At 32.5% G+C, this 61,016-nt stretch overlaps 6 protein-coding genes and 1 pseudogene across 9 annotated transcripts; 5 read left to right on the forward strand and 2 right to left on the reverse strand.

The window, feature by feature from the left end:
- The first annotated feature begins 14,878 nt into the window (after positions 1 to 14,878).
- LOC107606512 (F-box protein At2g23160-like) lies at positions 14,879 to 15,964 on the forward strand. Its single transcript, XM_016308569.1, has one exon. The coding sequence runs from the start codon at positions 14,879 to 14,881 to the stop codon at positions 15,962 to 15,964; it is 1,086 nt and encodes a 361-aa protein (XP_016164055.1).
- A 2,720-nt stretch (positions 15,965 to 18,684) lies between these two features.
- Positions 18,685 to 20,987, forward strand: LOC107609811 (uncharacterized). Its single transcript, XM_088494322.1, has 3 exons — positions 18,685 to 18,984; positions 19,111 to 19,519; positions 19,784 to 20,987. Exons 1-3 carry the CDS (start codon positions 18,805 to 18,807, stop codon positions 20,851 to 20,853), a joined length of 1,659 nt encoding a protein of 552 aa, XP_088350448.1. The 5' UTR covers positions 18,685 to 18,804; the 3' UTR covers positions 20,854 to 20,987.
- A 4,512-nt stretch (positions 20,988 to 25,499) lies between these two features.
- On the forward strand, positions 25,500 to 27,767 carry LOC148550171 (uncharacterized). The gene is made up of 3 exons (XM_088494320.1): positions 25,500 to 26,222; positions 26,329 to 27,398; positions 27,482 to 27,767. The coding sequence occupies exons 1-3, from the start codon at positions 25,500 to 25,502 to the stop codon at positions 27,525 to 27,527; spliced, it is 1,839 nt and encodes a 612-aa protein (XP_088350446.1). The 3' UTR covers positions 27,528 to 27,767.
- A 2,193-nt stretch (positions 27,768 to 29,960) lies between these two features.
- LOC148550172 (uncharacterized) lies at positions 29,961 to 32,276 on the forward strand (annotated as a pseudogene).
- Positions 32,277 to 39,937: 7,661 nt separating this feature from the next.
- LOC110264790 (uncharacterized) lies at positions 39,938 to 42,473 on the forward strand. The gene is made up of 4 exons (XM_088494321.1): positions 39,938 to 40,724; positions 40,828 to 41,915; positions 41,999 to 42,187; positions 42,369 to 42,473. The coding sequence occupies exons 1-3, from the start codon at positions 40,008 to 40,010 to the stop codon at positions 42,042 to 42,044; spliced, it is 1,851 nt and encodes a 616-aa protein (XP_088350447.1). The 5' UTR covers positions 39,938 to 40,007; the 3' UTR covers positions 42,045 to 42,187; positions 42,369 to 42,473.
- Positions 42,474 to 43,277: 804 nt separating this feature from the next.
- LOC107608915 (UPF0481 protein At3g47200-like) lies at positions 43,278 to 45,093 on the reverse strand. Of its 2 annotated transcripts, none has more exons than XM_016310700.3 (2): positions 44,916 to 45,093; positions 43,278 to 44,706 (listed from the first exon to the last, which is right to left on the reverse strand). In XM_016310700.3, the coding sequence occupies exon 2, from the start codon at positions 44,666 to 44,668 to the stop codon at positions 43,445 to 43,447; it is 1,224 nt and encodes a 407-aa protein (XP_016166186.1). In that variant the 5' UTR covers positions 44,669 to 44,706; positions 44,916 to 45,093; the 3' UTR covers positions 43,278 to 43,444. The 2 variants fall into 2 exon arrangements, with proteins under 2 accessions (XP_016166186.1, XP_016166185.1); XM_016310699.3 differs by having other exon boundaries at positions 43,278 to 44,713; positions 44,916 to 45,090.
- Positions 45,094 to 48,301: 3,208 nt separating this feature from the next.
- On the reverse strand, positions 48,302 to 51,060 carry LOC107608913 (putative disease resistance protein At1g15890). 3 transcript variants are annotated; one of them, XM_016310695.3, is made up of 2 exons: positions 50,783 to 51,060; positions 48,302 to 50,567 (listed from the first exon to the last, which is right to left on the reverse strand). In XM_016310695.3, exon 2 carries the CDS (start codon positions 50,503 to 50,505, stop codon positions 48,622 to 48,624), a length of 1,884 nt encoding a protein of 627 aa, XP_016166181.1. In that variant the 5' UTR covers positions 50,506 to 50,567; positions 50,783 to 51,060; the 3' UTR covers positions 48,302 to 48,621. The 3 variants fall into 3 exon arrangements, with proteins under 3 accessions (XP_016166181.1, XP_016166182.1, XP_016166183.1); XM_016310696.3 differs by having other exon boundaries at positions 50,788 to 51,058; XM_016310697.3 differs by having other exon boundaries at positions 48,302 to 50,570; positions 50,788 to 51,052.
- Positions 51,061 to 61,016: the final 9,956 nt, after the last annotated feature.

Below are 61,016 nucleotides of genomic sequence, written 5' to 3' on the forward strand. Positions count from 1 at the left end.
CTAATGAAATGATATTTTATCTCAATGTGCTTGGTTCTTGAGTGCAGAACTAGATTTTTTGAAATGTTTATAGCACTCATATTATCACAAAATAAGGGTATACTATTGATTTTTAATTTGTAATCTTCTAATTGTGTTTTTAACCAAATTAATTGTGAGCAACATGCAGATGCGGAAACATATTCAGCTTCAGCTGTGGATAGAGCCACTGTGGCTTGTTTCTTGCTTGACCACATGTTGAGTGAGCTTCCAAGGAAGCAACACATACCGGAGGTGCTCCTTCTATCCACTCTATCTCCCGCATAATCTGCATCACAAAACCCTACTGCACAAAAGTCATCAGATTTAGGATACCATAATCCATAATTACAAGTTCCCTTAATGTATCTAATGATGCGTTTAACAGCCATAAGGTGGGATTCTTTTGGATGAGATTGAAACCTTGAACATACACCCACACTTTGGACTATATCCGGTCTAGAGGAGGTAAGGTACATAAGTGAACCTATCATTCCTCTATACCTTGTTTCATCCACATCTTGGCCATCATCATCCTTTTCAAGTTTAGTATTGGGATGCATAGGAGTGCCCATTGATTTGGAGTTTTCTAGGCCAAACCTTTTGATAAGCTCTTTTGCATACTTTCCTTGGTAAATAAAAGTGCCACTAGGAGTTTGTTTAATTTGGAGGCCAAGAAAGAAAGTAAGCTCTCCCATTAAACTCATTTCAAACTCACTAGTCATGAGTTTTCCAAACTCTTCACACAAGGAAATGTTGGCCGATCCAAATACAATGTCATCAACATAAACTTGAACAAGGAGCATGTCATCATTAGATACTTTAATGAATAAAGTGGTGTCGGTGGTACCCCTTTGAAATTTATTTTCCAACAAGAAGGCACTAAGCCTTTCATACCAAGCTCTAGGAGCTTGTCTAAGACCATAAAGAGCCTTAGTTAATTTAAAAACATGATTTGGAAATTCTTTATGTTCAAAACCGGGGGGTTGAGCCACATACACTTCTCTATCAATAAAGCCATTAAGGAAGGCACACTTAACATCCATTTGAAACATTTTGAAACCTTTATGGGCGACATAGGCAAGAAGCAATCGAATTGCTTCCATTCTAGCTACCGGAGCAAAAGATTCATCAAAATCTATACCCTCTTCTTGATCGTAACCTTGGGCCACTAATCTAGCCTTGTTACGAACAACTTGTCCATCCTCACCAAGTTTATTTTTAAATACCCACTTAGTACCCGTTACCTTCTTACCATCCGGATGAGGTACTAATGTCCAAACCTTATTCTTGTCAAATTGAGCAAGCTCCTCTTGCATGGCCTTGACCCATGATGGATCTTCAAGAGCTTGTTTGACATTGTTGGGCTTCATTTGTGACAAGAGAGCGAGGTTACTAGGTTTGGTTTGCCTTTTGGTGGAGGATCTTGTTGTTATACCTTAAGAGGGATCACCAATGATGTAGTCATGAGGATAACCCCTCATAGACTTCCATTCTCTAGGCTTTTGGACAGGTGTAGAGCCTTGATGAACTTCTGGTGGTCTCACTGTTTCAGTTGCTCGTGCCTGCTCAGGAGACAAAATGGAAATGTCTCCTCCAATCTGACGAGACAAAACTGGACTGGCAGATTCTTCATTCTGAACAGATTTGGGATTTTATTTGCTTGTTCCAGCTTCTTCACTATCTGAATCATTATCTATCATAGTACTGGGAATTAAGTTAGAATCACAAAAAGTAACATGTATGGATTCCTCTATTGTCCTATGCTCTTTGAGATAAATTCTATAAGCCTTGCTTGTGGTGGAATATCCAACGAACATTCCTTCATAGGATTTTGGATCAAATTTTCCAAGGTTTTCTTTATTATTAAACATAAAATATTTGCATCCAAAAACATGAAAGTACTTAAGATTTGGAGGGGTTCCTTTCCATAGCTCATAAGGGGTTTTCTTTAACCCTTTTCTAATGATAGTTCTATTCAAAATATAACATGCTGTGTTCACAGCTTCAGCCCACAAGAATTTAGGAACCTCATTCTCACATAGCATAGCCCTAGTCATCTCTTGAAGGCTTCTATTCCTTCTTTCAACCACCCCATTTTGTTGGGGTGTTCTAGGACATGAAAAGTTATGAGAAATTTCTAAATCATCACAAAATTTTTCAAAATCTTGATTTTCAAATTCCTTTCCATGATCACTTCTCAAATGGGCAATTTTTAAATCCTTTTTCATTTTGAATTTTCTTGCAAAGAGTTGAAAAGGCATGAAAGGCATCATTCTTATAAGCAAGAAAAATTACCCAACCAAATCTAGAGTAATCATCTACCACTACAAGACCATAGTGTTTACCTCCTAAACTTTGAGTTCTAGTAGGACCAAAAAGATCAATATGCAACATTTCTAATGGCCTTTTGGTTGAGATTCCATCTTTTGATTTAAAAGAGGATTTTACTTGCTTGCCCAATTGACATGCATCACAAGTAAGATCCTTATCAAACTTGATGTTTGGAATTCCTCTAACCAAATTCCTTTTAACTAGCTTAGAAATTTGGTACATGCTAGCATGTCCCAACTTCCTATGCCAAAGCCATTTTTCAGATTCAAAAGAGGTAAAGCATGTTACATTTTGTTCCTTTAAATCCTCAAGAGTTAATCCATACACATTGTTGCATCTCTTGGCTTCAAATAAAACATCCCCAGTTTTCTCACAAACAACCAAACAAACAAACTTCTTAAAAATAACATCAAAACCTAAATCACACAATTGACTAACACTAAGTAAGTTATGTTTCAAACCATTTACAAGAAGCACATCATTTATACAAGATGAAAAATTTTTACCAACTTTTCCAACATCCACTATTTTTCCTTTTGCATCATCTCCAAAAGTGACAAGCCCTCCATCATATTCATCAAGCTTAATGAAGAAGGCTGTCTTTCCGGTCATATGCCTAGAGCATCCGCTGTCCATATACCACATGTTCTCCTTCCTTTTGGATGCAAGGCACACCTACAACACAATGCTTAAGAAACCTTAGGTATCCAAATCTTTTTGGATCCTTTTACGTTAAACCATCTTCTATGTCCTAAGCCATTGTAATAAAAAACAAATTTACAAACCTTATCACCAATTATTCTTTCACCAAAGAAACATTGAATAGGAAAATGTCCACTTCGGTTGCATAGCCTACAAAATCTTGGTGTTGCTGTTTTGTTAAAGTGAGTTGGGTCTTGATACTTTGTATCATTTGAAGATGAAGCAATGTTTTCAAAATGAGGTTTTTCAGATTTATAAAACCCCAACCCAGCTTTATCATAAAGAGGTTTTTGACTAGCCAAGATTTGATTTAAATTTTCAGAACTTTGTGTAAACTTGGCTAAGTCTTCTTTAAGTCTTTTAACCTCTTTAAGCAACTCTTCATTTTGCTTAAAATAATCCACATATGCAAGAACCAAATGGTCACTTTTACAGCTTTTAACTTGGGCTCTTAACTGCTTATTCTCTTCAACAAGATCACAAGCAGTTTCGGTCTCTCTCACTTTTTCTTTTAGAAAACTGTTTTCTGCTTGAAGAATGGTGATTTTTTGTTCAAGTTCTTGATTTTCCAATGAAAAACATCTTATTTTCTCAGAAAGGTGGTCTATCATAAGATGAAGATCTTCAGTGTTAGGATTTTGAAAGACTACCTGATTTACATGATCTACCATGAGGCATTGTTGTGACTTGGTTTCTGATTCTTCATCATCATCTTCTAAGTCATTTTCCAAATCTTCCCATGAAGCCATCAGTCCCTTCTTCTTTCCCTTTTTCGGCTTTTCTTCCTTCTTTAACTTAGGATAATCAGATTTGAAATGTCCCATTTCCTTGCAATTGTAACAGATTACTTTGCTAAGGTCTTTCTTCATCCTCCTTATGCTGCTGCCTTTGCCTTTGAGCTTTGTCATCTTCCTGAATTTTTTTGCAAACAACACAAACTCATTTTCAGAAGAATTATCACTAGATTCATCATCCAGGGGGTTAGTCACAGAAGAAAAAGCAACTCCTTTCTTTTTTGAATCCTTTTTCAAATAGGTGTTTTCAAAAGCAAGAAGATTTCCTCTCAAATCATCAAGTGTTATGGAATCTAAGCTACTACTCTCAGAAATGATTAAAGCTTTTGTTTCCCACTCTTTTGTGAGACATCTCAACACTCTTCTCACTAGCACAGATTCTGAATGGGTAATTCCAAGAGCATCTAAGCCAACAATGATAGCATTGAACCGTTCAAACAGTTCATCAATGGACTCTCCTTCCTTCATTGCAAACATTTCATATTCCCTATTTAACATGTCTGTCCGAGTCTTCTTTACAATGGTGGTTCCTTCATGAGTGATTTGCAACTTGTCCCAGATTTCCTTTGCCGTTGTGCATCGTGATACTCGTCAGTACTCCTCAAAGCTGATAGCACAGTTGAGCAGATTTATTGCCTTGGCATTTAACTCCACTTTCTTCCTATCTTCCTCTGTCCAGCTTGCTTCTGGTTTAAGAGAGCTCACATCTTGAGCATTTGTGGTAGTTGGAAACTTAGGACCTTCCAATATGATCTTCCAAAGTCTGTAATCCACTGCTTATACAAATATCTTCATCCTCTCCTTCCAATAGGTATAATTTTTCCCATTGAAGAGAGGTGGTCTATTGCTTGATTGACCTTCAGTCAGATTATACGTCACCACATTAGAGCCACTGTTTTCTGCCATGAGGATCTTTACTCCAAGCTGCAAAGCTTGATCTCTTTGAGACCAAGCTCTGATACCAATTGATGGTTTCAATGGCTAAGAGAAGGGGGGGTTGAATCTTAGCCCCTTTTTTTTGCTTGCTAACACTTGCTGGATTTAGAGGAGACTTTTCTATTTTTTGCTCATCCCTAGCCACGAGACATTTTCATTTTGTCTTGTCACTTGGCACGAGACATTTTTGGTTTTTGCTCCTGTGCAGTAGAGAACAGAAATGGAGTAGGAGAGAAAGAAAAATTACACCCAGATATATCCTGGTTCAGCTGCTAAGTGCAGTGCAGCCTACATCCAGTCTCCATCACAAACATGATGGAATTTCACTATAATCAATATGATTACAACTTGTAAAGTGCTAACCCAACTTACAAGGGGATTCCCACAGAATCATGAAACACAACATAGATGAACAAAGGACCTCTAAGACATCTATGGCTTTTTCTTTTAATTTTGCACTCTCTGCCTTTTTTCGCTCTATGGCTTTTTCATACAAACCTCACTGTTTTCCTTTTACTCTGAGACTCAAGACATGACAAAATTAAACAGAAAAATACTAAACAAAGAATACATTGAAGGAGAAGAAAATCTGTAAGCTTAGGTAGCTCTGAGAATCCTGTGCCTTGCACTCTCACTGCTTACTTCTAACTCCTTGCTCCAACCAGTGGCTGTTCCCCCTTTTTATAGAAGAGAGAAGCCTCCACACTTGAAGCCAAAAACCCAAGCCAACTCCTTCTTCCTTCAATGAACAGATCCGGTTCGGCCACATAGAGAGAGAAGAGATAACCATGCAATAACCAACATGCAATTACCTCTAGTCCTTCCTTGGTCATCACTCTTCATCAATCCGAGCTCTCCATCCTTGGCTTGCTCTCCAAGATGGATTTCTGGCCCTTGATGCTTCATGATGATGATGACTTCATCTGCTTCAATCTCTGCCTCTACCATCACTTCGCCACTCTAGCTACTTCCTGTGGTGGTTGAGCAGAATCAAAGACAAGCCATCTCCTCCAAGAATCTCCTCCTTGCTGGCCGAATCTCCTTCTTCCTTTTTTGGTATGAAGAAGCCAAGATCTCATCACAAAATCTTACCATAAGTGATGCAAATCTTAGCCACAGCATACTTTTCTTTTTCTTTTTCGTGCCATCATTTTCATGGTCTTGTTGCGTGCTTCTTTTTCTCTTCGGTGGCTATGCTTAGCTTCCATGGTTTCTCTGTGTTATGACCGAAGGTTAGAAGCAAAAGAGAGAAGAAAGGAAAGTATGAACATTGACTAAAGGGTTTAAACAAAATAAATTAAATGTCCACTTCCTTTTTGTTTCTTGGTAGCGTGCCTTTCATTAAAGGCCATCAATCAAATCAATGAAAATTTTCTCTCATATTTCCCATGCAGGTATTCAATTTACTTTAGTGAAATTTGAATTCCACTAAGAATGGATTCCGTTGGAAGCTTGTAACATGTTTAAAGGAATGAGTTTTAGTTAAAGAAATGCATTGTGCCCATTTCCTTTTGATTTCGGACCAAGCAGGTTTTGATCTTGTACCAAGACTTTTAGTTTGGGCTTGTATCACAATTGCTGGCCCAATTAACAACACATTATTTCAGCCACTATGATCACAATAATTTAACATCAAGGCTGAAAGTTTATATGCATATTGGGCTTGCACAAGAATTTCATTTTCGGCCCAATAAAAACCTGCATCACAAAATTATTAATTAACATATGTTAAATGAAAAACAAATTAATAATTTTGTAATTAAATATTTAATAATTTTTAGTCATCACAAATATTAATTTAGAGTTTTCCAAACTCATCAATTTGGTTACAAGAGCCTTCTCCATCAGATTGAAAAAGGATGGTAGAGTGAAAATGAAAACAAGACCTTTAGAAGCATCATCATTTGCCTGACCAAAATATGAATAACAAACTTTGGACAAGATGATGAAATAGTGATCTGTTTATTCATATATTTAAAAACAATGAGTTTTTCATATAATTTATTCTTCGGTCTTGTCATAACTCCACTAGTTCCACAACCGGTTCTTCCTTTGTTCTGTCTATTGACATTTGAGGGCTTGTCTTTTCAAAAGGATATAAATTCATAAGGAAATATTAGAAAGAAAAAATTTAAAGTGATATTGACCGAGATCTCTCTAGTGATGCTTTACCACCAAGAAAAAAAAATCATTTATGTTTAAATCTCTCTTGACCACCTCATTCAAAGTCTTTTTAGGTCTTTCTCTACCCCTAATTTTTTGTTGAATGTCAGTAAGGCTTAATTGCAATTTCAAAATTGGATTTATGCTGATAATATTCCACAATCCCACTGGCAACCAAAAGTTAACTCATTCTTCTTTTTGCTTGATTTGGACCGGTTCCTTTCCATTTTGAAGAAGAGAGTGCTAAGGGTCAGCAACTTTTGTATTTTGTAACCATCAATTAGTTATCAATAATCTTTTTAATGGTGTGAAATTACATCCAATGGTAGGAAATCACTCACTTTTCTTTTGATGGTTAAGTGCTAGCCACAAAACACAAAAGTTGCTGACCCCTAGACTTTTTCATTGAAGAATTTGAAGTGTAATTATTAGTGCTCTGCTTTGAAATCAAAGTACCAACTGCTAAATTCTACCATCCCTAGTACAATATACCGTTTTAAAGATGTTTGTTTGATTGTAGAACTTGTGCCAGGTATGACAAGAATTAGGCAAATGCAGTGCATTTAAAAATCCTTAGCAAATAGTGTGTTAATGAACCATAGAATTTGGGCCAGACCCCTTAGTTCAATATCTGGAAGGGTGAGAGCTCCACTCTCCTCTTCAGCTTGGCCCCAAAATAGAAATATCTCAAAACATTTTCTATCATGGACCCAAATTGTATTCTCCATTGGTGTTGAATCAAGTCCAGTGACCTAAGATGTGACGACCCAAAATGAGCTATGACTGGCGCTGAGAGAATTTATCCCCTAATAAGCCTAACAGATTTAAATATAAGATAAACAAGAAGGTTACAAATGTTTTGAATAAATTTACACTTTTTAAAATAAATAATTTCATGTTTTAAATAAAAATAAAATAAATAAATATAAATGAATCATGTCTGTGACATATGGAGCAGATGACGTTTAAGAATTCAACAAAGAATAGATACCTATTGTAGATCATTACTCTCGAATAGAAAGGTTCACATAATTAAGTATTTATTCCTGAAAAATAATTTTAGAAAAACGGAGTGAGTTTTGCAACCCAGTGACTAGACAGTACATCTATAAGTCACATGAGACCATATAAACATTATTATAACAATAACTAGAATGAGGCCCGCGCAATGCGCGGACAGTAAATTAATGATAATATATAATAAATATTAAAATGGTTATATTTTGTAGAATTAAACTAAATATGTGTAAACTAAAATTAAATTTGAAAGATGTTTTGTTTAAAATAATTTGTAGTATAAAAGATTTAGATGTTGGAATTGTACAAAGTGACATTTTTATTTGGTAGGTTGATTTTTGCATTTGTTTTAGTTGATGGATTTAGTCTTCTTATGTGGCGCTCGTCTTCCTTTTTCTTTATTGTTTATTGTTAGAATTGTTACTTTCTTCTTTTTCGAAGATGTGTCTTGAATTTATATGGTTTTCTTTTTTCTTAATCTATTGATGTAGTTTTTCAATGACATCTACAATAAAAAGAACAAAAATGTATAGTTTTTTTTGAATAAGTTATTTTTTTTTTACCAAAGATAGGAGACTCGAACCCGCAACCTCTTAATTGAGTATGGGGAGACTATGCCATTTGAGCTATTACTCATTGGCGAATAAGTTATTTTTAATAAGAATAATTGAAATAGTATAAAATAAAATTACCTGTTAGTATTTTTCTTTGACCCACTCTGTTAGATAATGTCTCAAGTGATGCAAATTCAAAATAGTCTTAGAAAATGTTCAAAATTTGATATTTAATTTCTTTCACAATAATTGTGAGTAAAAACTAAAAAGTTTGCTTTCATTATACCTTTAATTGGCCTATACAAATCATTTGTATCTTCTATTTTTAAATTTTTTATAGTATAGACTTTTCCTTCCCTGCAGTTGTTAGTAAATCTTAGTTCATAATTAGTTAAAAAAGAATAATGAATAGCATATTAAAAGAAGTATAATTTTAGCGATATTAAAATACAATTATATATAAAGTATTATAAAATAATATAAAAAGTATAAAAAGCAAAAATAATTAAAGTATTTTTTCGTAAATTCAATTTAAAAATATAATAAATATGTTTGTTTTGTACCTTTTCATCTAATATAATCATTTCTAAGCAAAGAAACTCTTCTTCATTTGTGGGTGTTAATGTTTTTCATAGATAAACCATGCGAACTTTGATAAACTAATTGTCTTTTTGTTTGGTGATATTGTCCAAAGAATAATGCTCCATTGAGTAAGTTTGAGATGTTGTGTAGTTTGGAAATAAATTTTTTGTGCTAAATTTGATGTCATTTAAAGGAATAGTGATGAAAGACTTATATAAGTAGTTCAAGAATTTGAATATTTGTAACGTAAAATTTATTATGATTAATAATATTATTATTACATTTGTAATATGAATGTTTATTATATTTAATGAGTTATTTATAGAAATTAATAAATTAATTATTGGAGTTATAAATTTATTGTATTGTTTATAACGGTGAGATATAATAAATATATGGATATGGATTCAATGTCTGTGTAGGTTACAAATTTGATTACAAATGTTTATATATATATATATATTTGCTGATTTGAAAATAATAGTTGATTTGGCAAAAATTGAGTGATTGATTCTAATATTTTGCCAAGTAAGCGATGTTGCTGACATGGCATTAGTAGAAAGAAAAAAATGTTTTAAAAGTAATGTGGGTAAACTTAGGGATGGCAAAATTCCCCGAGACACGGGGATCCCTGCGGAGACTGCCCCGAATGGGGATCCGATTATGGGGAATTTTCCCCGCGGGGATGGGGATGGGGGACAAAATTCCCCCGAAGCAAGCGCGGGGACCCGAGCGGGGATCCCCGCCCCATCCCCGCTATTCCCCGAAATTTATGAATTCCTTGAATTATCCTTAATAGTTTATTTCTCATATATGTTTTTTAGTCATTTCTCACACACACATATATATAGAAACCCAAAACTCCTAATCTTTATTTGCATAACCTTTCTTCAATTCAGAGATCCCTAAAGTTGTCCATACTCCATCCAACCTCTCTGCAGCCACCCCTTGTCACCCTTCTCACCGCATCGTCACACCTCACCGTGCCATCACCCTTACCGCGTCGTAATTTCTATTTGCGATGTTCCTTTTCATAACTCTGCCGTCGTGTCCATTCTCCTCTCTGTTGCCGCGTCTCCCACCTCTTCCACTGCTTTGTCCTTTGACTCGTCGTTGCGTCCCCCCATTGTGTTATTTCGAAAGAAGTCACCATCGTGTCATTTAGACTTTTTGTATAAAATCTTGCAGTTTTTGTAAAAGATAGATACTTGCAGCTCTATTCATATGAAAATTAATAATAAGTTAGAACTATTATGTAGATGGGGAATGGGGTCCCCGCGGGGAATGGGGATGGGGAGCAAATCTGAAGGCGGGGATGGGGAGCAGGGAGGCATCCCCCGCCCCCGCCCTGCCCCATTGACATCCCTAGGTAAACTTATGTATCTACTTTTATATATTAAGAATAGAATAGATTTTAGTTAGAAAAATAATAATTTATATGAATAAGTGAATTAATAAAGGAGTTCTCATACAGAAATCAAATCAAAAGTCCACACTTGGGCGGCTTCACCTCTATGGGTAGCCCTTTCCTCTTGTGTGTCCTAACAGAATAACAGATCTAACGTGTGGCCTACACGTTAGGCTAGCAACACTCCTGCTAGCTGGAGTCTGAGTTAGATGCATTTAGGTTAACATCATAACCGCCGTTAACTACGATTTTCTAATATGAGCCTTCCAAACCAATTCAAAACATATAATTTCAAATACAACAAATATTTGCTCTTTCAAATATATAAGGTATCAAATCAAATCAAATCAGATAATACTTTCTCATCGAAAATCTTTTTCAATCATAAGAGATTTCAAATATATTTCACAATTTTTAAAGTAAACGAGTACGAACAAATACTTCAATGCCTCAAAAACAGATATTCAAGTAAAATCAAACATTTTGGAATAATGCAAAACTTCATCAAAAAAATATATATAGTCTCATGTATAGTTCCGAAAGTATAAACTTCATAAAATTGAATTATTTAATTTTAATAAATCAATTATTCTAATCAATTTAAAATCGTTCAAAGCAAATATAGCTATAATTCAAAGATCATAATAGATATATGTCAAAATAATTATAGATGCACAATCAAACAACTATAAATGTAAAGCCTACTCACAATATGGTCCTAAGGGACCGAAGAAGCCGAACCCGGAGTGCGAAATTAAAAGGTGAGGAAAGTTGAAGTAGAATGAAACGGAAGAGCACAGAATTTGGACCAAGGCAATGACAACAACTTCAATTCTCACGACAGCGACAATGACCGCAACACCAGGCAGTAATTTCAAATCGAATACAGAGACAAAGGCAAATAAAATTCTGGAAAATCCAAGGTAGAAAAATGAAATGGTGGCAGAGATAAGGTAAAAATAGAACAGACTAAGGGAATAAGTTAGACCAAAACAGTGACAACATAGTGTTGCCGGTGAGTTTGGAAGCTCCGGCATGTTTTCCGGCAATGGTAGCGCCGTTCCTGGCAACTAGAGGCGCGGCGACGAGTCTCCCTTTCCTCCGGCGAGTTCCTCCTCCCCCCTCTGTTCGTGTATAGTCATGTTTCTTTTTCTGCGAACTTTCTCTCTCTCTCTTTCTCTCTCCCGTTCGAGCTCCTCTTTCCGGAAACCCAACAGTGACAGCGGCGGCACAGCAGCTCGGCAACGGGGTCTTCATCGGAAAAGACGGATCGGCGGTGGAAAAAGCATGGAGGCGACGGATCTGGCGACGATGAGACTAACCGCATCCCTCTCTTCCTCGCGGGTCCTCCTCCCTCTCGGCGACCATGATGGCGGCACGGTGAAATGCTAACGGCAGTGACACTCCTCCAGCTTCCTTTAACTCGCAGACTCCCTCTTTCTCTTGGGTTGACATTGATGGCGACTTGGTAGTGGCAGAACTTCGGCGGCGAGGCGTGGAGGCAGCAGCCCCTTCTGCCGTTCTCTCTTTTTTTCTGCGTGGGTGTATTTGTGTATGGTGTGGGTTTTGAAAAGAAGCGGGGCTGTGGTTGATGAGGAAGAGTGGAAGTTGTTTAGTAATTTAGGGTTAGGGTTGGGTAGGAAGAAAAAGGGTAATGCAGGAATTTTGATAAAATTAAAGGGTAGGGTAGTAATAATAGAAAAAAGAAGCTTGGGACATTACATTCTACCCTCCTTACAAAAATTTTCGCCCTAAAAAATTGATACAGTGTACAAAATGTTACATGATTTTAGCCTTTTACCAAGCATGAGGAAGAAGTATAATCGGTACAAAAGGTTACAGGATAGGTTTGTTTTAAAAAGATGCAGTTGACATTCGTCTACTCTCGTTCCTTTGACAACTCAGATATACATAGAACTTTTCACTTCGTTCGTCAATCTCCTCAAAATACACTTTTACCTCATAATCTCCTTGATTTTGTTGTACATATCCATAGTAATAACCGCCGGTTTCATGTCAAATCTTAGGATTACAACCTTCCGAACTTCAGCATCAATAAGTTGTATCCTAAAGAGCTAACGTATAGCTTGCTAATCTAGGAATCACATGTTATACCAAAACAAGCTCGAGTTTACTCAGTAGGATTCAAAACTTAGAAAGAAAAAGCAAATAACACACTTGGTGTTCGCAAGAACGTGGAAGGACGTACAAGATCGCAATTAAGCGATGATGTACAAAAGAATGAAGTGTGCTAAAAAGAAAGTCAATTCGCATTTTAAGAAAGAAATCTGAATCAAGGAACTTTGATAGGAACAATATAAAAGAAGATGGAGTATCAGGTCGAAACAAGTTCAAGCTTGAATAAAAGAAATACAAAGTGCACAAAAGAAGGTAACCAAGTTCAAGGCAAATTTTTTTTGTTATGGAAGTAAAAGTGGTGATATACTTTAACATGGTAATTTTTTGTGTTTTTCAAAACTGTAGAAGTACACAAATCCCTGGCATCGATTTCTGTACTTAAAATTTTTTAATTTTTTTTTAACACAAATCCCTGGCACCGATTTGTGTACCCTACACAAATCCCTGGCACCGATTTCTGCTTCTCTAGTTAAACGATTCCACATTTAAGTATAACACTCAAACAATCCACATTTACGAAAAACACCACTACCACTCCAATATTAAAAATAAAAAATTTACATTTCAAGCATAAATACTATCACGTCAAACAAATTTAAATTGAAATAAAAGATGCAAAATTTATGAATTAGAATAATAGGGATCAGGGGCAAATGTTTTGTCAATTTGTCACTGGTATCTAGAAGTATTTTTGTTCATCATTTTAATTTTTTCATTATACAAAAATGACCAAAGTGAATACTACGTATAAATGAGACATAAGAAAAAAGTAACATACGAATAAAAAAGTGTTGTATTGTATGTATCACATTTATTAGAATTATTTGTTGAAATAATAATTCTATTTTATTTATTTATTTAATTTTTTTATTTTAAGACAATTTAATTAATTAATGTACTTACCTGTTTTTCAGGCACTACTACATGTCAGTATCCATCAACAAGGTGAACCACGATTGCCAATATACCTACTTTTTTTTTTTCCTTAAAAAAAAAAAGAGAATAATTTTGGGGTCTAAAATTGAAATTGAAATTGCAGTACTAGTTCATCAGTATTGAACACCACAAACTCAATTGGTGCAAATGTGTTTGGTTCAGTTCCAGTGCCCACAAACCCTTATCCCTCTTCAGCTGCTGACACACTTTGGATGAGTATTTTTATTTTAATATAGCTGTCCTGTATTGTATGCTAATATATCATTTATTTATTATTAGATAGGATATGAGTTTTATTTATAAAATTTTTGCCCGTTGCTACAAGAAGACCATTCATAGGACATACATGGTAGATAAAGTGTAGAAAAATAAATTGTATGATGGACATTCATAGAGATTTAAAGTTGATACAGTATATATGTTTTCCGTTTAAAGAATGAAAGGCTTGCTAATGCATATGGAAGGCCTAGAACTGCGTTTCCGGATTTAAAGTAGAGAACAGACAACAATAGTGGGCTCTCTTTTAACACTGACTAAGTGCATGTTTGGGCGCCATTATTTTGTTAAAAAAAAGATCTTTTTCAATGAAAAAAAAGATTTTTTTTTATTTTTTAACGTGTTTGGCAAATTTCTAGTAGTAAAAGTATTAGTAAAATAAAAAAAAATCTTTTTTGAGAAGCTGTAATTTACATCTTTTTTTAAAAGATCTTTTTTCCTTAAAAAAAAAGATATTTTTCATGTAATAAATAAACAAAAAAGTACTTTTATATTGTTATACCCAAACATAATTGATAGATAAAAAGACCTTTTTACCTGAGATATCCAAACATAAAATTACTTTTATTTCTTTATAAGATCTTTTAAAAAAAGATAACTCGAAAAAAGATCTTTTTTTTAAAAGCTCATCCAAACAAGCCCTAACACTAGCAGCAACCAAATAAAATGATTTTTTTAAATTAATTCAACAATTTTAAAAACTAAATATCTAACAACTTAAAAAAGTGTATTTAAAAATTTTAAAAACAACCAGCTAAATAAATAATTTAATTTATAATTTATAAATAAAATTTTAAAAATTTCTAATAAAGATACCTAAACAAATAATTTCCAAATTCAATAAAGATAAATTCAATAAAGATAAAGATAAAGATTCACACCTAATACAATTTTATTCTTTTGGTAACTGATTTCACATTCGGTAGCATGCCTATAAATATCAGCAAACTTCACCCTTAGAAGCATCAACTTCACTTGCTTCAACCATGTCTTGTTTTGCCAGCCTTACGGTCGATATAATGATCGATATTTTTGTTAGACTTCCCATGAAATCTGTTCTGATTTGTAGATGTGTTTGTAAGGATTGGAACATATTAATTTCTGATCCAAACTTTGCCAAATTACTCTTTACTCGTACACTTCCTGCTACCATGATCCGACCCTTTCGGTCGAGAATCTTTCGCCTTGCTGAATATGACCCAATTGAATGGCATGAACGGAGAAACAATCCATGCTGCTGCAGGGTGTTTGACGTCCTGAATCATAGTAGTAGCAGCATAAAACTTGATCCTAAATTTGAGATTCCTCTACCTGGTCCTAAATCATTAAAGGGTAGAGAACTTTATATTGAAGTACTTCCTTGTAATGGTCTTTTTTACTTGAGTGGTCCAGAGTATAGAAACATTTCACTTGTTTGCAACCCAATAACAGGTGAGTTCATAAGACTTCCAAAAATCCCTCCAGTCCGGAAACACTGCAAGCAAATACATTGGGGTTTTGGTTTCCACCCAAAAACAAACCAATACAAGCTAGTGAGAATACATATCTTTGAAGATCATAGTATGGTTGTTGAAATGCACACAGTTGGAACATCGACATGGATAAATATTGAAATAGATTATCCCAAGAATTTGATAAATTTGTGTGAGATTGGTACTTATTTAAATGGGGCACTTCATTGGATTGGTTTAGATGTTGATGGAAATGTCTCGATATGGGCCTTCAATTTCGACACGGAGAAGTTTCAAACCTTCTCTATGGCACCCAGGGATCCAGGTACAAAACTCATCTTATTTGAATTCAGGGATTCTCTTTGCTTGATATATTTTAATAAGCTGCTTGGCACAATGTGGAGGATGGAAAGATATGGAGTTGGAGAATCTTGGACTCCTATTTTCCAGTATTCTGCAAGTTCCGACAGTACATTTCAATTACATGATTGCATTGCCTACCATGATCCTGAAAATCAAGAGTTTAGGATTTTGTTGACTACTCCTTGGTATGATGACCATTTTCAAATAGTTCACCATGTTCCTTCTCTCATTCCATTGAAGGATATTATCATCGGAGATAATGTTTTGGTGCAGAATATTTATTCACGATAATGTTCCTGCTCCATGTTTTATGTTTTGTTTCATTTATTCGAGTCAAATTTTGTTTGGTTTGCTTTTTTACCATTCAGTATGAACATAATTTTATTTTATAACATTTTAATCCATGAATATTTTTATGTATTGGATTACACACACTTTCCACCTTATTTCGTCATTCAATGTATATATTATATAAAATAAATTGAAAGTGTGTATCCGATGAATGAAACAAATTCGCAGACAATGGTGAATAGAGTCCAACATCTGGATGATTCTTAAGAGTTAAGAGCTAATTAAAAATAGTAATGTATATTTCTCTTTGGTTGACAACTAATTAAATAATAATCCATCATTAATTAAATTAAGTTTGGACTTTTGCACAAACAAAGATGGACATATTCAGAGAGAAGCTCAGATATTGAGATTTCATTATGCTTAATGTGGATTGTTAGATTAGTTAATTAAGAGCGTTTAAACTTTTTTCTGTAAAGTCTGATAATCTAGCACATTATTCTGCATGTAGTCACTCTGATTTTAGAACATTACATCATGGATGGCAAAATAATAAAATTTTGATTAGAAGCCATTTATCTTCCTATTCTACATATGTGTTGCCTTCAATTGGTTTCATCAGCTTGGAGTTTTTGTGATGGTACAATTGGGACTAAGGTTGTTTTAAAATGCCTCTGGACAAAAGACAAGTTAATTCTTGACTCCAACATAATGTAAGAGTTTATAATACACATTATATAAAAGTTGATAAAGATTTTTCCCATACTTAAAACATTGACGCTTCTTTCTTTAACCACTTAAGTAGTTGTCTGCATAATAATTTAACTGTGTTTTTGATCTTGCAATAGCAGCTGCATTTTGTAGCAGCTTCATTTTCTACATTGTTTTAAAACGATGTTAAATGAAAAATGAGGTTCAAAGACGGTGCTATGAACCATTTGGTGCTCCTTGTTTGGATAAATAAGTGAACTGGACTGAAAAATGAGGTTCAAGGATGTGTTTAGCCGTCTGAGAAGCTAGGTTTGATGAGTTGAAGCTAGTAACCTCCTTCATTTATCAGCTGCATATTCGAACTATAATCTTGCAAGAGTAGCATCTCTCTCCAGAAGTAAATAGACAACTAGAACTTACATGAAATGGAAGGGATCTCACCAATGTACTTGATGTTTTGCAAGCATGAAAACTGACAATTCATATGTTTGACTAATTGCTATCATCGCCCTGTACCCTCTTGCCCTGCACCCTCAGCAACTACTGTTCTTTTAAGTCTTTTCTCAATGAACTCCATGATAAAAGTGATTCTGGAATTCTCTGCTTGCAAGGGTTGCATACATGGCTATAAATCCATTCAAATACAGAATGATATAGAAAACAATGAACATAATAATAACAATGACATTCAAATAAGTGATGTTTCAGATATGAAATGAAACCAAGGCTGAATAGGGTGACTCACTTAACAACTGCATAAGAAGGATTAACGGTCTTAACTCAATTATGACAAAAATAAGCAGAAAGGCACCAATTTAATGAATAAGAGTGGCATGGAGAGAGGGAGTAACCATGATGATGGTGTTACTATGATAGCACTTAGCCCCAGAATTCGATTTTGCAATTGTTTAGGTGAGAGTGGTTGAAATCATTTAGAGATGAGTTGTGCAGAAAATGGAAAAATATGTTTGTATTGTGAATCAGAATTATTATGTGTCTCAAGTACAACATATATAAGCTATGCTAAATGAAAGGTGAGTCAGCTTGCTAACTCCAAGACTAGTCACAACAAAATAACTGATAACTAACTACATAACTTGCTCATCAACTACTAACATTTTCTGCGGTATTTGTTTGATCTGTTTCTTGGTTTTCTTGATTCTTATGCATATATACTCTATTATAATTAAATGGAGAAAAAGTGAGGAAAGAGTAGACCCAGATAAATCTCCTCAAATGCGGCCAAGATGGAACTTGTAGTTAAATACTACTTTTTTTTAATACATTATTGTATACATTTAGATACATCGATTGGCAAACTTTCCAAGAAACTGAAAACAGCTATAGACGTATGCAATCGCTTGAAGAACAAATAACAGCAGAAGAGAGCTTGAGAAAACAAAACAGATGCAACAACTCTATACTAATTTAAATATACCTCTATTATTATTGTACATGAAAGAAAGGTGTACATAAAAGTGATTCTTTTCATTTAAGCTAATCCAAAAGACTACAAGCTATTTATACATATGCTGCTGCACTATTATGCAGACCAATTGTACCCATCAAACATGGTTTCGTCCGATAAAAGTATCGAAACTCCAAATTTTTGTTGACTTCTTAATAAAATTCTCAAATTATTCCCGCCCTTTATCTTCAATCTCAATTTCAGTTTGAGTACTTTTATCATACTACGAAACCCATTAGGGTATAACATTAGTTTTTTTCTTTGACGAGTATTTTGTCAGTGTTCGTAAAGTTAATAGATACAAATGATTTTTTTTTTAAATTTTAATAGTTGATTTTATAATGGTCGATTTTAGCATATAATTAGCCAGACTGATTTTTAAATTAGAGAAAAAGGCATCAATAGGGGAGTGGAATAATTAAGGGGGCAAGGCTACGCACAATTTGTCTTTGACGGTGTAAAGGCAAGGAATAAAAAAAAAAGGCATTAGATTTGCTCTCACCCCTTTTTCTTCATTCCCTCCTTCATGACCCTTCTTTCCTTCTCTTTTTTGTTTTTTAATTTTCTCAACCTTAGCTTCTAAGTCTGCTCTCCTCCTTCTCCAATCTCTCCCTCAAATATTCTCTCTCCTTTCTTTGCATTCTTTCCCTTCCCTTCTTCAATGGCAAGTGCAAGTGCAATCCACACCAAACACCAAAAACTAGCACCAGAAAAAAACCAAGATGACCCCAACAACAAGTTCTGTTACCATTTTCTCTACAAAGCAGCCTTAGTTGCAATCTTCTTCGTTATCCTTCCTATGTTTCCTTCACAAGCTCCTGACTTCATCAACCAATCTCTGGTAATCACCTTTGTTGCACTAAATATTCATGTTTTTCATATATGCCACACTGTTATCTATCTTATCCTTCGTGTTCATATGTCTTATTTGGCACTCAGAATCGGTATTTGTATATGTGCAACGTAGGTAACAAGAAACTGGGAACTCCTTCACATACTGTTTGTTGGTATTGCAATCTCTTATGGCCTCTTCAGCCGTAAAAATGATGAGAAGGTGGAGAAAGAGAACAATGGAACCAAGTTCGATAACGCGCAGACGCTTGTTTCGAGGTTCCTTCAGGTGTCTTCGTTCTTCGAGGACGAAGCTGAAATAACCCCTTCTTCTTCTTCTTCTTCTGATGAAAGCTCCACCACCGCCGCCACCACTACTAGCAGCAACAAAGTGCAAACTTGGAACAATCAACACTACAGGAAGGAGCCTGTGGTGGTTGTGGCAAATCAGCAACAACCAGCACAACATCGCTCTAATTTCGAAAACAAGGGTGGTGGCAGTGGCAGTGGCAGCTTAGCAAGTGGTGAAGGCTCGAGAATTATTGGTGAGAAGCTATGATAAAAAAAAAAAGAATTCATTTCTGAAACTCAAAAGAGGCGAAAACAAAGACACGAACTTGTTTCCGGATTTTTTTTACCTTCTTAAATTTGTGATTTTTCCTTGGCTTCCCTCGTACAGTAGAATTATTGTATTTGAAGAAAATCTCATGCCTTAAACTGTTCAAGCTGTGATGTTGATGGTGTGATTATTCCTTAGCTTCGTTTCTACAGTAGAATTATTGTATTTAATAATAATATTAACTTTGTAGGTGAGAAGCCTCTGTTTCTGCCGGTTCGAAGCTTGAAGTCTCGATTATGTGATGATCCACATGTTGATGATGCTGATGAAATTGCTAAACCTGTTAATGGAACAACAACAAGCTCTGTGTGTCTTAATAGATCAAATTCTAATAACAACAAGACAATAGGATCCAAAAGATTGTCACCCAGTAATTCAATGAAGACTAGAAATGGTGAACTTGAAGGTCCCGGTAGTCCAAGAATTGAGGAAAACATGAAGGACAGTAATGTTGTGCTTCCATCTCCAATTCCATGGAGATCAAGGTCAGGGAAAGGAATTGAAATCCCAACAGCTCAGTATCCTTCTTCAATGGAGGAATCTGAGTTCAACAAGGTGGAATCAAGATCAGTGATGAGGTCCCAAACTTATTCACGCTCATCAAGAACAAGTCCCATTTCATCTGCAGAGTCAGTTGCAAAGAACTCTGAGAAGGTGATGAGGAAGGTGGTGTTCTGCAAGTCTTGTCCTCCTCCGCCGCCTCCACCGCCGCCCATGTTCCAGAAATCAGTCTCTATGAAACCATTCAGGTACGGTTCTTCATTCAATGGAAGTGGTCGTTCCTTTGATAAGGAATTGAAGAGGAGCTTCACAAGTGAAGGGAGAAGAACTTTTATTGCTGATAATAATAATAAGAATAAAATCAAGAACAAATTCATGCGAGAGGCAAAAGCTCCAACAATGGAATTAGCAGAGGAAGAAGAAGAGGAGAAAGAAGAAAGCTTCCTAGACAAGGGGATGATGGAAAATGATCATTATGATGACGAGGACGATGAGGATGATGAGTCCTCAGAATATGAAGATGAAGATGTTGGTAGAGAAGCAAGGATGATGCAGAAAGAGAAAGTGGAAAATCTAGCACCACATGTTGAAGAAGCTTCAAAGACTGAAGAAGAGGAAGAAGAAGAAAGTGCAGCACCTTCTTGTGACGTAGATAAGAAAGCTGATGAGTTCATAGCCAAGTTTAGGGAGCAAATAAGGCTTCAGAGAATCGAGTCCATCAAGAGGAGTACAAGGACTACTAGGAAATCTTCAAGGTAAAGTTAAAAAAATATCTTGAAGATCCTTATTATATAATGAGTTATCAGATATCAGATGTTAGTAAAAAGAGTGGATGTTTTGTTTCCACAGTTTTATTAAGCTTGTAATTTAATTTGGATCTGGATTCTTCTCCTATTTACCAACTCCCACAAAATTTTGGACTCAAAACCGACCTCTAAATGAGTAGAAAAAAATTATCTCATATTTGAGATATAACTCGTTGGCTCATTTATGTTTATTTCTAATTAAAAACAACAATAAAATAATTTTTTTATTAATCGTGACCTTTATAAATATTTTATTAATATGAATCAGCAAGTTTTTTTGTTCTCTTTTTGTAAAAATTAGAAAAAAATCGTGTCTTAATTCAATTAATTTATTTGATGCCAATCGATTACTAAAAACAAGTGGTGTCAAAAAATCGATTGTAAGTATAACACAATTGATTGAATTTTCTTGTTCAATCGATTAAAAGTACAATACATTAAATTTTGCAGAATTTTTTTTATTCAATCCATTGAAAGTGTAACACATCGTACAATTAATTAAAAATATAACACAATAGAAAAACATGAGTATACTTCTTTAGTTATTTTTTTATGACTTTTTAAATAGATATTTTTTACTTTTTGGCTCTAAAAATTTTCTCAGTTTTATGCATAATTATAAAAATCGAACCAAACCGACCGGTTCGAACAAAAAATTGATAAACCAAATTTTAATCCAGTTCAATTTATTTTTTAGACTATTTAAAAAAAAACAATATGAACCTATAAAAACCGAATCAAACCGATCAAAATTGACAAGAACCGGTACAAACTGGTCTAACCGAATTGGTCTATTTTCACTTGCCACTTGCCAAATATTAATTATATACCATTAAGAATCTCTTAGCAAAAGCAGCTTCCACTTGCCACTCAACCTTTGCGCTTCCTATTATTATATGTGACAAATATTAATTATATAGTATACATAAATATATAATTTAATTTAATTTTTGTTTTTTTTATTTTTTAAATTAATTATATTTTAATTATATACCATTATTAATATAAATATAAATTTCACTAAAAATTTATTAATTTACTTGATCTATATTGTGATTAAGGTTATTTATTTTGATATTATTAGTGTTAAAATTTACTGATATTATAGTTAGATGATAGGCTTTGTGAATTAATTATTTTTTTTATTGTATCAAATTTAAGATACTATTGTAGTATTACTGATAAATTTTATGGTTTTTTTATATTAGTTATTTTTAGAAGTTGAGACTTGATTCTTCATAAAATGTTAGTAAAGATGTGTATTTCAAATTTTAATTTTAAATTTTTAAGTATTTTATATTTTATATTTACGTGAGACCGATTTTATCGGTTGAACCAATAAACCAATAGTTTGACCGATTCGATCACCAGTTCGGTTCTAACCACTATGATTTTATGTATTATATAAGTATCTTGGTTTAAAAAAAATTCATATTTTTATTATAAAGTAATGTCATTTTCATTTATTATTTCAACAACTATGTCATATAAATATTATGCCTTATTAATTATATTTTATTTAAAATAATTAAATTATTTAAAAAATTATTTTTATTTTTTTATTTATTTGCATTCTATTTATATATTTGCATTCCTTTCTCCACAAATTCTCTTGGTGTTTTTTAATTTAGTATTAAAGTTATATTTTAAGATAAATATTAAATATTTAAATGATTTATTTTTATATATTTTAAATTAAATATTAATTTTTATTTTTTGTTAACAAATTAAGAATTAGTTTAGATTGATTTTAAAAAAAATACTTATTTTTTCATTTTTTTAAAGGTTTTCTTTAATAGATAAAGCTTATTTTATATTTGAATAGCTTTTTTAAAAAGACTTTTTAAATATTAATAATACTTTTTTAATAAAAATATTTTTTTAAAGATATATCCAAATAGATTTAAAAATGAATAAATATACTTAATTTTTTTTTTTTAAATTTGTACCCAAAAAAATCAATTCAAACCGACACTAAGTACCAAACTTTAGAATAAAAGTAATGTGATTAAGTGTAATTTACTTATATGTGATTAAAAAATAATTGAATACTATGTACGGTAAAAAAATTGATATTGTTGAAGGATAAAATTAAAATTTATTTCTATGTATCATTTTTTGTCTCCAACATTTTCGTCCTATTTAAGTCCCTAACGTTTCAAAATCGTCTCAATTTTGTCCCGCCGTCAATTCCGTTAATGAATCCCTAACAGCAGGACAACATTGAGTCGATTTTGAAATACTAGAGACTTAAACAGGACAATTGAAACGTTAGGGACAACTTTAAAACTTACTCTGGTCCAAACGTTGGGACAAAAACGAGACTTTACTCTTATTTTTAATAGGTATAAAATTTAATTAAAATCTAATTCTTTCTCCTCTCTTTTCATACTCAATACTCATTCTTATATTTATTATAAAACAATATCTACTTCACACATTTTCGTTATCTTCTCTCACATAACTTCATACCTCTTTTCCTTTCTCTCTCTCTCCATTCTTGCTAATTTTTTGCACAACTAAAATTTAGTTGATGGCCATATATAGTTTTTTTTTTTAAAATTTGGTAAACATATATATTAGATGATTGTGTGATTATATTCGGTGACGGATCCATAAGATTTTGTGAGTGGGGACAAAATAAATATAATATGATAATAATTTTTATAATTATACTTTGTTATTATAAAATATAATTAGTTTTTAAATAATAATATAAAAATTAAATTTCTTTTTTTTAAGTTTTATATTTTAAAAAAATTAAATAATTTTTTCATAGTCAATACAATTAAATGTCTCTTTTTATATATATTATTAAATAATCATTTAAAAATTCATCTCATATAATTACGAAATCGATTCTTTATAATATTCATATTTTAAAAAAAAAATTAAACTGACGTTGTCCCAGAAAAACTAAAGTTAACTTAAAAAAAAACACTAATGATTAATGAATAAACAATATTATTTTGATTTCTTATTTTTTTATTATTATTATTATTTATTTAACTATTTTTATTTAATAGTCAATATTAAAAAAGGCACAAAGAACTAGGTATACATTAAAAAAAACCCAACGAACTAGATATACATTAAATATATATTCTAAAAAAGATTTTAGATGTTATATTTTGATACAATTTTTTACAAGTAATATTAAAAAAATAAGATTTTTTCATTTTTAAAAATTTATAATTTTATGTCAAGTGAATTTTTTAAAATTTTTTTAATTGTGAATGACTAAATTTTTATAAAAAATTAAATAAAAATTTAGAGATCAAATTTTTCTCTAAATATTTTTGTACATCTTCTAAATATTTATTCAAACATTGACAAAACAATTTAGATTAAATGGATATGTTATTTGTTAAATATAAAATTTTGTTTGTCACTTTTAATAAATATAATATTTATTAGTTATTTTTATCGCAATTTTCAAATCATTCAAGGATTATTTTGTGGTGCTTGAATCTTTAGGATAGTAAATTAAAATTAGTAACTTCTATTTTGAATATATATATATATATATATATATATATACACGTCACAATAGTGATATTCACTAAGTATATAAATAGATTTTTTAAAATTTTAAATTTATTTATTAGTTGCAATTATAAAATAAAAAATCTATAATTATTTCACTCTTTCTTTTTAAAGGTTATTATAACAAATTCATTTAAATTTTGAATTACCATTTATTTTTACATAATTGAAGTTGATGAGTGACGTTTAATTATAGTAGAGTCAAATTTAATTATATAGTGAGAACAAATAGATTTTATTACTATGTATTAGTTAAAAAAAATTTAAACTCTACAGGGGCACTTACCCCCACATCCATCAACATGAATCCGTCCCTCGTTGTATTTATTAATTTTTCAATTTTTTTGAGTAATTATATTCATAAGTTATATAATATTTTTATTGTTTATATATCACTTCTTTTTTCTTTCAACAAATTACATTTTTTTAATATCATTTAATTGTAACAATATTGTTAAAAATACATGTTATCATGTTTTATGAAAAATAAAATTTAAAAATTAAATATCATTTTTGATTATCAAAATTTTAATAATATTTATACTTGTATTTTATCTAATAGTTTCATCACTGCATCATAGTTTTTAAAAATAACCTAAAAAAAGATAAAAAGTAAAACAAAAATAACAATTTAAAAAATAATAAAACATAATGATATAAAATCAGGTGAATAAAATTAAATATTAAAAAAATAAAGAAAAGAGGAAAGCATTTGAACTTTTTATTTTTAATATTAGAGTGGTAGTGGTGTTTTTTTTAAATGTGGATTGTTGGGGTGTTATATTCAAATGTAGAATCATTTAACTAGAGAAGCAAAAATCGGACCCATCGATTTGTAGAGGTACAAAAATTGGACCGTCCAATTTCTGAGAGGTACACAAATCTAAAAATTTTAAGTACAGAAATCGGACCCAGAAATTTATGTACTTTTCACAATTTTAAAAAACACCCAAAATTACAATGTTAAAATATATCACCACTTTTAAGGTATATCACCACTTTTACTTCTATAAAAAAAAAAAAACATTTTGTTAAGAAACTTTGTATAGTGTCATGCATTGCATGGCGAAGATAGTGTTTGGTGACCTAAAAGCTAAAACTGAAAGCAACATGCCAATCATGTCGGCGCCCGCACTCTTCTCCACCGTCAGCGCCGCCACGGCCATTGCCACAACCTTGTTCTTAATCTGCAAGTCTCGTCTCATGCACGAAAAGAACCTCACAACACACCATCGCCAACCACCCAAACGCAATCCCGAACAACCCAAACACGATCCACGAGGCAAGATGCTATTCGTTTCCCAAATCGGAACTTCAAAAGCCCTAGCGACGCGCCTCTGTGATTTGTTAGAGTCGGAAGGCGTCGTTTTGGACCTCGTAGATGCCCGGAATTACGAGCCCGAAGCCCTACCCAAGGAGAACCTCGTCGTCCTCGTTGCTTCAACTTCGGAACTTTGGAACCTACCTCCCGCACGGAATTTCTCTTCCAAGCCCGACCTACCTTGGGGAGCAAGGTTCTTCGTCCATTGGATCCAGAAAAAAGCGAACGCCTTTAAGGTTGGAGCGTTTGTTGTGAATGCTTGCAGTTTCAGTGCCTTTGTGGTGGGCAGAGAGGTTACTGAAGGTGGGAAGAATTTGATGGCTAAGGCGGCGAATGAGATTAGGGGTTTGGGGCACACTGCTGAATGGAATGCGGATTTTGACAGCTGGTGGGGAAGTGTTGTTGCGGTTTTGCAAGGTGCTGTTTTGGGAATATGCGGGGAATCTGAACCTGAGGTCTGTTTCTGCATCCTCTTATCCTTATATAACTATGGCCTTTCTATTTATTATCATCACATTGCAGAGCTCTGTATTTAATAGTTAATTGTTTCCCTAATTCCAGGATGTTGGTTCTTCTGATCTAAAGCTATCCATGGCACAGCGTTTATATATGTTGGTGAAAAATCAGGATGTTGTAACAAACCAAACCGAGCCTTGTGTGAGCTTCTCTAGTACCACCAGGCACAGGATGTTAACTATCACCGATGACAACTTTATGAAGAATGGCACTGTTGAACTTGAACAAGTATGTCATATACCTGCCCAATGGCCTCTTAGAGATGATCTATTGATCGACAACGGTGTGTTACCAAATTTTCGAGGATTTTGTTCTGTTGGTGGCTGCTTTTACTTTGCTGGTAATGCGCGTAGTCTTTTAACACATAACGTGAGTGACGATCGGTACTACTCAAAGCTGTGGTGCCTTAAGTATGAGGATTCTACTTGGGTTTGGAGTCTATGTGGAACCATGTTCTGCTCCCAATTAAGTCCCTTAGTAGTCCCATACGATGGCAAATTGTGCATGTTTTGGGGTGACTATCAAATTGCAAATTGGGTTGAGATCTATAGCCTAAAATCAGGTCTATGGGAAAAAAGGGAAGTGCCCGATAGTGCTCTCTTCTCACATCACCCGTTGCCTAGCTCGTACTTTCTGTGGGAGGACAGCACCAAGAGTCCCAAGAAGACCCTCATTGTATTGTATTCTTTTCATGATAATCATCAGTTGCTCATCTCATATGATGTCAAGGCTAACAGATGGGAAAAAGTTGAGTGCAATTTTCCGCCAGTTCCTAGATATTGTCCTAGAAGATTAGTTCGTTTGGGATGTAGCCATTATCTTCTGATTGTAGACTTCGCTCCAACGTGGTATATTTATGACTTGTCTGAGAAGAAGCTTATGGCAATAGTGCACGTGGATGGTTTGGAGGAGGAGGATGTGCGGGTAAGAAATATTTTTTGTTGCCAACACAGTAGCAAAGAAAGTTTGATTTATATATTCCCGGAACACGAGGAAGAGGAAGAATTTCCTGAGTTTGTTTCTTATGCCAGAGTCAGGCTCCAACTCCAAACTTTTTCTGCCAACATTGAATCCAAGGGTTATCTTAGAGTTGGTCCTTATTACCATTACCGTATGTGAGTATGCGCTTCTCTTTAAACTTGTTTCACCCTATCCATTGATTGAGCTTTGATATTTACTTGTTTAACTCGGTGGACAGATTTGCTGCTGGAGATGAAGGCAATAAAGAGAAGACTGTAGTTTAGTATACGGGTGTGGTGGATATTAGGAATTAGAATTTGAGCATGAATGACAAGTAGCCAAAGAAAGAAGTGATGGATAGCAAAGTGATATGAAAGCTGTAGCCACCTTGAATCCAACTTTGTTGCCAAGACATGCATGCCAATCTGCCTTTCTATTGTACAGAAATATTTTGTAAGCTATGTATTTACCTCTGGCCTGAAACACAGGACTCAACATCTCCCAAGTCTAAGTGCAATTCAGATGTATATACTCTTTTATCATGATTTTGAGATATTAGAATCTTCAACTTTCGTTAAGTACTAATGTGACTTGTATCATATCGAGCACAAGATATTATCTCCTTACAGATCATACTACTATCATTTTGCCAGATTTATTAGTTAGAGTTTATATCTTATTTAATATAAAATACCATAATAATTATGTTCAAATAAAATTATTTATTTATTTTTATTATATAAAAAAAAGTTAATAGTAAATTATTGTGAGATAAATTTAATATAAATAATTATGTTATTAGAATTTATTATTTTTAGCTATCAGTTGCTCGTCAATGTTTAAAAGTATAAGATAAAGTATGTTGTTAAATTATAAAACTGACTAAAAATAATAAATTCTGATCGTCCCTAGCATTTATTTTTTATTTTGTCATGTCAAATATTTTAAAGTCCTTTAGCAGGAGTCGAAGCACCACTAAAACCTATTACTAAAATATTAGTTGGGATTAAATCATCAGGATGCTTGCTTACCTTCATCAGCATCCTCTCGGGTAAGAGGCTTATAGCTGCCCCTCCATCGATCAGGATTTTGTAAATTTTTATCCCACTCATAGTTGCAGTAATATGCAATGGGCGCAAATGAGATTTTTGTTTTTCAGAAGCCCTTCGAAAATAATCGGGTTCATCCTCATATCGAATGAATGAAAAGGTTTCTTCATCGTCCACATCATAATCCTCTATAAGATTTCCTTCATATTCCCCCAGATATTCAGTTGGGATAATTGAGATGGTACCGACCATTTCATCACATCCTTCTTTGAAGTAATTTTTCGTCCAGATAAGCACCCTTATCTTTATCAGCGATTGGAACACTAACGACTGCTTTTCCTTTATCCAATTTCACAGGGGAAGTAACTCCCTTCGGATTTGTCTCTCCATCAGTCGAAAAGACTATTTGAGAGAACACAGATGGTGTTGCCCCCTTGCCGTTGTCAGCAAGAGATATCTTAGGTGGCTGTTGTCCTTTTTGGCCTTTGCCTCGTGGGTACCTCCTAGCTTGGCCATGGAAATATGAAAATCGACCTCGAGGAGGACCTCTATGCCCCAACTATGGGGTACGCTTGTAATGAGCAACCCTATTCTGGAACTCTCGGCAGTTTCAAATCCATTGTATGCCAATGGCTTGAGAACGGTTGGTAGGCGCAATAGGATTTTTCTGAGGACCTCCAGAACTTTACCCTTTCATTCGTTGAATAGGTTGTTTCTGACGGGCTTGTTTTTCCCTATGATCCAATTCCTTCTTCATTCTTTCCTTCTCAAAAATTGCTGCAGCTTCAGCATCGAAAACTACATTGCATCAAGGACATAGAGATACGTCCCGATCTTTTAACTTCTGCTGCACCAAAAAATCCAACAACCCATCTCCTACTCCAGGGTATACAGATTGGACATCTGATTCAAAATTTCCTAGAGATATATCAAAGTCATAAGACATTCCAACCATGTTTACACCAAAATATGGTTCAGCAAAACTAGCTTCAGTATCGAAAGGATCAGAATCAACTTTCATTTCCTTTTTACTATCATCGAATTTCAACCTCCCTTCCATGATGGCCTCTTGAATTAAATCCTTGAAACGAACGCAATTGTTAGTCGAATGACTAGTTACTTGGTGGAAGTTACAATAAAATTTCCCTTTTAAATCTTTCGCTGAAAGCAAAGTTCTGCCTTCCAACAAAACTAATTGTTTATCTTTAAGCAACACATCGAAAATCTGATCAGATTTTGAAATATTAAAACTATATCTCTTTCCACTTTTCAATTTTGAAACATTTGACTTTTCATTGTCAGGGATTTTCTTAAGTAAAGAACAAACATAAGGATGACCGTTCTTAAGTTCAGCCAAATCAACTTCTGCCTCTAAATCGGATTCCTCATCAGAGGATTCCATGGCTACATAAGCAACTTTCTCTTTTGAGAAAAAGATTTACTCTTCAATCTCCTTTCATTCTTATATTTCTCCTTTTCTTTTTTTTCAGAATTTCTACCTAACGAACTCTTTCAGCCAAATTGGCCAAATTAGGAATATGCACATTGAGTAATTTTCAACGCATATAAAATTCTAATCCCATAGCTGCTATCTTCACTACTTCACTTTTAGGAAGTGACACATAACAACGACTTCTAGCATTTTTGAAATGAATCATATAATCATCAATGGTTTCACCATCTTCTCGTTTCAAAGCCACCAGGTCAGTAACTGCCACATTCAATTCTCCCCGATAAAATAGGGCATGAAAAGTAGTTTCTAACTGAGCCCATGTTGTTATCGAATTTGGTCTAAGATTCAAAAACCAAGTAAACACATTCCTCGTTAATGAGGAAGGAAAAACTTCATTTTCAAACTTTCATCATTGGCCGAATTTCTAATCTCGACCAAATATCGAGCAACATGTTCAATAGTTGACTCTCCAACTTCTCCTGCGAACTTTATAATTATTTTAGGATTTTTCATTCCTCTTGACACTTCATCCATTTGAACATTCTGAGGAAAAGCTGACACAAAGTGGGATCGATTCATGAATCCTATACTGAATCCAACCCTATTTAAAACATCTTAGCTTCCACAATTCTAGAAGTGCATCAAAGACCCTCAAATTAGATAAAATTAGAGGAAAAGACTGAAAAGACAACAAATAAATAAAAGATTTTGAAAATAAAAAGAAAATGACTGGAATTGAAATGGTTTGCATTGAATTTAAATAAAGTAATAAAATGCCTTTGATTGGATCAAAGGACTTTGAATTCGAAAATAAAAATACTGGAAATGTAAATTGGACAAGAATGTTAAATTTTGCTTGAAAGATAAATTTGCAAGAAAGGTAAAGTTTGCAGAAAAATGTAAATGAAAAGTAAAACAAGTGGAAGGAACCCTACAGAGAATTAACTCGAGGCAGACTCAGTAAATCGCTGGGGATGTGTGAGTGTGTGTGAGCAATTTCTGAAGCAAAGTTCATACTTTGAACGTCTTCTTTTATCTCTTTGTTGCAACAAAACCCTATAGTTCCGAATTCGGGGTGGATATCTTTTCGAGCTGTACAGGGTCGGAAGGCTTTTTCTATCTTTGATGATTCTTTCCACAATTTTAAAAATCACTTTTTAAGGTCCTGGGTGCTGTGAGTGTCCGACCTTTCTTCTTGTCCGAGAATCAAGAACCCTCGTTTTCCTTATACTGGCAAGATACCGTTAATATCGTTAGGCATGATCTAGCCGATTTAGATGACTTAGAGAGGAGTGTTGATTTTGTTTTGGGTACATAGGATGAAGCTCTCCATTTGGACACAAAAAGATATTTAGGACATCCCAGCCTTCTGAAGTCGGACCTCGGTAGTTCTCCTTCCTTTACTTACTGAATTCTTTTTATTTTACAGTTGTTATTTTTTACTGCGTCCTATTTTGTTTTCAGAAAGTATGGCTCTAAAATCAGCTATGAAATATTTTCGGAATACCAAGAAGTCAATTGTTGCCAAGAATCTCCAGCAACAAAAGGAGGCCGGGGCTAGGTCCTTGGTCCGATCTTCCCCGAGGAAGAAATCGGGGTCGGGTCCCTCTGAGGAGAAGGTCATCATTCTTACCCCTCTTTCCAAGCTTATTCCATCTGAGCCTTCCCCTGAATCTCCTTCTTCCACTGAACCCCCCTTCAAGAAGCAGAAGGTGGATGATGAAGAGAGCATTTATTCAAGGAGCTTCGATGCCCTAACTTGGGGTGAGAAGAACGTGCTCCCTTACCACCACCTAATCATGGACGATGTTGTCATTCAGAACCACCTACAGCCTTTGGCCCGTGGAGGGCTTCGAACAGTTGGGATGTGTGCTACTTTGGCTAGAGAGTTGAGGAGCTCTCCTATACAGGCCACAACTAGTGCTCTTATGGCTACTCGAGCTGATGTAAAGAGGGTGAACGAGCTGAAAAAGGACTTGGAGCAGGAACAGGAGACCTTGAAGTCCGACCTTGAAAGAGCTCGGAAAAGAGCTAATAAGTCGGAGGCTGCTGCTGCTTTTGCCGAGGAAAAGGCCAAGAAATTTTAGAAAAGCTTCACTCGTGTATTTGGGGAGAGAATGGCACGGGAGGAGGAGTTGGGAAAACTGAAGGAGCAGTTTGCTGAGTCCTAGGAGTTGGCCGCTCTGGGAATGAACGAGATGCTTGACAACTTGGAAGCTCAGGTTAAGGTCTTGGTTCCCGAGCTTGACCTTTCCCTCTTCAGCGTAGACAATATAGTGGTGGACGGGAAGATAGTCCCTGCACTCGAGTCGGACGAAGAGGAGGAGCCTCCTCAGAATCTGAAGACTTCGGGACCTCAGGTCAGTCATACTTCCACCTCGGGAGCCTAACCCAAAGCTTCTGTTGTGGAGGCCTCTTCTTCTGCTCCTGAGAATATTTCGGCTGTGTCAGTTTTTATGCATCCTCACACTCCTTCAGCTGGGGGCAAAGACGTTGTGACTGGCGAGGCTCTCAAATCCTCTAATGGGTGAGAAGTCTTGAACTTTTTTAAATTCCTTTGTTATCTTTTGTTTTTCATAATATCCCGACCTGCAGGCTTTGATGATACTTTAGTTTTTTGTATTAGTTTAATAGTTTTTTGAACACTTTAACTTTGTTTAGTTGTTTTGACAACTTTTAGCAAGTAATGTTCAAAATTTATTTTCTATCATGGAGCATCTGCTTTAGAGAACGGCTTTTGCATAGCCGGATATCCTTTATTTGAGGTCACTTTGTACAAGTTGTTTGTATAACTTCTTACATTAACTTGTATCTCGTCGCTTCATCTTGTCGTCCACTTTAGGTCGGACAATGATTTTTTGCGGTTTGTCGAGTTTAAATTAATGCGTTTAAGATAGGAAACCTTTAAAAAAGTAAATAAAATAAGAATTTTTATTGATATTCCTTTACAAATTCCTTTATTATATTTGAAATTCTTAGAAGCTGCCCTAAAATCTAAAAACATTGAGTTATTGATAACTAACCCTGACCCATACTATCAATTAACTTGGAACTTTTCTTCCTCACTGGTTCATGTGGATTAAAAAAAAAAATCAACACACACTAAGAAAAAAAGGACCTAAAAAAAGTTTATTTAAATTGAAAACCACAAACAAAAGAGATTAGTTTTCTGGTTAGGTTACCCTAAAATAAAAAGCAAAACAGTAGTAGTTCATTTATGTTGAAAGCAGGAACTTAATTAGTACCTGAAATTCAATTGCTTTCAAAATTGTCTTGACGATGATTGAGGAGATGTAGTTATGTTATGCCGTCAACAATGGAAGGAGCTGAAATAGAAAGAACAAATCGAAGGAACAAAATTATTAAGATAAAAAAAAATTAAAAAGACGGAAAGAATCATGGCTAGGAATCAACAAGATACGGATGATATGAAAGTAGCGGTAAAAGGATAAAAAACAAAATCCAAGATTTAAATTAAGAACAAGATTTTGATTGCTAATTAATTAAAAAAACACATGTCAATCAAATTAAGAAGCTATATCATGGGTGCATCAATGTCAATAATAAGCTTGAGAAGATGAAAGAAAGAAGACTCGATAAATAAATAAATAAATTATGGATAATTAAGAAACAACATCTAGCAATTCATTGGTTAATAAAACTTGACAAATTAATCTTTAACATACTAAATTAGGGTATGTCTAAAACGAACTCAACTATTATGTGCTTATTGAATGAGCCACATTTATAAAGGCTGTTAGATTTTATTAGATGAAAATTAAAGGCTAATATAAAATAAGAACATTGATGGACTCTAATAAATATAGAATATCCTAGTACATAAATAAATACTTTAAATGGTAATACTTTAATACATAATACTTTAAATGGTAACAAAATCTTTTATTCTTAAATAATTAAATATAAAATATATAAATATAAAATATATGAGTATTTTTTATTTAATAAAATTAATTATTATGCAAAACTTTTTTATAATATTAAAAAATTCTATTAAAATAATATTTTAAACAGTAACATAAAACTATAAAATCATTAAAATTTATTTTATATTATTTGATAAATAATTAGATTATTATATTCAAAATTTATTAACTAACTATTTTTATTAAAAATATTATTATATAATATAATTTTTTATAAAAATATTTTTAAAAAATAATTTATTTAAAATATTATATATAATATATGAAAATATTATTCTTTTATTTTTTAATTTTTTTAGAAAAACAGAATAAATAATATAATTTTAAATACATACCTAAATAAAAAAGTTAATATTTTTATGTATTATATATAACGTTTAAAATAAATTTTACTTTTAAAAATATTTTGATAAAAAATTATATTATATAATAATATATTTAACAAAGTAATTAGTTAATAAATTTTAAATATAATAAACTAATTATTTGTTAAGTAATATAAAATAAACTTTATTTATTTTATATTTTTATGTTGTAGTTTAAAATATCATTTTAATATTATAAAAAAAATTTGTATATAATAATTAATCTTAATGGATAAAAAAACTTATATTTTTTGTATTTATATTTTTTAAAACAAAAATTTTTTATCTTTATATAATAAAATATGTCATAATCTTCTTTTATATATATATATATATATATATATATTAGGGATGGTAAATTAAAACGGGTCGAATTCGTCGGACCGACTGCCGAATTCGCTAAAAAATGTGGATTGGGTTAGAATTTGAAATCTGTCAAATTAAAAAAATCACTAAATTATGTATATATGTTCTAATTATGTGACTTTATTTATTTTATTTTACAATTTTGTATATATGTTCAAATTTTGTGACTTATTTTTTAAAATAAAGATGGTTCTATTGACAAATATTATTTTAAACAATTTTATTGAAGTTAAAAATTTTAAAAAAAATAATAAAAAGTTATATTATAATTTGACTATTTTTTATTTGTAATTAATTGTTTAATTATTATTTTTTAGTTAATTTTATTAAAAAAAAAACAAAGTCAAACGACTAGCATTTTGTACCCACTTTAGTTGGCGGGGCGGGCTGCCCCGTCTCACTTAAGGTGCGGGCCTAGGTGATGCGGGGCGGGTTGGGGTGAGCCGGCCCGCATTGCCACCCCTAATATATATATATAGGGGTGGCAAGCGGGGAAGCCCGCCCCGCCCCGCCTAGTGAGGCGGTCCCAAAATCCTAGCCCTCTCCGCCTAACGGCGGGCTGGCGGGCGGCGGGCATAGCTCGCCAAATATCCTCTTTTTTTTTTTTTTTTTTTACTTTTAACTATTAAATAATATACATATGCATAAAAAATCTCTCCTATTTTTTACTTTTAACTATTATAATTTCTAAAAGTATAAACAAATTATAATTTTTATATTTACAAACATTAAAGTCTTTGTAATTATAAATATCTAATAAATATAAATATAAACCAAGTTTTCATCCAAAACATAATTATAAATATTGTTCCCAAAGCAAAATAAACATAATCCAAAACATAATTATAAATATTGTCTCTAAAACAAAATAAATATAATCCAAAACACTCAATTTTCATCTTTATTCTCTTGTAAGTTAGGTTGGGGAAGTTGGATTTTGGCAAAAACATTGTAAAAATATCTCTTGCTAAAAAAATACTAAGCCCGGCGGGAAAACCCGCTCCGTCCTGCCAAAGCCCGTGATTTAAACAGTGCGGATTAGGCGGGCTTTTGCTATTTGGCGGTCCCAATTTTCCAGCCCAGCCCGCCTTTTTTGATGGGTTACGCGGGCCGACCCGGCGGGTTTAGGCCCGTTTGCCACCCCTATATATATACTATCTAGTAATTTTTTTATATATTAAATAATTATAATCATATAATAACATTCAAATCAGAAAACATATTAAATCTATTACAGTATAACTATTTAAAATATTATTTTAATATAATCTTTTAATATTATAAAAAAAATTTGCATAAAAATTTTGTGAATTTGGCAAATTCTTTTAATTTGACCGATTTCAAATCTTAGTCCGACCCACCTTTTTTAGCGAGTTCAACAGGTCGGCCCGACGGACTCGACCCGTTTTGCCACCCCTAATATATATTAAGAAGATTATCACATATTTTACTATATAAAAGTAGAAACTTTTTGTTCTAAAAAATATAAATTAAATAAATACAAAAAATATAAATTTTTTTATTCATTAAGATCGATTATTATGCAAAATTTTTTTATAATATTAAAATAATATTTTAAGCTTTAATATAAAAATATAAAATAATTAAAATTTATTTTATATTACTTAAAAAATAATTAGATTATTATATTTAAAATTTATTAACTAATTATTTTATTAAATATATTATTATATCATATAGTTTTTTATTAAAATATTTGTAAAAGTAAAATTTATTTAAAAAATTATATAAAATACATGAAAATATTAACTTTTTATTTAGGTATGTATTTAAAATTATATTATTTATTCTGTTTTTCTTAAAAAAATTGAAAAAAATAAAAAAATTAATATTTTCATGTATTATATATAATATTTTAAATAAATTATATTTTTAAAATATTTTTATAAAAAATTATATTATATAATAATATTTTTAATAAATTTAGTTAGTTAATAAATTTTAAATATAATAATCTAATTATTTGTCAAATAATATAAAATAAAATTTTAATTATTTTATATTTTTATGTTAGTTATAGTTTAAAATATTATTTTAATATAATTTTTTAATATTATAAAATTTTTTTGCAATAATTAATTTTAATAAATAAAAAATATTCATATATTTTATATTTAATTATTTAAGAATAAAAGATTTTGTTGCCGTTTAAAGTATTGTGTATTAAAATATTACCATTTAAAACATTTATTTATGTACTAAGATATTTTATATTTATTAGAGTCCATCAATACTCTTGTTTTATATTAGCCTTTGATTTTTATCTAATAAAATCTAATGGCCTATATAAATGTGGCTCATTCAATAAGTACATAATGGTTGAGCTCGTTTTAGACATACCCACTAAATTAAAGAATATCATAAAAAAAAATTTCGATATATCATATATAAGAGAAATCAAGAAAATTGGAGTAAAGATTAATAGGAAAAACAAACTAGCGCAAAAATTGAAGGTAACTAAAATAAAATATTAAAGTTGATCTTGATGATGAATTAAATAAAGAACATAATGAACTAACCATAGTTTTCTTAATCAAACAAACAAACATTACATGCTGAATTTCTTTACTGACATAAGAATGTGATGGTTAATTACCTTGGCTTAATATATATTTGAAGAGGAAAAAAAAAGTAAAATGTGAAGCGAAAAAGGTTTAAGAAAGAAGTTAAAAAGTGTGAATTTTAAAAAGAGAAAAGACTAAAGAGAATAGAATTAAAAATGATTATTAATTAATAAAATTAATAAAACTATATTAATTTGTTAAATATTTTGTTTTATCAATTTAAATAATATAAATTTAATTTATCCTGTATAACAAAAAATATCATGACTTTAAAAATTTATTTGGTAAAATTTTTTAATAAAATTATTCTTTTTTCTTTGTGCATAAATTTGATGTAATAGTGGAGAAAAAAATTAAAAAACAATAGTAATAATTTCTTTAATATAAAAATATATATTAGTACTTAATTAAGAAAAACTGTAATAAGTCATGTAAAAGAGGGAATAGATATTATTTTATGATTATTTCTATCATCTTTTAATTTTTTTTTACTATCACATTAAATTTACGTAATAAAATATTTTAAAGGCATAATATACTTGTCATTATTTTTTTTTAAAATAATGTAACATGCTTCTCATTTTATTTTTTGTCACTCACGATAAATTAAAGTTATATTATTTGAAATTATAAAAAATTATCATTAAAGTTATATTATTTGAAATTATAAAAAATTATCTTTAATAAATAAATCTAATTTTATTATATATATATAATTAGAAAATTTTGTTGAAAACTTTTTTTAAAAGGTAATAGAATTTTGTAAATATTCATAATTACAATATAAAATAAGAATAGCAAAAATATTATATAATAAGATTTTATTTAACAAAATCAATACAAATAATAATTTTTAAACAAAGAAAAAGTTTTATATTGACACAGAAAGTATGACATCAAGCTCAAGTCCAAAATTTAACTAATGTTATGGCTGAACACAAAAAAAAATTATGTATTTTAATTTATTATATATATATATGTGTGTGTGTGTTCATGACTAATAAAAAAATAAATTGAAACAATTTATTCAACTGTTATTATTGATAACAATTGAATTGAACTAAATAATTATATTATTATATATAGTAATCTGCAAATAAAAAAAAGTTACTAATTAATTGAATTTAAAATGTTCTTTCCCCTAAAATAAAAGTAGTGTCAACTTAGATGTTTAATTGCCTATTTCTTTGTAATTAATTAATAATTGATTTTGAAGTTTATTGATATAAATATTCTTTACCTCAGATTTGAGGAGTAGTAGTCTTTGATTTTTGGTGGATTTTTAGACTTTATCGTCTCTAATTTTTTTCCTTTAATTTTTTAAATATATATATATAATTATATATATGGGATAATATATTATTTATTTATTAGATTTAATAAATTTTTAATACATTATATTTAAACAATATCTAAAATGTAAACAAAAAGAGATTTTTTTATTAAGGTTTTATTATGTGCTAGTTTGAATTGATTTTTTAAATTAAAATTTTATTTTTAAATAAAATATTTTTATTTAATTTAAAATCTATTTGAATATATATTTAAAAAATTACTTTTATTAAAAAAAGTAAATTATTTGATTTTTTATTTTTTTAAAAGCTAACAATATCTTGCCTTAAAAAAATAGAAACAAAAGCGTTTTTAATACTTGAATTTTTAAAAAAAAAATTATCTAAATATAAAATAAATTTTTTTCTGTTAAAAAAATATTTAAAAAATAAAAAAATTAAATACTTTTTCAAAAGTCAATAGAGACTAACTCTATATCTTAGTCATCACTCCAAAAATTACAAAGAAATTTAGTTATCATCATCCACTATAAATACCTAAATAAAAAGTATATATTAGTTAAATAAAATTTTCAATTTTTAATTTAATAAGAAAATTAAATTGAGAATAAGAATGCTAAAAGATCAATATTTTAAGACAAAAAAAAAAGTGTTAATACACGAGATACTAAGTATTTAGATAAGGTGCGTTTTAAAATAAAAAGAGGTTAATAATTTTACAAGTGTCGCACTCAATTCTGGTTAAGTGGACTCTGCTAAAAGAAAATTGGTGCAAAATAAATATAGATGGTTCAATCTTTTAAAATAAAGATTCCGATTCTAATGATAATTTAACCAGAGATTCAAATGACATAATTCTCGCGCTGGAAATCCAGAATTTCTCTACTATTCCTCCTTTTTTGCTCTTTTGTTAGATGCAAACATAATACTTAATTTTGTTTTGTTAGGACCCCTTCATAAAAAAAAAAATTGACTTTCACTTTGAAATAACAGAAGTCGATCACTGCTTTGCTCTTGACAAATAGTTGTAAAATACAAAATATGCCATATGCAGTGGTCTTCAATAATTACATAACAAAGTGGCCACATGTTCATACGAAACACTTCAATTCTTACAAAATACAAAGATATCAAAACTACCACACCATATTGGAAATTGAACATATAATCATCCAATCCACATTAGACAACACAAACATTAATCTAGTACTAGCGTTTTTCTTAGAGGATAGAAAATACTGTTTGAATAAGTGAGAATAAGCAGAAAATTTCTAGCAACAGAAACTACTATTTTTCATAGAATGTTACAGAAAGCATTCAACTCTTCAAAAATAAAGGAATTTGCACATTAAAATCTGGATACAAAAGATTCACTCCAAGACTATTGAACATTTTGGCCACTGCATTGCTATCACCTAACCAATTCACAATTATTTTTTTCTTAATAAGGAAATCTACATCTTTGTCTGCATTGATAAAAAAATAAAAAATAATTGATATTATAAAGACATTTTATATATATTCAATATTAATAAAAACTATTTTCACAATTAGTAAATGAATAATTATTTAAAAATAAAAATAATGAAATAAACATATAAATAATGTAAAATTAAATATTAAAAAAACAGAGAAAAGGGGAAAGCATTTAGTAACAAACCAGCATGAAAAAGGAGCATTTTGTTAAGAAACTTTGTATATAATTTCATGCATTGCATGGCCAAGATAGTGTTTGGTGACCTAAAACCTAAAACAGAAAGCAACATGCCAATCATGTCGGCGCCCGCACTCTTCTCCACCGTGAGCGCCGCCACGGCCATTGCCACAACCTTGTTGTTAATCTGCAAGTGTCGTCTCATGCGCGTCAGCCCCTACCAAAAGAACCTCACAACACACCGTCGCCAACAACCCAAACGCAATCAACGTGGCAAGGTGCTATTCGTTTCCCAAATCGGAACTTCAAAAGCCCTAGCGACGTGCCTCTGCGATTTGTTAGAGTCGAAAGGCATCGTTTTGGACCTCGTAGATGCCCGGAATTACGAGCCCGAAGCCCTACCCAAGGAGAGCCTCGTCCTCCTCGTTGCTTCAACTTCGGAAGTTTGGAACCTATATTCCGCACGGGATTTCTACTCCGATCACGACCTACCTTGGGGAGCAAAGTTCTTCGTCAATTGGATCGAGGAAAAAAAGAACGCCTTTAAGGTTGGAGCATTTGTTGTGAATGCTTGCAGTTTCAGTGCCTTTGTCGTGGGCAGCGGTGGCAAGAATTTGATGGCTAAGGCCGCCAATGAGATTAGGGATTTGGGGCACACTGCTGAATCGAAAGCGGATTTTGATAGCTGGTGGGGAAGTGTTGTTGCGGTTTTGGAAGGTGCTGTTTTGGGAGATGCTGCTGATGGAATATGCGGGGAATCTGATCCTGAGGTCCGTTTCTGCATCCTCTTAACTGGATAACTATCCGTTTCTATTTATTATTATCACACTGCAGAGCTCTCTGTTTAATAGTTAATTGTTTCCCTAATTCCAGGATGTTGGTTCTTCTGATCTAAAGCTATCCATGACACAGCGTTTATATATGTTGGTAGAAAATGAGGATTTTGTAATAGAGCAAACCGAGCCTTATTTGAGATTCTCTAGTACCACCAGGTACAGGATGTTAACTATCACTGACGACAACTTTATGAAGAATGGCACTGTTGAACTTGAACAAGTATGTCATATACCTTTCCAATGGCCTCTTAGAGATGATCTATTGATCGACAACGGTGTGTTACCAGATTTTCGAGGATTTTGTTCTGTTGGTAGCTGCTTTTTCTTTACTGGTGATGTGGATGGTCTTATAACACATCCGAACGGGGGTTATTATGATTGTCCCTACTCAAAGCTGTGGTGCCTTAAGTATGAGGATCCTACTTGGGTTTGGAGTCTATGTGGAAGCATGTTCTGCTCCCGATCAAGTCCCTTAGTAGTCCCATACGATGGCAAATTGTGCATGTTTGGGGGTGGGTATGGATATGCAAATTGGGTTGAGATCTATAGCCTAAAATCAGGTCTATGGGAAAAAAGGGAAATGCCCGATAGTGCTCTCTTCTCAGCTCACTCGTACTTCCTGTGGGAGGACAGCACCAAGACTCGCAAGAAGACCCTCATTGTGTTGTATTCTTTTGAGGATAATCATCAGTTGCTCATGTCATATGACGTCAAGGCTAACAGATGGGAAGAAGTTGAGTGTAATTTTCCGCCAGTTCCTGAATTTAGTCTTAGAAAATTAGTTCGTTTGGGATGTAGCCATTTTCTTCTGATTGTAGACTTCGTTCCAATGTGGTATATTTATGACTTGTCTGAGAAGAAGCTTGTGGCAATAGTGCACGTGGATGGTTTGGAGGACGACGATGTGCGGGTATCAAATATTTTTTGTTGTCACCACAGTAGCAAAGAAAGTTTGATCTATGTATTCACGGAACACGAGTTCGTGAAAGAGGAGGAGCTAGAGGAAGGGTCAGATCTTCCTCATCTTGTTCCTTATGCCAGAGTCAGGCTCCAACTCCAAACTTTTTCTGCCAAGATTGAATCCAAGGGTTATCTTAGAGTTGGTCCTCATTACAAATACAATATGTGAGTATGCGCTTCTCTTTAAACTTGTTTCACCCTATCCATTGATTGAGCTTTGATATTTACTTGTTTAACTCGGTGGACAGGTTTGCTGCTGGAGATGAAGGCAATAAAGAGAAGACTGTAGTTTAGTATAGGGGTGTGGTGGATATTAGGAATTAGAATTTGAGCATGAATGACAAGTAGCCAAAGAAAGAATTGATGGATAGCAAAGTGATATGAAAGCTCTAGCCACCCTGAATCCAACTTTGTTGCCAAGACATGCATGCCAATCTGCCTCTACAAGTCTACAAATAAAGAAAAGTTTAGGGGACTAACAACTTTATTAAATTATGGCCAGTAACCAGCAAAAAAAAGTGAGTCATTAGATAAAATGTCACATCAATCTCACAACATTAAAATCACCATTAATGGTTATTTGATGGCTACAAATTACAAAAATTGCTGTCCCCCTAGCATTCTTCTACAAATATTTTGTAAGCTATGTATTTACCTCTTTGGCCCTGAAACACACGACTCAACATCAAGTTTAAGTGCAATTCAGATGTATATACTCTTTTAGTACCCTACACAACACAACAACAGTTGAACCTTTTGTCAGAAATCATAATTTAAGAATCAAAAGTTTTGGAAGAATCACAAGAGTTTGAAATACAGCATGGGTGGAATAGGAAACACGCACAACCTTATAAAAAAAATAAAAGTTGTGTTATGCGACGACAAAGATATAATATTATATATAGCTGAGATTGGGAACAAATAAAGACAAGTATAATGATCTTAACTTGCAAAGTGAAGACGTGTATATCACTTTTTTTTTTCTTGGATGCTCTAAGGCAAGTATCACTGACATTATAAAATAAGAAACATATTTACACAAGGCTCATCTTCAAGATATACTATGAGTAACGACCCATTAGTTAATACAAATTTATTACTTCTAGCATTTTTTTTTGTTTTAAGTATTTAAATACACAATAGAAAGATATTAGAGGATGTATATTCACGTGCAATAACCAATTAGAGTTAGTTATATTCCAGTCAGCAAGTTAGTTAGAGTAAGACCAGATTTGGTAGTTTTTGTTAGACCGTTCAACTAATTAAGACCAACTATACAAAGCTGATAACCAAGACTTAGTTTAAGCTTTTCATTCCTCTGTTCATTACTTGTAACACAATAATAGATTGTGAACCTTTTCTCCATACTCATGGATTCCGTTATGGTGAGAAGCTCTCAAACTCACTCAATAGAGTTTGATGATACAACTTGTGAGATACCCACTGTTCTATCATGATACTTTATTACTTTTAAAGCTAAACTCTTTTTTTTATGCTATGGAGAGTTAGTAGCATGATAACGGCTAATAAAAACAATAAAATGGAATTATACAAGCTGATGCTAGAGAACAGAACATGTTTATCTGAATAACAGTAACAATAACAACGAGAAATACAAAGTACAATAACAATTAAAATACAGAAAGATGTTTATTGCAAACATTATTCAACTATATATCTCTGCAACACTTGCACTAATTGGAGGAACCTTGAACTACTTGGATGACAGAACATATTGTTTGAATAATAGTGAGAAGAAGCAATGCAATTCCAGCAATGGAAGCTACCATCTTCCATGGAGTGTTGAAGTAGTCGCGCCTCAAAGTTGCCATTAAACGGTTCCATGGATGTCCACGGAAAGCATTCAACTGTTGACAAGTGCGAAGATAATTTTCATTAAAAGTTGACTGTGCAACGTTCTTCCAAAGACCATTGAACAATTCAGCCACAGCATTACTATCTCCTAACCAATTGACGATTATCCCACTTTTGACCAAGAGATCTACATCTTTTTCAGTGTTAATAAGTAAATCAAGGACTGCAATGTAGTCAGTGATGTAGGACTGATCAGGATAGTGGCATTGTTCGAAAGCTACGACGTTCCTCAACCAGATTTCAGTCGTATCATCCACTTTAATCTCTGGAATTCTAAGAGTATGACCTTCAAATCTTAAGTCTAATAAGTCTTTACTTGTTTTACTTACTTTAAAGCACACTCCTGCTTCATGTAACTCAGTTGCACTATAAAGGCGAGGTAAAGAGTTTTCTTTCCTTATAGGTAGACTAGTACATGAATTCAATTTTAAGGTTCTTGATAGATCTGTGAAATGAGCTATGCTGTCATTAGAGGGAAAGTTTGGACTATGGCCAAAATACTTAAGAGTGAGGGATAAAAATGGAGGATGATCATGATCACCATTATTCAGTTTAGAAAAAAAGGCTAAATTGTATATTTTTTCCAATATAAAGAAAGGAAGTTGATTCTCAAGTAACAACAAATCCCATCTTATATCACTCCTCAACCATGGTGATAAACAGATAGCATCATCATCTGTCCAACAATTGAAATGATACCTGAGTAAAAGCTCAATTATGAAACCACAGTCTACCACTATCACCATGACATGATCCTCCTCATTAAGGTTAATGTTATCTGAGTAAGATCTTCGAACTTTTGGTTCCAACTGCTGCACACATCTCACCAACCTGTCCAAGTTTTTCTCGGATCTTTCAATGAATTTTTCACAGTATATTCTTTTCTGGCCTTCCATCTTTAGCAAATTTTCATCTCCATGGTGGAAAGCACCAATTGAAACAACCTTTGGAGTGTATGCTTCTTCATTTAACTTGCGGATTTGACGGGGCACTCTGTAGATGCAGCATTCACGTGTGAAAAGGGGTTTTGCTTCTTTCAACATTTCTTCAATCTTCCTTGTAACATGATTACAATTCTGATCTGCCATCTATGAATCAAAATCAGAACACCAGGGAAGAAATGTCAACTATAAATTATAATCATTAGTTTATCACATAGAATAAAATGTAGATCCAAATCATCCAACCTTAAGACATGAAAATTGGCCTATTAAAAAGAAAAAGACTAGAGTAAAAACATCACAAAGAGAGAAAAAGACTATATAAGATGAAGAGCAACAAAGCCATTACCTCACAAAAAGAGAGTTCAGCAAGGTCTTGCTATAGTCAGAGAGATCTCAAAAGTTGACACTGTGAAAGCACTTTCTGAAAGAGCAACTCTAGAATGAATGGATCGGACATCGGAGTCGAGCTAGTCAACGTGCATTTGGTCAACAGTACTGGTCGCCTGATATATACAGTTGCAACTTTCATATAGTCTACGCTCAGTCAATTAATTTTTTTTAGCGACGGAAATAAATTAAACACCAAATATAAAACAAAACAAATGAGCTGTTTAAATAGAGAAATAGTCCTGTTTAAGATTATTTTTTTTTATCTTTAACTTAAAGTATTAAATGATATAAATTAAATTATCTAAAATCAGATCTTATAAAATTCTTATTATTTCATAACTATCAATTTTATAATTTAAATATAGAAAATAATTCAATAATTATAAAATTCTAATTTAAATAGCTAAACCTCGTTATTTTCTCAAATTTCTAGAACTTTGATCATAAATAAAAAAATAATCTATAAGTATAGAATTTGGATAAAAACTTTAATTTATTTCAAATCCAATTAATTGCCTTTAATTATTTTCACTAAAAATAATTTTTGAAATTAAAACTACAAATAAATATATAATTTGAAATTAGTTTAAAATAAGACTTTTCAAAAGTTTTGGGCCTTACAATTTAGATCTTCTAAATTCTAATTTTTTTATTTTATAGGATAAAGTGAGATTTTTTACTATTAAATAATTTTTTTTTATATATTCTCTTAGTCCTATCTATAAAATAAATAGTAATAGATTATACTTTATTTTTTAAAGTTAAATTTAAAATTTAAAAAATTCAAATCTATGAAATAAATAATGAGAGATTATACTTTTATTCTAAAATAAAATTTAAAATAGTCACCCAAAAAAATAAAAAAAATTCAAAATTTAGAAGATGAAAACCATAACTCACTGTGCCTCTTCAACTTGCTCAGTATTAAGTAAATGAAGATTCCTCCGTTGATCTCTTTCACCAATTTCTTTAATTTGTTTATTTGTTTGGTTTTTTTTTTTTGTATTTTTTTGTGAAATTAACTAAATAACTTTGAGATCTGAACACAATTTTCTTCAATGGTATAATTCCTAATATACTTTGCAAAATTACAATGGCGAGCAAAGTTAAAACTTAAGAAGCGAGTTTGTTAAGGCGGTTATTAGCAAATAAAGTCAACTTTGATCAACTTTTAATCTTTCTTTTTTCTTTTTTTTTTGGAGTTGGTCAACTTCTATTCTGTATGCTTGGCCCAAATTGCCTTCCCCTCAGAAGTATTGCATAACATGCACTTCATTCCATATCAGCTTAAAAATTGTATGTAATGTATAATATAATTAATAAGTCATGAACTATATTAAGTGTACCTTTTAAATCGGTCACCAAAATTAACTACTAATATAAAATACATGTTAAAATATAACTACACATTGAAAATAAATTGAACAATATATATATTTATACATAAATATATTGGTGGTTAATTTTAGTAGCTACTTTTAGTGTACAAATAATATTTTTGTAATTCATTTCATTTGATATTCATAATTTTTTTATTTTGACAACTTTTATTTTCAATATTTTCTTTATGAAATTCTAAATAAAGGAAATGTAGAAAAAAAATACACAGGCAACCAAAAAATTCTTAAAATTTACAAATCTCATCCGTAATTAAGAGAAACAGAATAATAGAAATCTTAATTTTCCACTAATTTTATATACAGCATGTCAGCACATAATGCTTGCATCATGGAAAATGGTTATACTGGTTCCAAGTAGCGGAATTTGAAGAGAATTTTTGGAAGGATCAATGATTTTAACCCAATTATATTGGTTCACATAATGACATTTATATTTAAATTTTAACATAATTTTTAGCATAACTTCAAAAGTTGCAAGTTGTGATCAAATCTATACAAATGCAATAATACTAAATAGAATAAAATAAACAAATCTTAATTCCAATCCTACTAATTGCAACGTGACAATTGTAAAAGAAAAAGTATACAGAGGCAATGGTCTAAACGTACAATGTGTACAATGAAGTCTAATCGTACAATGTGTACAATAGAGGTTTAGGAAGTATTAGAGATATGACCATTAGTGTTACATTATCTTATCAGGTTACGCTTTTGGGATGAGTGATTTCATGACATGGTATTAGAGTTCTAGATCCGAAAAGTTTATTATCTGGTATCCGGGTAGTATAGGTGGTGTTCATTTTATTCATGGACTAAAGATTTAGCCCATTGTACACATTGTATACTTAAGCCATTGACTCCCTAGCAGTACTCATTATAAAATCATGTTGTTTTTAATTATTCTACAAGCGAGACCCTTGCTTTTCTTTTTCTTTAAAGGTGTTTTTTTTTTTTGGGTGACTTTAAAGGTGATGTTTACTTCTTTGAAAGTGATATTTGCAAATCTTTTTCTTTTACTACAAGTAATACCACGTAAAATTGAAGGGTTTTTTTTTTCTTTTGTCTAAGAGATTTAAAGGTTTTAACCAACTAGTAAATTAGCCAAAGCCAAAAACACAAAGGTTATTAGTCCAATTTGGACTGAGAAAAAGTAATAAGTGAATGGAAAATGTAGAAGTTGAACACTTGAACCTGATAATTGATTTAGTTATGTGAAATCTTAACTCATTGAATTAATCATACTATATATTGTAACACTACTAATTTTTTTTTTATAAAAATTAAGTATGATTCAAAATAAAGTGTGAAAAGAAAAACTGAAAACTAAAGCAGTCCAATGCCCAGACCAGTGATTTTGGCCTTTTGCTTCCATCTTGGAAGTTAAAATGTCTTATGCTTTGGAATCACCATAACATAACACTTGAAACAACCCCAAACCTCTATAGAAATTAAGGAGAAAAATAACAGTAAAGTATTTAAGGCATTATTTTTTACTTTCAAGCAAAATCACGTGTTTGCCAAATAGAGCCATGGACTTCATGGTGTATAATGGAAATGAACGTTCTATTTGGCAGAGTACCAGTTTTGAGCACACTTGCCATCAACATTTGGCCATGCACTCTACAACTACGGCCTTTGGTACCTCAGCTAACTCGTTTGGCCCTTCCAATATCACATTTGATTATTAAAATATGAGTTTAGAATATATGATTGGTAATAAATTATAACTTTAAAATAAAAACTAACTAATGACTTCCATAAAAACACATGAGCAGGAAATACAAAAGTTCAAAATTAAAAAAAAAATTAATATATCCAATAAATAAGAGATTGTAAAAAAATTATGAACAATTTAGTTTTTGTTTTCATGTTCAATATTTTTGTCTTTGTTATATTATAAAGAAAATAGAAAAATTTTAAAATAAATACAAAAATTAAATAATTTTCTAAATACAAAATTTTCTTTACTAACAAATGTCATGATACATGAATTAGGATAAAAAAAAATTACAAAGATAACATTGCATTCAATCAACGAAAGCGTACCAATTAACAGAAGACTTCAACAAAGTTTTATCATATAAATCCAAAGAGGCCATTGCGTTAGTGACCATACGTTTGGATGCAACAAAGTTTTACCATACGAGGAACCAAAGTATTCAAAATGAAAACTTAAGGTAACATAATGTCTTTCGAATAAACCAAAACCAAATAAACTCACCAAGTGGAAATGACGTGTGAAACAAGTCAAGGCTTAACCATTTACTCCATAACAATAGCAATTGCAGATTCAATCATCTCAGATTCTCTGCGGACAACTTCAGCCCTAACATCTGCAGCTTTGTTCTCGGTCACCTTGAGTCGTTCGCGTAGCTCAGAAGCTCCGTCCTCAACAACCCCAAGCCGGGCACGCAGCTTAGCAGCTTCGTCCTCTGCAGCTCCAAGCAGTGCACGCAGCTTAGCAGCTTCGTCTTTCAAATCCTTCTCTTTCTCCCGAAGTACTTCAATCCTGGTGATCTTAGTGGTAGAGAACACCTCTTTCACATAAGGACTTAACCATTCCAAATCAAATTTGAACTCGTTTAACTGCTTCCAGAGAATACGTAACTCATCTTCCAGATACACCCAATCCCTCTTCTCAACATTTTTCAACAGAAACAGCACCCGCCCTAAGCTATCAAAGGCGCTTTGTGTTACTATTTCAGAGTGGTTTTTCTGGCTATGAATCAGCTGGGGGTGGTTCTCACACGCTTTCTTGAGCAGAGGCAGGAATGATTTGTCCACCTGACACAGCCTTTTAAAATTCACCATTTTCCCTGATAGCTTAGGAACTGTAGCAACCTTTGGATAGGAATAGGACGACACATCTTGGAATTCAAGACCCTCTTCAGCAAATGTTGCATTGGTCGTTGATGAAGATGCCAGCTCATTTGCACTGCCATACAACAAGTGAAGAAGTCGATGTAATGCTACACGCCACTGGAAATCTTCCTGATTATATTGTGCAAACATGTAATCACAAACATTAACCATCTTGCTGGCAGGGATATCCTCATAAACCATCTTTCTAGCAATGTCACGCACCAGACTACTCATTATGATATGGTCTTTGCTTTTATCAGAAAGCATCAGCAAACTAGACTCAATGAGGTCATTGATGGCTGCTCTCACTTCATCTTTCCTCCAGCCTAGTCGGATTGCATATTGTGACAGCTCTTCAATGAGAACTTCATGTTCATGATCACGACCACTTGGAAACAAACCACATATTAAGAATATGGTTTTAGTTACTCTGGTGCTCAGTTCATGATAGCCTACTTCTATAATCTGGTGAATAAATTTAGATGTGTCAGCTTCACATTGCAAACTCTTCACTGGTAGCATCTGCATTGTTTTTAATACTTCCTTCCACTGGTCAACAGTTTTTCCTCTTAAAGTGGATCCAATCACTGAACTTGCAAGGGGTAAACCATGACAATGTTTCGCAACTTGTTTTGCTACTTCAACAATTGATTCAGGGGAGCCGTCACTAATGTCTGCATGCTTCCTCAAAAGATCGCAAGCTTCTCCTTCAGTTAATAAAGACAGGTTAATGCTTGGTTGGCATCCCATCCTATATACTGCTTCTTGAGTACTTGTAGTCATGAGGACTTTACAGCTCATACGCCTACCCATGGTTCTAAGCTGCAATCCATTACAACCATTAAAAATCCCTATCTTTTCCAGGTTGAGCCTGTCCAACACATCATCCAAAATTATAAGAACCAGTTCTTTACTTGTCATTGATTTTTTTCTCTGTCTTGCAGCTAGACCAGCTTCTTCTCCCAATCTGAGACTCAATTGGTCAGCTATCTCACCTTGTATCTTCATGAAACTTGGAGTAGATGTCACAGGAACGAATACAACAAGGTTGAAGATGTTCAACAGCTTGGCCTTTTCACCCACTTGTTTTGCTAAGGTTGTCTTTCCTGATCCACCCATGCCAGACAATGCAACCTGAGAGATCTTACAATCTTTTAGTGCTTCCAAAATTTGATCGAAAGTGCTTTCTCTGGACTGGAACTGCATCAAATATCCAGAATCATAATCATCTGTGACAGAAATACCCTCTTCCATCTTGATAATTCGCTCTCCTTCATGAACCATGTTGTAGCTCAGAAAACAGACGGGTAAGTATTATCTTTTGTACTCCGGAATAGTCTTCCTTCCTGCTGGAACAGTTCAATGTTTACATTACATGCAGAAGCTAAATAACACTAAACATAGAAGCTAACTGAAAAATCACATTAGTAATAATCAGAGCTTTCTTCCTAGGCAAACATATAGAAAGTGAATTAGCACAGTATCTCATACAGTCATACCTAGAATTCGTAAACATAGAAAAAATCCATAAATGGAGTCAAATTATGAAACCATAGCTCACCTTACTTTTTCTCAAATTCCAGGGTAATTAGTAGTGTATGAGATTCCCGCTTGTGATGTCTTCCCGCTTGCTAATCACAAAAGATTTGATTTTCTACTCTATTGAAATCAACTAGAAGAAGAAGATGAAGATGAAATTCAGTAATTCGGATCGACCCGGAACACAGAAGATAACGCTGTTTTGAGATAGGACAGGGCGTTAAGAGCAACTCCAATGGTAGTAAAGAGAGGCTCTATTCTGACACATGGGAAAAAAAAAGACTCAGTGTACGAAAAAGTGAGGAAAGTTCCTTAGGGCCTTTCAATAAAAAATTTTTTAAAAATATATATATATTACATTACATTATATATATGTTTATATTAAGTAATTTTGTAATTTCACATATAGCAATTTATTAAATAATTAAATTATAATTAATTTATTAATAATTATAATAATTAATTATATTAAATAATTATATTTTTATTTAATTAATAATTTATATTAATTATTTATATTAGTTATTTAAATTATAATTAATATAAATAATTATAAAAAATAAATATTAAATATTATTTATATTTTTATATTAAATTATAACTAATTAAATTTATCTACATAAAAAATTAAATTAAATTTTTACATATTACAAAATAATTTTTGGTTTGATTATTTATTTTTATTTATAAAATTTAAAATGCTAACTACATTACAAAATTAGATGTTACAATACTAGCGGCTAAATAATTGTTGTACTATTATTATATATGAAATTATTAATTATTTTTTTGAATCTTAATATTTTTAATAGTGAATTATTTTTGAATTTATAAATTTTAATAATATTATTGTAAACAAAATAACAACTACATTAATTTTAGAGTAATACCCCAAATAGGTCCCCAAGAAATTTACTATCGGACAGTTTTGTCCCCCACAAAATTTAACTAAGATTTCGACCCTGAGGTTCTCAGATATCCCCCAAATACGTTCCCAAAACTGTTTGATCCGGTTAAAGTGATGACGTGTCAGGTTAACTGTGACATGTCACCTTTAGGACATTTTGGTCCCCATCCACGCTGGACAAAATGACGTCGTATTGGAACCAGGGGCAAAACGACGTCGTTTCGGGGAGGACAAATTCGTCCCCACTTAGACAGAAAATGCAAACGGCGCCGTTTTCATGTGGGGGACCTATTTGTCTCATAATAGTATCTTAGGGGACCTATTTGACCTATAATTCGTGATGTTAAAAGAAGCTATATTTACTTCAACGCAAACCTTAAAAACACATTGACATTGGTCTGTTCATTTATCAAAATGGTAACATAAACTTGAGAACCCAAACATGTTAACGACACAAATATTTGGCTTCAATAGCAACACAAACCAAATCAAGTCAAAAGAAGGTTTATTTTCTTCAACATAAACTAAACGAAACCATTATAAACAACATAATGTCTTCTTCCTCCAACATAACAAAAGGTGGTAACATAACTAAGACAACAACTTTCACATTAATTTTTAGAAGCATCATTTCTTGAAAGACTGGTTCAACCCTCGTGTTGGAATGAATTTGAACAACTTAGATATTGTGCCACTGGTTGCAGCTGATATTGTCTCAGCACTAACACTCCCCGAATTCACGGCCCTAATTACTGTCTCTTTTGGACGTCTAAAAGAAAGCTGAGCTTGGAATAAACAGTATTGTTATCACCATGTTTCAGCAATACTGAAATTTTGTGTGAAACATGGTGATAACAATACTTTTTATTCTAATCTCAGCTTTCTTTTAGACGTCCAAAGGAGACAGTAATTAGGGCCGTGAATTCGGGGAGTGTTAGTGTTGAGACAATATCAGCTGTAACCAGTGGCACAGTATCTAAGTTGTTCAAATTCATTCCAACACGAGGGTTGAACCAGTCTTTCAAGAAATAATGCTTCTAAGAATTAGTGTGAAAGTTGTTGTCTTAGTTATGTTACCACCTTTTGTTATGTTGGAGGAAGAAGACATTATGTTGTTTATAATGGTTTCGTTTAGTTTATGTTGAAGAAAATAAACCTTCTTTTGACTTGATTTGGTTTGTGTTGCTATTGAAGTAAAATATTTGTGTGGTTAACATGTTTGGGTTCTCAAGTTTATGTTACCATTTTGATAAATGAACAGACCAATGTCAATGTGTTTTTAAGGTTTGCGTTGAAGTAAATATAGCTTCTTTTAACATCACAAATTATAGGTCAAATAGGTCCCCTAAGATACTATTATGAGACAAATAGGTCCCCCACATGAAAACGGCGCCGTTTGCATTCTCTGTCTAAGTGGGGACGAATTTGTCCTCCCCGAAACGACGTCGTTTTGCCCCTGGTTCCAATACGACGTCGTTTTGTCCAGCGTGGATGGGGACCAAAATGTCCTAAAGGTGACATGTCACAGTTAACCTGACACGTCATCACTTTAACCGGATCAAACGGTTTTGGGGACGTATCTGGGGGATATCTGAGAACCTCAGGGTCGAAATCTTAGTTAAATTTTGTGGGGGACAAAACTGTCGGATAATAAATTTCTTGGGGACCTATTTGGGGTATTACTCTTAATTTTAATTGCTTTAATTAATTAATTAAGTGTGACCACAATAAGGACTAAAGTTAGTTTCTCCTAATAGAAAAGAGAGAGATGCTTTGAATTCCTATTTATTGTTTGAGAAAAGCTCTGCATACAAGTCATTAGGGCTTGTATGCTTTACAAGTTAATTGTTTGACGTCGGCCAGTCTTTTTAAGTTATTATATTAGCTATCCATAAGACCTCGTCAGGTTCTTTTTTTGGATTGCTTTCGATAACTTCTTACATTATTCTGTGTTCATCTTTGCCGATTTGTAGAAAATGGTTGGCATCTCGAATTCGTCCTTTGGGTGAATCGCGTTTTCACCTTTATCGGACGATTTATCTTTATCGTGGTCGTGCAGCGAAATTGTTTTTCACTTTTTGTCGACCTGTAGCTTTATAATCGGACGATGAATACTTCAGACTAATGCGTCTTGAAATCTTTGTAGAATACCTAAATAAATTTTATTCCAAGAAAAAATGCAAATATGTACATGTGGGGATTTCTTATCCTCTTTAAATTGGGTATGGTCTAGGTCTCGACCTGGTGCCTCATTAAAAAACCTTTTCAGGAAAAAGAGTGCATCCGCTGGTGAGTTCTTCCCTCTGAAGAGGTCGGTCGCTTTATCTCCAATCGTCCCAGGTCGGATAGCTCGACTCAGAGTATGAACAAATACTAAAATAAAATAATATTATTTAGTCTTATATTCAGTATAATAAGTTAGAATCAATTCAACCTTTAATTTACTGATTTTATACTAAAATTAAGAAATTAATATAGTGTCCAAAAATAAATTTTAAGTAAAATGATAAAAACGGTAAATATGAAATATCACTTTGAGAATTTAGTTGGCACTCACCATTCAATCTGTTCGGTAGGTCGGCTACCGGACGGTTCGGGTCAGGATTCGGAGTGATGGAGGGGCTCGTCTGGTCACTGTCGTACGGTCCAAGAGGTGCGAGGTCCCGAGTACTTTGTGTGGAGAAAGGGGGGGTGCCACCTGCAAAGACACTCCGACGCTCTTGTCAGACAATGTGCAGGCGGAAAGAGGGGTGATGTGAAAAATGTGACGTACCTCGGGGGAAGAGCCAATCTTCCCCTTATATACATGTCAGCAGTGGGCTCCCCTGGAGGGCAGGCCCATATTCTCAAGGACGGTGTCCCATAGCTGCGGATGAGCCGTACGGGATGCGTGTCCGGGTCGGTTAGAGGGTGCGCAACCGGGCCGGGTGGAGCTCGGGTCGGGTTGACCCGCGAGAGTCCTGGGCCGGGCCGTAACAGTGCCCCCGACGCGCCAGTGAGGGTCGTGAGGGCGATCGGTGGCGCGTGATGTCCTTGTTTGTGCGTTGTCGTTGAGTCGGCTGACCGTAAGAGAGGCGCGTCTTTCGTGCGCGTGCCCCTTGGTCTGCTGAGGCGTTCGTTCGTCGCTTCGTTTTTCGTGCTGAGCATTAAATGCTCATAATGGTTTGAAAAAACCCCGCGCGTAAAGACCGTTTTGCCCCTGCTTTCTTTCGCGCTTCTCGTGGGGGTTTTTAAACAGTTTTCTTTCTCTTTTCCTTCTACCCTCGCCATTTTCACTTTCCTCTCTCCCTGATATCCAAAATTTCCTGTTCGAGCCCTCTCGTGCCTTCTTTTTCCTCCCAAGTTTCTGCAATCGATTCAGGTAATTTTTGCTCCCTCTTCTCTTGTGTTTATGCCATTTTTACCGCTGCGCAGTTGTTGTTTGTGATGGTTGTATGCTTGGTTTACTTTTAGCCGAATGGCCTTCCACTGGTGGGGTAGATGAATTAAGGGAGGGGTACCATTCCTGGGTAGGTTTTAGGTGATTTGCACGATAGGCGTAGTTTTTAACTTTTCTTGGCCATGATCTGAGTTTGAAAAGGCGTAGTTTCTGGGTTTCTATGGACTCCCGACCTCATAGTCTAACGGAGTGGTACCCCGATGTAGGTATGCCTCGCATCGTTTCCCGGTCTTCAGGAACTGGCGTGGCCTACGACCCGTACGCCTGGGTGACCGATGATATAAGGAGCTCACCCAACCAAATGGACTTGGAGGAGTTGACCGAGTTCCGGTAAGCCGGCTACTTGTGTGGGGGGACTGACGAGGAGGCCAACTACGAGGCCATTGTCCCTGCCCCCCATGAGCGTATTTATGAGCTCAACTTTCACTCCCCTCGTGTCCCCGATTGGATCTGGTTTTACAAGTCCATGTTCACACAAGTTGGCGTTCGGATACCGTTCTCCGACTTTCAAATGGCGCTGCTGAACCGGATATTCGTCCCCCCGTCTCAGCTTCATCCGAACAGCTGGGCTTCGATCCGCTGCTTCGAAATGGTTTGCGAGCACCTGGAGCTGCCGGTGTCGGTGGACGTTTTCCTCTTCTATTTCAACCTTACCAACCCTTCCAAACAGGGGAAGGCGAGAAAAGGGTGGCAGAATCTGAGTTTTAGAGGAGATGTTGCCGAAATTTTATAAAACCAGAAGCTTCATTTGAAAAAGTTGTTTTAAAAGGTTTAATTTTAAGTATTATATGATTTGAGATTACTTCATTTATCAAAGAAAAAGTTATGTTTTGGATTGAGAATTGTTAGTAAAACAGAATGAAAAGAAGGATGATGAGGATTTCTTTGAAATATGGGTTTTGAATGAATTTAGAAATGAGAATTGGATTGATGAACGATTATGATGTTGAAAATGTTGAGAATGTTGAGAATGTTGAGATATGAACTTTGAAATTATTCACATGGCTTATAAATTTGAATTATCTGAGATACGAGGTTCCCTGGATAAAGTACCATGGCTTGCCACCACGTGTACCAGGTTGAAAACTCGATACTCTGTTGACCCTACGATGTAAGTGTGACCGGACACTATATAAATTCCCGGGAATGTTACCCCCATTGAGCAATATTGATTATTTGAGAAAAAGCTATGCATAGACTCTTTGGGATGCACGTCGGGGGACAGTCTAAGTACAATTCAGACTTGTCGGGTTGGCTGGATAACCGACAGATGAGCCTCATCAGCCATAGAACAGGCATGCATCATATGCATTTGTATGCTTTGCTTGGGTTTGAACTTGTTTTGGTTTGCCTAATTGCTAAATTGTTCCTAACTGCTACTTGAACTATTTGCTGTAACTGCTTTCTACTTGTGTTTTACTTGTTTGTCTTGCTTGTGTTTGTCCTGGCGTGTTACATTTAAGAATGGACTTTGGTGCTGAATTAATGATTGTGTGGTTTGATTGCGTGGTTGGATTCTGACTGAGATTTGCTTATGAGAAAAGAAAGACCTTGGATTTCTAAAAATATTGAACGTTGTTTCTTTGAAAAGGTTTTGAACGATTAGCTATTGGATTTTTAAAAGGATTCATAAGGCAATGATAATCACTGAATTTGAAAGCAGTTTTCTTATTGAAATATCTTCTTATGACAACTTTGAAACTCCGTGGTGAGAACGTGTGGTTAGGTTCTCACCCCCTACAGCTTTATCTTTTCAGGAACCGGATGAAGAAGCATTAGGAAGAGTTATACTGCGTTTGGTTTATAAGTTATTGTATTAATTAGATTATTTTCTTCCCTCGTCTTTTTTATTACAAGTTTGTAAGAGGGATAGGAATTGTATGTTTTATATGTATATCATATTATGAGTTATTATGTAAGGAGTCTTGTATATGAATCTATGCCTGTTTGTATTTTTCTTAAGATAAAGTGTTTATTTCCGGTTTTCAAAGAAATAAGTGATACAGTGTCGAGTCACAGGCTCCTATTTTAATATTTAGTATGTAATATAGTCGTAATATTTCTTGCTATCAGAGTAGCGCAGCTGAAAACATGACTTCTGATAGTAAGGATGTTACATAAATTCTTATTATATAGGTGAGATAAAAAAAATATATGAGAAAGAAACTATTTAAAAATGAGAGATTATATTTTATTCTCTAAAATAAAAATTTAAAATTTAAAATATCCAAATTCATGGTTTCACATAACAAGCTAACATTTATGTCTTCAATTGATTAATTGACTTCCAAATTAGCATACAAAATATAGCCAAATATCACATCAAACAAACATATCTATAAAACCTTGATTATAATAAATATATTCATTATATATATACCAACATTCATTATTATTAAATAATTAAAAAATATTTTTAATATCTAAACCTATGTATTTACAATGTCAATAATTAATGACTTAACATAACTAAATAATTATATATATACCTAGAAATTTTTACAAGTATCTACATTACTCTCTAGTATCTCTATAACATTACATAAAAAAATTACTAACATTAATTATTTATTATTAATTTTACCAACATTAAATTAATTAATTACTAAGATTAATTACCAAAACTCTAACACTAATTTTATTACTAAGATCACTTAATTTTTTCAAAGTAATTAATTAATTAACTAATTTACACTAACGTATAAATTCTTTTAAACTTCCACTAAAGTTAGGATAATCAATTGTAACATTAATTTTAAAATGTAACTAAACAAATTTTTAAATATAATTAAAAATAACATAATTATATATTATATAATCAAATATTATAATGCTAATTACAACTGTCATTTTAATGGTTATAAATAAAGAACAATATAAATATATGTACATCTAAATTTATATTTTTAATTTTTTTTGTAATAAGATATTACAACACTAATTATAACGGTGACTTTAATCGTCATAAATAACAATTTCTATTTTTATGTTATACTATAGAATTTTTATTGTATTTTTATCTTCTCATAATAACCTATCTTTATATAATATTATAGGTTTTTTTAACTTTAATTTTTTATATTCTGTTATCCTTTATTTTTATGTAGGTTACACCGTTACACTATTGTTTTCAATGTTAACGTTAATTTTTTTTAAATAAGTAGTATGATTTTGGTCCCTAACGTAGATGTTGAAAATCAATTTTGTCTCTAGCCTTTTTTTTGCTCCAAAATGGTCCCCAAGATTTCAATTTGTTTTAAAATCGTCATTCGGACGAAAATACCCTTCCCCCTTCGCCCCAAAATCAACCAAAATCAACCACCATCACCACCACTACCACCAAAACAGAAGTCTACGCCCAACCAGAACCCACCACCACCACCACCACCACCAATATCATCATGGTCATCATCATCATCAGAACTTTTCCCAAAATCAACCAAAATCAATCAGAAGTCCAAGCTGAACAAGAACCCATCACCACCACCACCATTATCATCATGGTCATCATCATCATCAGAAGAAGAAGAAGAACAACAAAACTCAAAACAGAACCCACCACCATTCCCACCTCAGAAAATCAGAAATCAAAAATTCAGAACAATCAAAACTCAGAACCATCAACAAAATTCAAAACTAAAATTCTTCCTCTTTTATTCTTGTTCTGCTTCTTCATCTTCTTTTAAAGAAATTCAAGCAACATGCACTTTAAAAAATAATCAACAAATTCAGCAACAACAATATTCCAAATTCAAGTCAAATCACAAAAAATTAAATTATAGATATTCCACAACGGTGAGGGCGAGGAGGAGGAGCAGTGGTGGATCACAGGCGGCAGAGCGGCGGTGCGGCGGTATGACGGTGCGGCAGTTCCCCCCACCCCCAACCCCTCCTTTCTCACGCTCCACTCCCCTTCTTTTTCTCCCCCGATTCTCTATATCCCTTTCTTTCTTTCCTTTCTTTTTTATTTATTTTATATTTATTTTTTTTATAATTTTTTAATGAGGAATAGTTCGGTAATAAAAAAATAAAATTGGTAAAAAGGACAATTTTAAAACAAACTGAAATATTAGGGACCATTTTATAGCGAAAAAAAGGCTGGGGACGAAATCGATTTTTCGCCTCTACGTTAGGGACCAAAATCATACTTATCCCTTTTAATAAGTATAAATTTAATTAAAAACTAATTTCTTCTCTTCTCCTTTCATACTCAGCACTCATTCTTATATTTACTATATAAATCAACATTCAATTCACAAAATTTTTTTATCTCCTTTCACATAATCTCATACTTCTTTCTCTTTCTCCCTCTCCCTCTCAATTATTGCTAATTTTTTGCACAACTAGAATTTGGTTGATAACTATAGTTTTTATTTATTTTATTTTTTTAATTTAGTAAACGTATGTATAAGGTAATTGTGTGACTGTATTCATTAGTTTTTTTTATTTCTTTGTGTAATTATATTCATAAGTTATATAATGTGTTTGTCGTCTATATATCACTTCTTTTTTCTTTTAACAATTTATATTTTTTTAATATCATTTAGTTGTAACAATATTATTAAAAATACATATTATCATGATTTATGAAAAATAAAATTAAAAAATTAAATATCATTGTTTATTATCAAAACTTTAATAATATTCATATTTGTATTTTATCTAATAGTTTTATCACTATACCATAGTATTTAAATATAATCTAAAAAAAAATAAAAAAAATAACTATTTAAAAAAAATAATGATATAAAATCAGATGAATAAACTTCAATTGAATATTTTTATTACTTATAATCTAATTTATGTATAATTTTTTATAATTATTAAATTTTAAATTATCATCTATCAGTAACCATTATAAAATTTAAATTAATAGTTATATGCTACTAGACAAAATTTTAAACTTTTTAATCAATTAAATTTAATTCATATTATTATTCAATTAAATTACAAATAACGATTAAGCATAATTATTATCTATATGAAAATGGTATATTTTTTCTTTGTATATCCATTTTGTTGAATAATATTATTATTAAATTATATATAAATTTTTAAATTAAATGAATATATTTTAAAGGAAAAGTATTGGATACCAAGAATCAATTTGTTAACTTTTGATAACTCAAATTTTTTTTTCAAAGATAGGAGATTTAAAATCACAACCTCTTAATTGAATATAGGGAGATTATGCCATTTGAGCTATAACTCATTGGCTTTGATAACTCAATTAATAATTAATAATTTTAAATTATTTTAATAAATTTAAATTTCAAAAAATAACATTAATAAAAAATTTAAATAACAAAGATTGTGTTGAGTAACCACCCGCAAGGTCATTGTGATATCCATCCCCTCTTAAGGTGTTGTTATCATTGTGGTACTTGTGTCGTCGTCATATCACCTAATAGACCTCCATTAACAAACACTTCTAATACAAAAAAAAACTTTTATAACTATAAAAGACACAGACACACTCGAAAAAAACACCTACAAAATAGATGCCTTAAAAAATAATTAGCAGATTCTATGTTGATTACCTAATCAAATTATATTTTAAAATATTTTTTACAAATTAACTCTTAAGTTTAACATTAATTTACATATTATCTAATATATCTCTAAGTAGTATTAGCATTTTAAATGTACACTATATAATATAATTAATTTAGTTCTTCATACATCACGCGCGAGTCTTAATCTATTGATAATTATTCAATATTAATAAAAATAATTATTTTCACAATTATTAAATGTAAAATAAACATATAAAATAATTTATATTATCAGTAATGTAAAACTAAATATTAAAAAACAAAGAAAAGGGGAAAGCATTACCATGAAAAAGGAGTATATTTTGTTAAGAAACCTTGTATAATTTCATGCATTGCATGGCGAAGACAGTGTTTG

The sequence above is a fragment of the Arachis ipaensis genome, chromosome B7 (assembly GCF_059453495.1).
Source record: "Arachis ipaensis isolate K30076 ecotype BB chromosome B7, ASM5945349v1, whole genome shotgun sequence".
Taxonomy (NCBI): domain Eukaryota; kingdom Viridiplantae; phylum Streptophyta; class Magnoliopsida; order Fabales; family Fabaceae; genus Arachis; species Arachis ipaensis.

Excerpts from the sequence above, each read along its gene's own strand:
- LOC107606512 (XM_016308569.1), top strand. The coding sequence starts at position 14,879 with ATGATCGATATTTTTGTTAGACTTCCCATGAAATCTGTTCTGATTTGT.
- LOC110264790 (XM_088494321.1), top strand. The coding sequence starts at position 40,008 with ATGCATTGCATGGCCAAGATAGTGTTTGGTGACCTAAAACCTAAAACA. Across the intron at positions 40,725-40,827 it reads GCGGGGAATCTGATCCTGAG|GATGTTGGTTCTTCTGATCT; the intron begins GTCCGTTTCTGC and ends CCCTAATTCCAG. Across the intron at positions 41,916-41,998 it reads CCTCATTACAAATACAATAT|GTTTGCTGCTGGAGATGAAG; the intron begins GTGAGTATGCGC and ends CTCGGTGGACAG.
- LOC107608913 (XM_016310695.3), bottom strand. The coding sequence starts at position 50,505 with ATGGTTCATGAAGGAGAGCGAATTATCAAGATGGAAGAGGGTATTTCT.
- LOC107609811 (XM_088494322.1), top strand. The coding sequence starts at position 18,805 with ATGGCAAGTGCAAGTGCAATCCACACCAAACACCAAAAACTAGCACCA. Across the intron at positions 18,985-19,110 it reads ACTTCATCAACCAATCTCTG|GTAACAAGAAACTGGGAACT; the intron begins GTAATCACCTTT and ends TGTGCAACGTAG. Across the intron at positions 19,520-19,783 it reads TGAAGGCTCGAGAATTATTG|GTGAGAAGCCTCTGTTTCTG; the intron begins GTGAGAAGCTAT and ends TTAACTTTGTAG.
- LOC148550171 (XM_088494320.1), top strand. The coding sequence starts at position 25,500 with ATGCATTGCATGGCGAAGATAGTGTTTGGTGACCTAAAAGCTAAAACT. Across the intron at positions 26,223-26,328 it reads GCGGGGAATCTGAACCTGAG|GATGTTGGTTCTTCTGATCT; the intron begins GTCTGTTTCTGC and ends CCCTAATTCCAG. Across the intron at positions 27,399-27,481 it reads CCTTATTACCATTACCGTAT|ATTTGCTGCTGGAGATGAAG; the intron begins GTGAGTATGCGC and ends CTCGGTGGACAG.
- LOC107608915 (XM_016310699.3), bottom strand. The coding sequence starts at position 44,713 with ATGGCAGATCAGAATTGTAATCATGTTACAAGGAAGATTGAAGAAATG.